The sequence below is a fragment of the Silurus meridionalis genome, chromosome 17 (assembly GCF_014805685.1).
Source record: "Silurus meridionalis isolate SWU-2019-XX chromosome 17, ASM1480568v1, whole genome shotgun sequence".
NCBI classification, from domain to species: domain Eukaryota; kingdom Metazoa; phylum Chordata; class Actinopteri; order Siluriformes; family Siluridae; genus Silurus; species Silurus meridionalis.
This window is the reverse complement of record NC_060900.1, coordinates 28,443,328-28,508,665: the sequence shown is the minus strand read 5'-3', so window position 1 is coordinate 28,508,665 and position 65,338 is coordinate 28,443,328. Positions and strand designations below refer to the sequence as shown.

Sequence of the window (65,338 nt, the reverse complement as noted above, 5' to 3'; positions counted from 1 at the left end):
ACCCCTTCTCATTACAGAGATGCACATCACCTAATATGCTTAATTGGTAGTAGGCTTTCCAGCCTATACAGCTTGGAGTAAGACAACATGCATAACGAGGATGATGTGGTCAAAATACTCATTTGCCTAATAATTCTGCACTCCCTGTATATGTGTGTGTGTGTGTGTGTGTGTGTGTATGTGTGTGTGTGTGTGTGTGTGTGTGTGTGTGTGTGGTTCCACACTGTGGTATGTTAAAGAATAAAAGGAATTCCTGGGACATTAAATCTTAAAGACACTAGCCAGACCCTACACCATCATCATCATCATCACCACCACCACAACCACATCATCATCATCACCATCACCATCACATCACCACCACAACTACATCATCACCATCACCATCATCATCACCATCACAACCACCATCATATAAAAGATTATCTCATATATCTGATATGTGAATGTTCAGTTATATACTCTTATAATTGATGGAGATGATGGAGATGATGGAGATGATTGAGAATGTACAAAAAGGAGAAGAACCTCATGATGATTACTGCAGTAACTTTAGTAAAGTATCAGTGAACCTTCAGCATCCTGGTGGTGTCGTGTGGAGTTCAGTGATGTGCTGGTTGATGAAAGGAGGTTCAACAGTGGGATGTGAGGAGATGAAGATGAAGATGAAGATGAAGGTGCTCAGGGGCAGGAATCTGGGTGCCAGTAAAGTTTTGGGTTCACCAGAGTTTGAAGGTCTTTTTGGATCTGCTTTAAATAAATCAGATTCACATCACAGCAATTTCTCGGAATTGAACAGTTTCTGTTTCTGTTGTTGTTTATTCGTAAAACGTGAGTTACAGAGTCTGTGTAGCAAATTAACACTGAGAGGTGTGTGTGTGTGTGTGTGTGTGTGTGACTAATAAATGTTTCTTGTGAAATGTAAATTAAGATGAAAGAAATGGTGTTTGGACCGGAAGTAGTAATTAATTAGTGATCAGGTGAAATGTAAACTTTACACCAGAACAAATCAATTCAGATTAAAATGCAGTATGAACAGCTACAAATAAACACAATTCTATTTCTTTATTATAAAATTTAAGTAGACAAAAATGATTGTTTAAACGTGTCGCATTTACACCTAGAATTTTACCTTTTTATGATTTTTTTCTGTTTGATATAAAATACAATAAAAGTTGACAAACCCTTTTTGTTTCTCTCCAGTCCTTCAGTTTCATTTCATCTGAAAAGAATCTCTCTCTCTCTCTCTCTCTCTCTCTTTCTCTCACACACACAATTACACAAACTTCCTGCACTGAACTCCGGAAGACACAAAATAAGAGTCCCAAATCAGGAACTACTTCCGGGATTTTAAAATAAAAGCCCCATTGTTTTTTTTGTTGTTTGGTTTTTTTTGTTGTTTTGTTTTTTTACTATTCTTTTCTGTTTGTAAGTTTATTTATTTGTCACGTGGACAAAATGTTAGCTGCAGATACTCTGCATCCTCTAAACACAAATAATGTACAATATACAATAAGTTTATACACGTGAACGAGACACGTGACACTGATGGACGACGACAGAGAGTGAACTGGAACAGTGATGAAACTCACCTGACACTCACTGTACACAAAAAATATCATCATCATCATCATCATCATCATCATCATCATCATCATCTTTTTCTTTCTCATATTCATCATAATGACACAACCATCATCATCTTCATCTTTACCACCACCACCATCATCATCATCACCTTCCACACCATCATCACTATCATCATATTCATAATAACACCACCACCACCACCACCATAATAATAATCATCATCATCTTTACCACCACCACCACCACCACCATCATCATCACCTTCCACACCATCATAACTATCATCATTATAATCATAACTCCACCACCATCATCATCATCATCTTCATCTTCACCACCATCATCATCATCATCATCATCATAATCATCATCATCATCACCATCTTCATCTTCACCACCACCATCATCATCATCATATTCATAATAACACCACCACCACCACCATAATCATCATCATCATCATCATCTTTACTACCACCACCACCACCACCATCATCACCTTCCACACCATCATAACTATCATCATTATAATCATAACTCCACCACCACCATCATCATCATCATCATCTTCATCTTCACCACCATCATCATCATCATCATCATCATCATCATAATCATCATCATCACCATCTTCATCTTCACCACCACCATCATCATCATCATCATCATATTCATAATAACACCACCACCACCACCATAATCATCATCATCATCATCATCATCTTTACCACCACCACCACCACCATCATCACCTTCCACACCATCATAACTATCATCATTATAATCATAACTCCACCACCACCATCATCATCATTATCTTCATCTTCACCACCATCATCATCATCATCATCATCATCATCATCATCATCACCATCTTCATCTTCACCACCACCACCATCATCATCATATTCATAATAACACCACCACCACCACCATAATCATCATCATCATCATCATCATCATCATCATCATCTTTACCACCACCACCACCACCATCACCTTCCACACCATCATAACTATCATCATCATAATCATAACTCCACCACCACCATCATCATCATCATCACCATCATCACCACCACCACCACCACCATCATCATCATCATCATCATCATCACCACCACCACCACCATCATCATCATCATCATCATCATCATCATGACAGATATATGAGGTAATCTCTGATATGTGAATGTTCAGTTATATACTGTTATAATTGATGAAGATGATGGAGCTGATGGAGATGATGGAGATGATGGAGAATGTACAAAAAGGAGAAGAACTTCATGATAATTACTGCAGTAACTTCATTAAGTATCAGTGAACCTTAAGCATCCTGGTGGTGTAGTGTGGAGTTCAGTGATGTGCTGGTTGATGAAGATGAAGATGAAGGTGCTTAAGCACTAAGCACTAAGCACTCAGCTGCTAAATGCCTGAATGACTTTCGCCCAGTTACACTCACCCCCATTGCTATGAAGTGCTTTTAGAAACTGGTCCTGAATCACCTCACTGTGGGCCTACCACCTACACTGGACCCATACCAGTTTGCCTATCGCCCGAACAGGTCAACAGAGGATGCAGTTTCCACAGCTTTTCATTCTGCTCTCACCCACCTGGATAAAAGCAACACGTACATCAGAATGCTGTTCATTGACTTTAGCTCTGCGTTCAATACAGTCCTCCCCACTGTACTGATCACTAAGCTCAGTGAACTGGGTATCTGCACCTCCACTTGCAGATGGATTCTGGACTTTCTCACCAACAGACCTCAATCTGTCAGGTTGGGAAACCAGGTATCTGAACACTGGCATACCGCAGGGCTGTGTTCTAAGCCCACTGCTCTACTCCCTGTTCACCCACGATTGTGCTCCTCTGTACAACTCCAACATCTTCATCAAGTATGCAGATGACACCACTGTGGTCGGCCAGATCGACAACAACGACGAATCGGCCTACAGGGAAGAGATCCGTAATCTGGCAGCATGGTGTGCCACCAACAACCTGACTCTCAACGCCACAAAGACCAAAGAGCTCATTGTGGACTTCCGGAAATCCAACAGCAGGAGACATCTACCAGTCAACATCAATGGAACTGAAGTAGAGCGAGTCTCCAGCTTTAAGTTCCTGGGAGTTCACATCTCTGAAGATCTGTCCTGGCAGCAGAACACGTCAGATCTGGTTAAAAAAGCACAACAACGCCTGTACTTCTTGAGAAGTCTCAAGAAATCTCATCTGTCCCCAGGGATTTTAACGAGCTTCTACCGCTGCATCATTGAGAGCATCCTGACCAACTCCATCACTGTATGGTACGGAGGCTCCACTGTGTGTGAACGTAAAGCACTGCAAAGGGTGGTCAAAACCGCCCAACGCATCACTGGCACCCAACTACCTGCCATTGAACACCTTCACCACAGCAGATGTCTGCGCAGAGCTCACAGCATCATCAAGGACTCTTCACATCCCAGTCATAAACTGTTTAACCTCCTTCCATCACGAAGGAGATACAGAAACTTACGCACCAGAACCAGCAGGTTCAGGGACAGCTTTTTTCCATCCACCATCACACTACTGAACTCAACACTACACCGCTAATCACTACACAACATCCACCATCACACTACTGAACTCTACACTACACCGCTAAACCACTACAAAACAAACATAAACAAAAGACTGTATATAACCTCTGTACAATACATGTACATACTTCATATTATATCTTTTCACTCCTCATTACATCTGCACTTTTTATATCTGTATGTATATTTATCATTACTGTACATTCTGCCCAACATTTCACATCAATCTGTGTATATAATGTATGTGTATATATTTATATATATATTTTTTTTATATATAGTAGACTGTTTATTCAGCTTGCTACTCCTTAATGCCATAATCCTGTGATCTGTAACCTTCATAGCCTTTATATTTATTATATTATTATATTATTATTATATATTTATCTATCTATCTATCTATCTATCTATCTATCTATCTATCTATCTATCTATCTATCTATCTATCTATCTATCTATCTATCTATCTATCTATCTATCTATCTATCTATCTATCTATCTTAGTGGCAGGAATCTGGGTGCCAGTGAAGTTTTGGGTTCATCAATGTTTGAAGGTCTTTTTGGATCTGCTTTAAACAAACCAGATTTACAGCACAGCAATTTCTAGGAATTCAACAGTTTCTGTTATGGTGTAAAACATGAGTTTCAGTGTCTGTGTGGCAATTTAACACAGAGAGGTTTGTGTGTGTGTGTGTGTGTGTGTGTGTGTGTGTGTGTGTGTGTGTGTGTGTGTGTGGTTTAGGACACGCCCACTCTTTATCTATAAAAGAAACTGCTGTGTTTTACCACATTCAGGTGACCTGACAAAGTAGAGGATCACTAATCTCCTGGTGCGTACACTCTGTGTGTGTGTGTGTGTGTGTGTGTGTGTGTGTGTGTGTGTGTGTGCATACTATGTATATTTAACCAATTACATTATTATTATTATTATTATTATTATTATTATTATTATTATTATTATTATTATTATTATTATTATTATTATTATTATTATTATTATTATACTCTTTTCTTTATGCATATTAACTGTTTTGTTCTTTCTCTCTCTCACTTTCCTTATCTTTTCTGTCTTTTTACCACCTCTCTCTTTCTCTCTTTTCTTTTCTTTTCTTTTCTTTTCTTTTCTTTTCTTTTCTTTTCTTTTCTTTTCTTTTCTTTTCTTTTCTTTCTCTCCTTTTCTTTTTTCTTTTCTTTTCTTTTCTTTTGTCCACCCCCACCTCTCTTTCTCTTTCTCTTTCTCTTTCTCACTCTCTCTCTCTCTTTCTCTTTCTCTCTCTCTCTCTCTCTCTCGTTTAGTTGCTGCACATCTCTACAGTAAAATGTTGAACCACGTCACTCTTCTCCTGATGTTCTGTAAGTAACACATCTCTGTTTGGGAAAGTGAAAGTGTCACATCTCTTATACTGAAATGAAAGCAAAAGTATCACATTTATAATAATTTCACGCTTTATACCTGTGATGCATTGAAGTTTTAATAAATATTAAATGAAAACAATGAACAATAGAATCTGAATCAAACCAGTTTAGACCAGAATTAGACCAGTTTAGACCAGAATTAGATTAGTTTAGACCAGAATTAGACCAGTTTAGACCAGAATTAGACCAGTTTAGACCAGAATTAGATTAGTTTAGACCAGAATTAGACCAGTTTAGACCAGAATTAGATTAGTTTAGACCAGAATTAGACCAGTTTAGACCAGAATTAGATTAGTTTAGACCAGAATTAGACCAGTTTAGACCAGAATTAGATTAGTTTAGACCAGAATTAGACCAGTTTAGACCAGAATTAGATTAGTTTAGACCAGAATTAGACCAGTTTAGACCAGAATCAGACCGTTTTTTGACCAGAATAGGATTTGTTTAGATCAAAATAAAAGTTTAGTCTGAAATCAGACCATTTTGAAGCAGAACCCAGCTATTTAGACCATCTGATATTATTATTAAATGAAAAATCCAAACATGTCTGAATGAATGTTTTCTGATTAGACACAGAATTTGTCTGGGGATCGCTGCCATGCCCATGTTTATAAATCAAATAGATCTAAATGTGTGAAAGTGTGTGAACAGAAGCTTGAGATTAATTTTAAACTTATTTATTGATTCCACAAACATTTTTTTTAAAATAATAATAATACAAATAAATCAATAAATAAATGTAAATAATAATAATAATAATAATAATAATAATACCAATAATAATAATAATAATAATAATAATAATAATAATAATAATAATAATAATATTAATAATAATAAAACCAATAATAATAATAATAATAATAAAACCAATAATAATAATAATAATAATAATAATAATAATAATAATAATAATAATAATAATAATAATAAAACTGTCTTCATTCCTACAGCCTGTATGAAAGAGCAGTGTTTGGACAATAACATTTGTTTTGATAAATATGGACAAATGCGGATGGCTGAATTTGCAGGTAACTCAAACTAAACTCTTTCAGGTTATTGTGATGTGTTTAGTGACTTTCCATTTAAATAAAGGAGAATAAAAGTGTGAATAAATGTGAGTAAATGTTGGTTTTCTGCTGCAGACTGCTCCATCCAGAACTGTAAGGATGCTGCATCACGGTGTCTGATCCAGACTATTAATGACATCGTAACAGAAAGTGAGAAATTTCAGCATTGTGTGTGTGTGTGTGTGTGTGTGTGTGTGTGTGTGTGTGTGTGTGTGTGTGTGTGTGTGTGCACTAATCATCATGTTTGTTCACCTTTTTCAGTGAAGAAAGAGAATCCATCAGCATCTATTGAATCTCTGTGGATTCAGGCTGGTTTGTACTTCAATTGTGTCCTGAATAAAGTGACACTAATCTGTGACCTAATCTTATTTATTAATAATAATAATAATAATAATAATAATAATAATAATAATAATAATAAATGGTTACTTTTTTTAACAGGGAAAACTGTGACAGATGATATGATTGAATTTTCTAAATGTCTCAAAATGTTCGGAGAGAAACCCATCGACTCCGTAGGTAATTTATTTATTATATTTGTATTTTTTTTCCAAAACCAGCAGTTTTTTATTTTACTCACATCACAGTGGCGTCTCAATGACTACAGATTTTTCTTGTTTATTCATAAATGACACAAAATACTTAAATATTGATATTTACATGTCATGCTGAAGCCTTGTTTAAGGTCCCCAAAAGTAACACTGCTGGGGCTTAAACCACTGACCTTCTGCTCAGGATCCCAGAACTTTAACCAGTGAGCTGCCACTTCTCATTACGGAAACTTCAATCTGCTTTAGATGAAGGTTGGCATGCAGTAGGCAGCTTCTGCAGGAGAAGTGGCATTAAGAATATTCTCTTGTTCTACAAAACTGTAAAGAAACTGAACTCCTCTGTCCTGAAGAGGTCTGAGTACCAGCTTTACCTCTGACCCTGGAAACTCCTTCCATATTACTGCATCTGATTACTGCAAGTGTCACCACATTAAACAGATTTTTAATCAGCGTATGTGGAGCGTGTGCCGCACATGTGATAGAGCTGTGATAGAGCCGTTGCTATGGAAACGATGCTATAAGTTTATGTGTATGTATAATGCAATCTTTTTGTGTGTTTTATTCCAGTGTGTATGCTGGATGCTGTATTGACTCTCACACAGGAGGACAACAAAAAGTCCACCGATCAAGGTTTTTATTTTCTACAATTATTTTCATGTACATGGAATTTAGGGATTAAAATTATACGGCCAAAATTTATCAATTAAAAATGAACATTCTTTCTGTAGAACTAAAAATTTAATTTGAAATATAATTTAATTAAATATTTTTTCAATTAAAACTATTTACATTTTAAATGATCTTGAATGATTTTTATATTAAAGCTTACATTGTGTGCTGGATCGAAAAATTCATAAACGGGGTGACTGGCTGCGTCTCTCATTATGATCTTCAGACTATAAAAACTCTGAGTAAGTTTTTAATACATTTGTGTTAAAAATTAAATTTAATATATTATTGAATATTTAAAACTTAATAATATTTTAAAATAGAATCTGTGCAATTGCTTTTTCTTGTATAATTAAAATGCAGTTTTGTGAATGTATCTTAAAATACTTAATTTTATCTTAGATTTTTTTTCATGAATTTTATTTCCAAGCTGAAATATTTTTTTTCTTTTTCTGACGTCTCTTGCAGCAAAATATTTAAATGAACTAAATCAAGGTAAACAAAAATGTATTGAGGTTTATTTTTTTGTATGAAATTAAAATCACCTGTAGTTTCTGTATATGTTGCGTTCCTCTGTTCTCAGTAATCTGTTTTTTTATTGTCCTCAGAACTTTCTGAATGTGCCATGAAGATTCTTCCTCAGTACAGTAAAATGTGCATTCCAGCCTCCATGCGGCTTTTTGGTAAATTGCGAGTTCTTGGTAAAGATTTTGTTGTAGAGTAAAGATCTGGGAATGTGTATTGAGATTGTGCTGCTCAAGGTTTGAGGTGTACCATGCGAGCTCCATGCAGACATGGTGTCTTTATATAAAGGTTGAAGTAAAATAACTCAAATGTCCTGCATAGAACCCTGACCATCTCAACCCCACTGAACCCCACTGAGTAAACTGGAACTGGAGACTCCTTACCTCATCTAATATCAGTGTCTAATCTCACTGATGCATCTGAATGAACAGTAATCCCCAGAGCCACGCCCGAACTCTGGTAGCTGAGACAAATACACACTGTAGGTTTTATTTCACGTTAAAAAGATCGAGCTGGGCGGGAAAAGGGGCGGAGCTTCTGTGCTTAATTACGAAGCCTACTATGGATAATATAATAACTTTTATAAGTGATCGTCTTTTAAATTTGATTCTTTCTCTTTGGTAACAGGAAACAACAAAGCAAGTCAATTCAGTGACAACTGGAAAGGTAAATACCACCACATCTGGATTTAGATTATTATACAACCCCAATTTAAAAAAAGAATTAAACTGTGTAAAATGTAAAAAAAAAATATATATATATATATATATATATATATATATATATATATATATATATATATATATATATATATATTATTAGCAATAATACATAGAAAACATATTAAATATTTAAACAGGAAATTTTACTATTTTTTTGTGCCATTTGGGGGAAAAAATAAGGTCTTTTTGAATTCGATGTCTCAAGAAAGACAGGGTCATGTTTCTCTCTGTGTGGTGATGCTTTTAATAAAACACCTGACCTTTCCTGCTATGTGTGGTTCTTCTCCAAACGGTTACCACACAAATGGAGGCTCTCAGTTGTACAGGACATCTTTAGATGCGCTATAAGAACATTTTTTACTTGAACATAAAAACTCAAACCTGCTCCAGCATAGCAATGCCCCTGTGATCTGGTTTACATGCTTTGGAGAGAAAGATCTTGAGTGGTCTGCTATAGAGCTCTGATCTCATTCATTCTGAACACCTTTGGGATGAATGTGAACACTGACTGCACCCCAGGCCTCCTAACCTACATCAGTGCCTGACTTTAGTAACACCCTTGTGGATGATTAACACAAACATTCATTAGCACACTCCAAAATCTAGTGAAACATCTTCCCAGAAGAGTGGAGGAAATTATAAGAGCAAATTGGGACTGAATGTGGAGAGCGATGCTCAAAAATACTCAAACCGTACTTATGACCAGGTAGAAACAACCTTTGACAGATAGGTGAAGCTCCACCCATCTTTACTTCGGAGAGCCTCTAAAGATACACTATCTATACCCAGTCTTACTGACCTGCTGCGTATTAACCTCTTTAGATGGAAAATATACCTTAAGCAAGCTGTTTGTGTATTTGTTGTGGTTATTAAATTCAAAATTACCAATTTAATTGCTTAAAATTGTAAATTTCCTCAGTTTTTTTATTTGATATGTTTTTTTTGTGTTCTATTGAAAATAAAATATGGTTTTATGAGATTTGCAATTTATTGTATTCACCGAGTCCCAACTTTTTTGGAAGTCAGTTTATATAAAACACAAATCTACGCACTAAATACGGAATTCTTTTTCTCAGAATATTCAGACTGTTTTGCCGCTTTTAACGACGTCTATGAATTGTGCATGAACGTGAACTTTGCTCATCACGGTAAAGTCCATTTTGTTTAAATTACAATCATTTACGTCATTTATTTTCACTCGGATTTATCAGTGTCTTTACTGTTTGTTTTGTTGTGTGTAAAGATTCCTTCCCACCATTCATCACAACCTTCGCCAAAGGTACTGTATTTTTGTTTGTATGCTTCTTCTTTCAGCTTCTCCCATTAGGGGGCGCCATAGTGGATCATCCTTCTCCATACCCCTCTGTCCTCTACATCTGCCTCCTTCAAACCAAATCCCTGCATGTCTTCCCTCACCACATCCATAAACCTTCTCCTTGTCCTCCCTCTTTTCCTCCTTTCCTAGCATTCTTCCACTGATGTACACTATGCACAAAGTTCTGCACATGACCAAACCATCTCAATCACCTTTTCTCCAAAACGTCCCACCTGCACTCTTCATATAATAAACTCATATCTAATCCTGTCCATCCTCATCACTCCTGATCAAAATCCTCAACTCTGCCACCTCCAGCTCCACCTCCTGTCTTTTCTCTTGCAGATCTTTCCTTCTATCACTCCTCCACCTACTCCACCCTGCCTTTACTTCTCTAACACACTCTATTACCTCTTCTTCTTCTTCTTCTTCTTCTTCTTCTTATTATTATTATTATAAGTTAACAATAGTATTAATATGATTAATGTCATGTAATTAGGATATGAATGAATCCAATCACAACATTTTATTAAATATGCAAGCAAACATAAAACTGGACAACATCAGGCAAACAAACGCAGCAAAACCAGAACGTGGAACAAGAAACCGAAACAAGATTAAAACTGAGCTGTAAAAAACAAAGGTCTTGTTTTCCATAACTGAGCGGAACGACGTGGGAATGTGAGGGTCGTGTAAACACAAGCTAATTATAGGGTTGTTTGAGGTACTAACAAGGTGCTTTTCTCTTTTCAGATATTTACATCTGCGGCATTAATGAGATGATTTCAGCAACTGCAGCGTGTTAAACACATCCATCATGTGACCTTCTTCTACACCAATCAGGGAGCAGATAGTTATCTCTAGTGTGATTCACTTTTAAGAAATACACCTCCAGATCATGTGGGGTTTTGGGTTTTGGTTATTTTGTCAGTTTTAGTATTTTATCATTAACTGTTACTTTCTTGTGCTTGTTTATTTTAAGTGTTTGTTAGAAAATCTTCTGTTTTTTGTAATGTTATAAATGAGGAATCTGTTTTTCCTGTAATTTAAATCAAATCAAATCAAATCAAATCAAATCAAATCAAATCAAATCAAATCAAATGTCTGTGAGGTTGGTGTTTTAATCTTCTTGTGCTGGGGCAGGATTCACACTGCCCCTGTCAGGGAGCACCCTTCCTCCTCGCCTGCACGTGCCCCGCCCGCTCGGAGCTCGTCGCCATCCTACTGATTACAACCACCTGCCTCGCATTTGTCATGCCTATATAACCGCCTCTCTTACCCCACTTTAGCGTCCGTTATTGTTTGCATTGGTTTCTTTGTGTTTTGCTGCATTTTTGCCATTAAAGGATTTGGGTCTTGGTGCATCGGCTTCCGCCTCAGTCACTCGCCTAACAGAATAACGGACCGAAAAGAGAAGAAAAGGAGAAGTGAAAGATAATCAACCCGGCTCGTACCTGGTGATGGATGAACAACCCAGCACGTCATCCGCTTCGGTTCGGGAGCTCGTCGCCGCGCTCAGAGAGGCGTTTCCTTCTGCCACGGCTGGGCAAAACCCCCCCGCTTCCACCGGTACTCCTATGGCGCTCCCGGCTGCCTTTTCCGGAGAGGCTTCAGCATGCCGCCGATTCTTACTCCACGTGAATCTGTATATCGAAATGCAACCGCAGCGATTTCCCACCGAACGCTCGAAGGTAGCGTTTTTCATCTCGCTACTCTCCGGAAGAGCGCTGGATTGGGCACAATCACTGTGGGACGCCGCCAGCCCTGCTACGCAGTCCTATGCTCGGTTTACCGCGCACTTCCTGGAAGTGTTTTGCGCGTCCTCCGGCGTCCTCACCACGGCCGACCAACTGCTCAGTCTGCGGCAGGGAGATGACAACGTCATGGACTACAGCCTCCGTTTCCGCACCCTGGCGGCATCTAGTGGCTGGAACGAGTCAGCGCTGCTCAGCATCTATCGGCTGGGATTAAATCCAGAGCTGAAACAAGCCATGGCCGTGCATGAGGACTCTGTGGGATTGGAGAGCTTCATTCAAAAATCTATCGGGCTCTACCAGCGTCTAGCTGCATGCCATCAGACTCCACCTCAACCAGAATGCCTGCGAGGGGCAACGGCGGCTCTGGATCCCGAACCCATGCAGCTGGGTTCACAAAGACTATCCCGAGGAGAGAGAAATCGCCGTCTGGCCACAGGGAGGTGCCTGTATTGCGGATTGCAGTGACATCCTGGAGTGGAGTCCCCATTGTAAGGAACACTGTCTCACTCAACTTCCGACGCGGATCCCGGAAGCAATGATCGGCGCCACCCGGGTGGAGGAAGCCACCACCACGGCCCAGGTGGAGATTCCTGAGGAGTATCAGGCCTTTAAGGATGTGTTCAGCGCCCAGGCCGCCACTCGTCTCCCCCCTCATCGCCCTTGGGACTGCTGCATTGATCTCCTTCCCGGCGCTAAGCTACCCAAGGGCCGAGTGTACCCGCTATCCACGCCTGAGCACCACGCGATGGAGGAGTACATCCAGCAGGCTCTCCGACAAGGGTTCATCAGACACTCATCCTCCCCAGCTGCGTCCAGCTTCTTCTTCGTGGGGAAGAAAGATGGAGGGCTTCGTCCCTGCATCGACTATCGACAGCTGAACTCCCAGATCGCGCCACTTCCATACCCACTTCCACTCGTGCCCGCAGCTCTGGAGGACCTGAGGGAGGCGAGAGTCTTCTCCAAGCTCGACCTCCGGAGTGCCTACAATCTGGTACGCATAAGGAAGGGAGATGAGTGGAAGACTGCCTTCATCACACCCTCGGGGCACTACGAATACCGGGTCATGCCGTACGGCCTTTCCATCTCTCCCGCCGTCTTCCAGGGGTTCATGAACGAGGTACTTAGGCCCTATCTCCAAAGGTTCGTCATGGTCTACATAGATGACATTTTAATCTATTCCAGGAACCTGGAGGAACACCGGGACCATGTGCGAGCCGTCCTGAACGTGCTCCGTTCTCACAAGCTCTACCTAAATCTCTCGAAGTGTGAGTTCCACCGTCCAGTGACCCACTTCCTGGGTTACATCATCAGTGCCAAGGGGATTCAGATGGACGAGAGGAAGGTGAAGGCGGTGAGAGAGTGGCCCGTTCCAGAGTCGATCAAGGAGCTCCAGCGCTTCCTGGGTTTCGCAAACTTCTACCGCCGGTTCATCCAGGGATACAGCCAGATTACAGCCCCCCTCACTTCGCTCCTTAGGGGCAAGGCTCGGACCTTGAAGTGGACCGAGGAGGCCCAGGCGGCCTTCCAAGAACTCCGCCAGCGCTTCTGTAGTGCTCCTGTGCTCGTCACCCAAACCCCAGGAGCCCTTTGTGGTCGAGGTCGGCGCCTCCTCGACTGGGGTAGGGGCCACTCTCCCAGCGATCAGGAAACCCGGCACAGCTCCACCCCTGTGCTTTCTTCTCCCACAAGCTCTCCGCCGCCGAACAAAACTACGACATCGGCAACCGCGAGCTCCTGGCTATCAAGCTGGCCCTGGAGGAGTGGAGACACTGGCTGGAGGGGGCTGAGCATCCGTTCACTGTTGTCACCGATCACAAGAACCTTCAGTACTTGCGAGAGGCACGGAGACTCAACCCACGCCAAGCACGCTGGGCCCTCTTTTTCACCGGTTCGATTCCACATCACCTACCGGGCGGGTGCCCTGAATGGCAAGGCCGACGCGCTGTCTCGGATGTATGGGCCGGAGGAACCCAGCGACCCGGAGCCGATTATTCCCCCCGCTCTTATCCTGGGGCCTATCGTTTGGGACATCGACCAAGAAATACGAAACGCATCCCGGCACGAGGTCACGCCTGCGGGGTGTCCGGAAGGACGTGTCTTTGTCCCGTCCTCCTGCAGACACGGTCTCATCCGATCAGTCCATGAAGGGCCTGGAACGGGTCACCCAGGTGAGAAGCGGACGGTCCGGCTCATCCAAGCACGCTACTGGTGGCCAGGTATGGCCGGGGAGGTCACGCGGTTTGTTCAGGCCTGTCCCAGCTGCGCCACAGCCAAGGTCCCGCGCCACCTGCCCGTGGGCAAACTGATGCCACTTCCCGTCCCGCAACGCCCATGGTCTCACCTGGGCATTGACTTCGTGACGGATCTGCCCCAGTCGGAAGGGAACACGTGCATCCTGGTGGTGGTGGACCGCTTTTCGAAGGCCTGCCGCTTTGTGCCTCTGAGGAGCCTGCCCACCGCCCTCGAGACAGCGGAAGCGCTGTTCCATCATGTTTTCCGGAACTACGGACTGCCTGAGGAGATCGTCTCGGACCGGGGTCCTCAATTCACATCGCGGGTCTGGAGGGCGTTCTTCAGGCTCCTGGGGGTCTCGGTTAACCTATCGTCGGGATATCACCCTCAGTCCAACGGCCAGGCTGAGCGTAAGATCCAGGAGCTGAGCCGCTATCTGAGGACCTACTGCAGCCAGGACCAGGGGGAATGGTGTCGGTTCCTGCCCTGGGCGGAATACGCTCAGAATTCACTACGTCAGGACACGACAGGGCTCACCCCGTTCCAGTGCGTGCTGGGGTTCCAGCCGCCTCTGTTCCCCTGGTCGGATGTACCCAGCGACGTGCCCGCAGTGGATTACTGGTTCCGGGAGAGCAGTAGGATCTGGGAGTCGGCCCACACTCAACTGCGTCGGGCCCTCCGCAACACCCGCCGACACGCTGATGCTCGGAGGCTGGACGCTCCGCGCTTCCGTCCCGGGGACCTGGTGTGGTTGTCTACCAGGGACCTGAGGCTGAAGCTGCCCAGCCACAAACTGAGCCCCCGGTTCATTGGGCCCTTTCGGATCGCCGGCCAGGTCAACGACGTGTCCTACCGGCTGGAACTGCCGCCGAGGTACCGCATCCACCCTACCTTCCATGTGTCCTTGCTCAAACCCTGTGCCTCTCCTGTCTCTCGCCCCCCAGGTGGCCCTGCGGCGCCCTCCCAGCCGGAAGTCGTGGACCAACCCGGGGTCTACGCTGTGCGGGAGGTCCTGGACTCCAGGCAGCGGGTCGCCTTGAGTATCTGGTGGATTGGGAGGGGTATGGTCCGGAGGAGCGGATGTGGGTGGCCCGGCAGGACGTGCTGGATCCTGCTCTGTTGACAGAGTTCCACGCCGCATCCCGCCGGCGGCGCCCGGGCTAGGGGCCGTCCTCGTCGCCGGGTCAGGCCGTCTGGTGCCGCCCCTGGGGGAGGGGGTGATGTCAGGGAGCACCCTTCCTCCTCGCCTGCACGTGCCCCGCCCGCTCGGAGCTCGTCGCCATCCTACTGATTACAACCACCTGCCTCGCATTTGTCATGCCTATATAACCGCCTCTCTTACCCCACTTTAGCGTCCGTTATTGTTTGCATTGGTTTCTTTGTGTTTTGCTGCATTTTTGCCATTAAAGGATTTGGGTCTTGGTGCATCGGCTTCCGCCTCAGTCACTGCCTAACAGCCCCATACTCACTCTATGAATGTTTTTGTTTGGGATGGAGGCTGGGTTGGGCTGGGTAGGGGGGCGGGGTTGGGCTGGTAGGGGGGTTGGGCTGAGAATGATATTACAGTTTTTCTCAGTTGCTTTGGAGCATTTTTTAAATCATCCTTAATATTTGCAAATCAGTAAGTGCATTCTCATAACAATGTGTACAAACAGCACATTACATTGGATTTCTTGCAAAAGCCTGTTTTTTGCTCAAAATCCTCAGTACTTCACTCAAAAGTAAGTATTTGTGTCAATGAACATCTCATTACCATCAAAATAACAAGTCCTTTTATCATTGTTTACGAACAAGATGTCAAAATGTTTAGTCATTTTTTCAATATAAAAATGCTTTATTTTAGTATTTCCTGATGTAAACTATGTTTTGGATTATAAGTATTGAAAATGCACGAGGCTGAATTGGCAACTATGAATTTCAACAGCACAAATTTACACATTACTGTATGTGGGATATTGATGATAAGAGACTGGACAGGACTTTTTTATTGTTCTTTACTAGTGGACTGACTAAAAAATTACAATATAATGTCATTGTGATTGAAAATAAAAAGACACAAATTAAAATTAAAAAGGTAAACATAGGAAACACTTCTTAGGCAGAACTGCACATGCTGCACTATACAGTGTAATCTGTCTCTACCCCCCTGACGTCCCAGTCTGTCGAGCCTCAGATATTCATCCGAAGATAAAGATCCAGCTCGCAGTTTTGTTGTCGGGATCCTGTGCAAATCACAGAAGGTGCTTGAGAGCTAAGAATAGAAGACTTCCAGGACATGGTCCAGAAGAACACTGGAAGCTGTACAAGGAGACTCTTTTGCAGGTGATCGTGTGGAAACATAGATAAATAAAGTAGTTTCTTGTAAACAGAGCGAATCTTGAGACCTTTCTGTACCACCTCATGTATAGGGGAAGTGGTAGCTCAGTGGTTAAGGCTCTTGGTTGGGGGTTCAAGCCCTGGAATCGCTGCAATGTTTTTGACTCCATCTGCACAACATCACTGGGATTTGTAAAGAAATAATTTCACACTGGTATAAAGTTCATCTGCTGTTCCTCTATTGATGTTTTATTTCCAGTATACAGTGAAGGGTTTTGGGTTGCCAGATGACCCACATCCCACAATTGGGGTGATTTCTTTGGTCATAGATCCTGAACACTGGCTGGTCCTACATCATACTGGGAGAGAATGTCATGGTTGTCACTGTCCTGCAACCCAAGATTCCCTGTCTGTTATCTTATAAACATGCAAGATTAATCAAACAGGGCATAATACGACTGATTAGCAGACACTCTCATCTAGAGCGCCTTTAAATTATCTCATTTGTTTATCTAAGGGTTAAGGGCCCCGATTGAGGGCCCAACCATGGCAGCTTGGTGGTGTTGAGATTTGAACTCATGACCTTTATGATGGGAAGTCCTACAGCGTAACCACTAAGCTACCACTTCCTAGTATTAAAGAACATCTTGTGGAGTTGGACAGTAGATATCTTGCTAGTCTGCCGTGTCCTCCAGCTGTCTCCAGGACATGGGAGCAAATGGTGGAAGATGGTTGTTTGCAGCTCCCAGGTGAGAAGGAATCAAATGTACAAGTGCAGTTGTATTTGTTAGTTCAGATGGTGGTTTGGTTGCTTGGACACAAGGCCAGGATCAAAACCATGGCATGCAACGGTAACAAAGCAAGGACCTGGATCAGAATAAACACAAACACAGGGAATTTCAGACTTTTGGTTTCTTTCTGATGAACAAAAGAGAGATGGGTGTTTATAGCTGCTATGGCAGAAGTGAATAAAAAAGTGTAATAAAAAGTGAAATCACTGTTATATTGCAATGTAATTTAAGGAAGAGTAAAATAACCAACCAAATAAATCGTTTTTTTATTGTTTGTTATTATTATTATTTGGAAAGATTTCCTGTTGTGTTGGTTGAGACAAGGCCTGGGAGCGGTGAAAAGCTGTTTTGGTCACTACAGCGAGCTCTCCTACACCGTCATACGTAAGGAAATTCATCGCATTCTTCACATTTAAGTAAAAAACGTAAATCTAAATTGTTATCCTAATTTACTCCAACTCCAACAATAAACAATAAAGTGGATGAAGTGAAATAGTTTAATAAATATATCATTGTGAATGATTGTTTTAACAGTGAACATAGTGGGAGAGATTATAAATCAGCAGCAGGGTAAACACTTCAAACTGTTATTTCAATTCCATTTACAGTATTAGATATTCTATTCATATTCTCTGTCTGAAATGAAAATGTCTGGTTTTATTTGTAGAATATGTTACATGTTTCATGAAGGTGTATGATCGCGGGGACACGGAATGCCTTCAGATGTTCATGCAGCTTTTCGGTAAATGAACTTTCAGTGATTTGTTTATTGGTTTATTCAGTGAAGTGTGGAAACACTTGATGGTGTTTGAGACACATGCAGGTTCATTTTGTTTCTATGCATTTATATTAAAAACAAAAGTAATTGGACAATGAACGACTGGAAGACATTTCTGTGAAATCCAAACAGTTTGAGGTTGTTTTGGAGCAGGAAAAGTTCTGGAAAGTAAAAGTGAAGCATCATGGCTTCATTCCACACTTCATCACTGTGCAGTTCCGTCTGGACTGCGGCTCATCGGAAGCGACTTCACCGTACAACAAGACGCTGAGACGAAGCGCACGTCTGAGTTCTGTACGTGTTATTTAGAGAGACGTCTGGAGTGATATTTATCATGGAACCACCTGCCCAGTCACCGCACCAGATGAACAAAAAAACCTCCATCTAGTGAAGAACATCTCTGGAGAGTTTTATTTCAGATGAATGTTCGGAGAACCGAAGCGTCCGGATGCTGAGAGTCTGTAAAGCTGTTCTTCATGCTAAGGAAGGATTTTTCACTGGAAATAAGGTGGAACATCTGGACATTTATAGATTTGGAATCTTATATTGAAATCTTTATCACTACATTATTGAGTTTGTTGCATAGAAACAATAGAAACATACATGTGCCTTTCAAACACCACAGAACACTCACTCACATGTACTGTACAAATACATAAATAATATTTTCATATCTTTATTTATAAAGGTTTAGTGTCCATGCAGGCACAAGCTAAAGGTTGGTAAATTTCTGTAGAATTTTGTGAAAAATATTTTTATATGTATTTATTTGTATTTTAAAGACAACATCTTTTACAGTTTGAGAATAATTTTACAATAATGAAAAAAGACTATGTATAAATGAAGTAGTGTTTATTTAATTATTACATTTATTAATAATACTATTACTACTAATAATAAAAGGTATATGAACTTGATTTTATTTAAAAATGCTTTGATTACACTATTTATTATTATTATTATTATTATTATTATTATTATTATTATTATTATTATTAATTTGATTGACTGTATGTTTGTCTTTTGTAGACTTTTTCATCTGCAGCATTAACGACATGATTTTATTCACATCGTTGTGCTAAAGTGAAAAATCAAATGGAACCGACGTGAATTACTTCAAATAAAAATAATGAATCCTACAGTTTAAATCATGTACAACTAAAAAATATTATTAGTGCATTAATATATAATACTGAAATCTTTGACTTTATTTTCATTTAATCTTAAATTCTTATTAAATTATAGCAGTTATTTAAATAAAGTCTGAGTGTCTTTGTGTTTCCAGAAATGAAATCATTTAGTAAAATAATTTAAACAGTTTGTGTGGATCAACAAAACAGAGAATATATTTTGTAGCTGTTTTTTTCAGCATCCGGTTGTGTTTCAATACACTTCTGAACATCGGGTCGTGTTCTAATACACTTCTGAACATCGGGTCGTGTTCAATACACTTCTGAACATCGGGTCATGTTCAATACACTTCTGAACATCGGGTCGTGTTCTAATACACTTCTGAACATCGGGTCGTGTTCAATACACTTCTGAACATCGGGTCATGTTCAATACACTTCTGAACATCGGTCGTGTTCTAATACACTTCTGAACATCGGGTCATGTTCAATACACTTCTGAACATCGGGTCATGTTCAATACACTTCTGAACATCGGGTCATGTTCAATACACTTCTGAACATCGGTCGTGTTCTAATACACTTCTGAACATCGGGTCGTGTTCAATACACTTCTGAACATCGGGTCGTGTTCAATACACTTCTGAATATCGGGTCGTGTTCTAATACACTTCTGAACATCGGGTCGTGTTCTAATACACTTCTGAACATCGGGTCGTGTTCCAATACTCTTCTGAACATCGGGTCATGTTCAATACTCTTCTGAACATCGGGTCATGTTCAATACACTTCTGAACATCGGGTCATGTTCAATACACTTCTGAACATCGGGTCATGTTCAATACACTTCTGAACATCGGGTCATGTTCAATACACTTCTGAACATCGGGTCATGTTCAATACACTTCTGAACATCGGGTCATGTTCAATACACTTCTGAACATCGGGTCATGTTCAATACACTTCTGAACATCGGGTCGTGTTCTAATACACTTCTGAACATCGGGTCGTGTTCTAATACACTTCTGAACATCGGGTCATGTTCAATACACTTCTGAACATCGGGTCATGTTCAATACACTTCTGAACATCGGGTCGTGTTCTAATACACTTCTGAACATCGGGTCGTGTTCTAATACACTTCTGAACATCGGGTCGTGTTCAATACACTTCTGAACATCGGGTCGTGTTCTAATACACTTCTGAACATCGGGTCGTGTTCTAATACACTTCTGAACATCGGGTCGTGTTCTAATACACTTCTGAACATCGGGTTGTGTTCCAATACTCTTCTGAACATCGGGTCATGTTCAATACTCTTCTGAACATCGGGTCATGTTCAATACACTTCTGAACATCGGGTCATGTTCAATACACTTCTGAACATCGGGTCGTGTTCTAATACACTTCTGAACATCGGGTCGTGTTCTAATACACTTCTGAACATCGGGTTGTGTTCCAATACTCTTCTGAACATCGGGTCATGTTCAATACACTTCTGAACATCGGGTCGTGTTCTAATACACTTCTGAACATCAGGTTGTGTTCCAATACACTTCTGAACATCGGGTCGTGTTCAATACACTTCTGAACATCAGGTCTTGTTCAATACACTTCTGAACATCGGGTCGTGTTCTAATACACTTCTGAACATCGGGTCGTGTTCAATACACTTCTGAACATCGGGCTGTGAGTATTAATTTTTACAATTTTTGCTAAATTTGATGCATCACATTTCACCATACCTGCACTGATAACCTCACCTGGTCACTGATAACCTCACCTGGTCACTCAACACCAGCTCCATCATCAAGAGCCCAGCAGCGTCTCTACTTCCTGAGAAGGTTGTGGAAAGCTCATCTCCCTCCCCCCATCATGACTACGTGCTACAGGGGGACCATTGAGAGCATCCTGAGCAGCTGCATCACTGCCTGGTTTGGGAATTGCACCGTCTCGGATCGCAAGACCCTACAGAGGATAATGAGGACAGCTGAGAAGATCATCAGAGTCTCTCTAACCTCTATCATGGACATTTACACCACACGCTGCATCCGCAAAGCGCACAGCATTGTGGATGACCACACACACCCCTCACACACACACACACAAACAAACACACACACACACACACTCTTCACACACACCCCTCACACACACTCTTCACCCTCCTAAATCCATCAGACTCCTCAATACAGAACTGAACTGAACTGAACATCTTTTTCAGGATTGCTGCTGCTGCACTTTGCACAACATTTTGTTTACATTTTTGTTACTTACAATGTTCACTTTACGTCTCTTACATACCGCAGTGTGAAACATACAACAGGTTTACTGGTGGCGCTGTTTTGTGTTTTTTGTATTTGTCTTTCACTGTCTTGTGTTGTCTTTGCACTGTTTACACCAGGTTGCACACACCCTGTGTTTCTGTTCTGTGATTGTTGTATGGAGCACCAGGGTTCTGGAGGAACGTTGTCTCATTTCACTGTGTACTGCGTCACATATCTTCTTCTTCTTCTTCTTCTTCTTCTTCTTTCGGCTGCTCCCATTAGGGGTCGCCACAGCGGATCATCCGTCTCCACACCACCCTGTCCTCTACATCTGCCTCTTTTACACCAACTACCTGCATGTCTTCCTCACCACATCCATGAACCTCCTTTTGGCCTTCCTCTTTTCCTCCTACCTGGTGGCTCCATCCTCAGCATTCTTCTACCAATATAATTTATGTCCCTCCTCTGCACATGTCCAAACCATCTCAATCTCGCCTCCCTCACCTTGTCACCAAAACATCCTACATGCGCTGTCCCTCTAATAAACTCATTTCTAATCTTATCCATCCTCGTCACTCCCAACGAAAACCTCAACATCTTTAGCTCTGCTACCTCCAGCTCCACCTCCTGTCTTTTACTCAATGCCACTGTCTCTAAACCATACAACATCGCAGGTCTCACCACAGTCCTATAAACTTTCCTTTCAATTTTGCAGATACCCTACTATCACAAATCACTCCTGTCACTCTTCTCCACCCACTCCACCCTGCCTGCACTCTTTTCTTCACTTCTAACACACTCTCCATTACTTTGCACTGTTGAACCCAGGTACCTGAATTCCTCCACCTTCTGAAGCTCTTCTCCTGCAACCGCACCACTCCACTGCCCTCCCTCTCATTCACACACATGTACTCTGTCTTACTCCTACTGAGTTTCATTCCCCTTCTCTCCAGTGCATATCTCCACCTCTCCAGGCTCTTCTCAACCTGCTCCCTACTCTCACAACAAATCACAATATCATCCGCAAACATCATAGTCCAGGAGACTCCTGTCTGACCTCGTCCGTCAACCTGTCCATCACCACTGCAAACAGGAAAGGGCTCAGGGCCGATCCTTGATGCAGTCCAACCTTCACTCTAAACCAGTCTGTCGTACCTACTGCACACTTCACTGCTGTCACACTGTCCTCATACATGTCCTGCACCACCCTTACATACTTCTCCGACACACCTGACTTCCTCATACAGTACCACAACTCCTCTCTTGGCACCCTGTCGTGCCTTCTCTAAATCCACAAATACACAATGCAATTCCTTCTGTCCTTCTCTATACTTCTCCATCAACATTCTCAAAGCAAATATGGCATCTGTGGTGCTCTTCCTCGGCATGAAACCATACTGTTGCTCACAGATGGTCACCTCTTCTCTCAGCCTGGCTTCCACTACTCTTTCCCATAACTTCATGGTGTGACTGATCAACTTAATACCCCTGTAGTTACTGCAGGTCTGCACATCTCCTTTATGCTTAAAGATCGGTACCAGCACACTCTTTCTCCATTCCTCAGGCATCTTCTCACCTTCCAAAATCCTGTTAAACAATCTGGTCAAAACCCACTGCCATCTCTCCTAAACATCTCCACGCTTCCACCGGTATGTCATCTGGTCCAACCGACTTTCCACTCTTCATCCTCTTAATCGCTGCTCTCACTTCCTCCTTACTAATCTTATCTACATCCTGCTTCACCATCTCCACATCATCCAACCTTCTCTCTCTCTGATTTTCCTCATTCATCAGCTGCTCAAAATACTCCCTCCACCTTCTCAACACACTCTCCTCACTAGTCAACACATTTCCTCTCCATCCTTTACTGCTCTAACTTGCAGTACATCCTTTCCAGCTCGGTCCCTCTGCCTGGCCAATCGGTACAAATCCTTTTCTCCTTCCTTAGTGTCCAACCTCTCATACAGCTCCTCATATGCCTTTTCCTTGGCTTTCGCCACATCCTCTTAACCTGCTGCCGCATCTCCTTGTACTCCTGCCTACTTTTCTCATCACTCTGTCTATCCCACTTCTGTTTTGCCAACCTCTTTCTCCTTATGCTCTCCTGCACTTCCTCATTCCACCACCACGTCTCCTTGTCTTCCTTTCTATTTCCAGATGTCACACCAAGTACTTTTCTAGCTGCCTCCTCATCACTCCTGCAGTAGTTGCCCAATCATCCAACACCTCCTTAACACCACTGAGCCTCTCTCTGACCTCTTCCCTGAACCTCACACTACACTCTTCCTCCTTCAGTTTCCACCATCTTATTCTTCTTTCAGTCCTCACTCTCCTCCTCTTCATCCTCGCCTCCAAAACCATCCTACAGACCACCATCCTATGCTGTCTAGCTACACTGTCCCCTGCCAACACCTTACAGTCGCCAATCTCCTTCAGGTTGCATCTCCTGCATAGCACATAGTCCACCTGTGTGCACCTTCCTCCACTCTTATCGTCACCCTATGATCCTCCTTCTTTTAAAATAAGTGTTCACCACTGCCATTTCCATCCTTTTAGCAAAATCTACCACCATCTGCCCTTCCACATTCCTCTCCTTAAAACCATACCTACCCATCACCTCCTCATCACCTCTGTTCCCTTCACCCACATGCCCATTAAAGTCCGCCCCAATCACTAACCGTTCTTTCCTAGGTACACCATCTACCACTTCATCTAATTCACTCCAGAATCTTTCCTTCTCCTCCATCTCACAGCCAACTTGTGGAGCATAGGCACTGATGACATTTATCATCATCCTTCAACTTCCACCTTCACGATCATCACCCTATCAGAAACTCTCTTCACCTCCACTACACTCTTACTGTACTCTTCCTTCAGAATCACCCCCACACCATTTCTCTTTCCATCCACACCATGATAAAACAGTTTAAACCCACCTCCAATGTTCCTGGCCTTACTCCCTTTCCACTTGGTCTCCTGAACACACAACATATCTACCTTTCTCCTCTCCATCATATCAGCTACCTCTCTCCCTTTACCCGTCATAGTACCAACATTTAAAGTACCAACCCGAACCTCCACTCTCCTACACTGCTCCTTTCCCTGCCGTCTCTGTAGGCGTCTTCCTCCTCTCCTTCTCCTCCTTGACCAACAGTAGCCCAATTTCCACGGTACCCTGTCGGCTAACGATACCTGTGGCGGTCGTTGTTAACCCGGGCCTCGACCGATCCGGTATGAAATTCTCATTTGTGATCCGCATATTTGATTTGGCACGTGTTTTACGCTGGATGCCCTTCCTAACGCAACCCTCCCCATTTACCCGGGCTTGGGACCGGCACTAAGAATGCACTGGCTTGTGCCTCCCTAATGGCTGGGTTACTGCGTCACATATATATGGCTGAAATTACGATAAAAGCTTCTTCACTTCACTGTTATTAGTTAACATGGGTCAGAATGAACGCTATAATAACTTGTTGCCCAAATACATTTTAACGGCACAAATCTTATTCATTATTGCAGTATTTCTGTTTGACCATTTTTATAAAAACAAAAAAATTATAAATATAAAAAAGGGGAAATTAAAACCTTCAACTCAACACACATTATTAACGACTTCATTTCATTACTCAGATGTTTAAAAAATAAGAAACTCCACCCAAAACATTGTAATGACTAAACATTAGTTTTACTGCTGCGGAGTTTTCACAGTAAAATGGTGACAGTTATAATGAAATAAAAAACATGGAACTGAAAACACGCTGCAGCCACACAGCGGATTCTCACATTCCCAGAGTCTTTACTCTCCGTGTTTAATAAAATCCTACAGTGTTTGTTCAACACCCACACGCTGAATGAGTTCCAACTGCAGTCCTGGGATTCTTCATACTGGACAAAGCTCCTAGTTGGACAGGAGCCTCAGGTTGAGGGAGAGGTCTCATGCTGGACAGAAGCCTCAGTTTGTGTGGAAATCTCAGTTTGGGTCAAAGCCTAAGCTTGGGTAGGAGCCCCATGTTGGGTAGAAGCTTCCTGTTGGACAGAAGCCTCCAGCTGGACAAGAGCACCAGATTGGGTTGGAGTATCGTTTTGGAGAGAAGCCTGGATTTTGTAGAAGGCTCAGTTTTGGGTAGAAGCTGCAGAGAGTTCAGGTTGGATGAAAGTGTGAGGAATCTGATGAGAACAGAACAGTAGCATTGATAGAATGTGATTTTCTAATACTGCAATCAATCAGACACAATGCTTTTGTAATATTAAAGCAAAATAAGAATCTAATGATCTCCTCTGAGTTTTAGATGCACTAAGTCTCACAGGTAAGTGACGGTACGCCAGCAGTGTTATTAGCTCTTATTGTGCGCTACTGGCTGTAGTTTAGGATGCAGCAGTAAATTGTGTCTGGACACAAAGCTGTGAGATTACTGCACACTGGACTAAAACACAGCTCTATCAAAGGGAATGAAAATCATTGTCACATCAGACAGGAAATGTAAGAACAACCCTCCACTCCTCCAGTCTCCATTTCAGCCAAATATAGTATGTATGGGTAAAAATAAATGTCCAGTGAAATGATATGGTACGCATCTGCATGAGTTGCATTATTCAAGTGGACTGCTAGATGGCGCTGTAGTGCTGCATAAAACCAAGCTGTTCTGGTTTCTTTTTAAAATGAGGAATGTGGAAGTAAAGACTGGTTTAAAGCGTATCAAATTTACTTGTGTTATCATTTATACTATATGGTTTCCCCAACAAGTCTTCACTAGTGCTCATAATTTCCAATCTGTATGATATACAGTATCATATACCTTTCTGACTTAGCAGTTTTTTATATATAAAAAGCTTTAATATATTTTTTAAAAAATCCACCCAGCAGCTTTGGTTACAGATGTAATTAACCGACCAACCAACCAACCAACCAACCAAAACAAAAAAAAGCCAAACCAACTAATTCGAATTAGATGAAATTGATTTAATTGTATAATTATTGTGTATCACACACACAAGAAATTTGTTTTGTTGACAGAAACTTTTCAACTACAAGTTCAGTGCATCAGGAAAGTTTTCACAGTTCTTCACTTTTTCTACATTTCGTTATGTTCCAGTTTTATTCCAAAATTTATTTCTGAACTGCTCCAGATGTTGGAGGTGCACAGATGTTATTGTAGTGTAGCGGTTTGGAGTCTTAACTGGGTTTAAATGTCTCTCTTTAATGCCACGTGTTGTTGTATTGTGTTTTTGTATTGTATTGATGGTTTCTATAATTATGATGTGATGGTGGTGTATTAAGAGGTGGATTAAATCGGGAACGTCCTCACTGAAGACCCAGGTACCAAATACACGTCCCACCACTGGTTAAACTTATAGGAAATCGTTCATGATGCCAAAATATTGATTCATAAGCGCTTGATTTATTTGAAGTTGCTTTGCTATTTTTTTTTAATTTTGGTAGAAAATGGTTCTTTATGACACTAAGAAAAAAAATTACTGAAAAGTTCTTTGGGGAATCCAAAAAAAGTTCCACTATTACTGTAAAAATCTCTTTTCAGTTCTTTTGGTACCTTTATTTTTTAGAAACGAGTTTATTAGAGGGACAGAGCATGTAGGACGTTTTGGAGACAAGGTGAGGGAGGTGAGATTGAGATGGTTTGGACATGTGCAGAAGAGGGACATGGGGTATATCAGTAGGAGAATGCTGAGGATGGAGACACCAGGAAGGAGGAAAAGAGGAAGACCAAGGAGGAGGTTTATGGATGTGGTGAGTGAAGACATGCAGGTAGTTGGTGTGAAAGAGGCAGATGTAAAGGACAGGGGGGTGTGGAGATGAATGATCTGCTGTGGCGCCCCCTAATGGGAGAAGCTGAAAGTAGAAGAAGAAGATTTTTCTGTAGCAAGATATGATTGTTGTCACGTTGCAACAGTTTTTCCTGATAAAATGTAATTTTAACTGCGGTACCACTGTCCCCATGTGACATCAGAGCAGCATTCACCTGCTAAGTTCTGCAGAAATACTAAAATTACGGGACAAAAAGAGAAACATAAACACGTCCAAAAACCCCACACAAACGAAAAAACAGCACATTAGCTGTTTACACCTGACTAATATCTCAATATAAATACATTTAATGTGTCTCTGGATGGAGTTTTCCTTTAATGACATTAGTGTTTCTGATCACTGAGCTCCTGAAAGCTTTGAAACCCACACTATGAGTTTCGTCAGTATAAAGTATAAATATAAACGTATAAAGTGGCGGACCGCAAGTTAGTTTAGTCTCCGCCTCGCATTTTGAGCTGATTAAGCATTTTTTTTTTATTATTATTATTAAACTTGAAAACATACACAGCAATGCCAGGGTATTGTACTAGAAATACTATTTGTTGTACGGTGAAGTCGTTCCAATGCGCCGCAGTCCAGACGGACCTGCATGGTGTTGAAGTGTGGAATGGGAGACATGATGGTTCAGTTTTTCTTTCACCATTAAACCTTTATTTGACCAAAAGATTTATTTGTATGTTCTCCAAATATAAACATAAAGTTTAATTAAAATTAATACCAAAAAACTGTCCAGATGCAAAGAGTGTGAAGAACTTTATAATATTATTTGTACCAAATGCAATCCTTTTTACATGCAGAACTTATTTACAAACTGAAATATGGTGGTACTTTTACACCAGATGTAATGAGACACACACCTTCCAAAAAGTTCAACGTTTGTCTCCTCTGTCCACAGAGTATTTTCCCAAATGTCTTGGGGATCATCAAGATGTTTTCTGGCAAAACTGAGACGAGTCTTTATGTTCTTTAAGATCAGCAGCGGTTTTCCTCTTGGAACTCTGCCATGCAGACCATTTTCGCCATTTTTGTCATGAACTCTGACCTTCACTAATGCAAGTGAGGCCTGCAGTTCTTTGGATGTTGTTGCAGGTCTTTTGTGACCTCTTGGACGAGTCGTCGCTGTGCTCTTGGGGTAATTTTGTTCCACTCCTGGGAAGGTTCTCCACTGTTCCATGTTTTTGCCATGTGTGAATAATGGATCTCACTGTGGTTCTCTGGAGTCCCAAAGCTTTAGAAACGGCTTTATAACCTTTTACACACTGATGGATCTCAATTACTTTCTTTCTCATTTGTTTCTGAATTTCTTTGGATCTCAGCATTATGTCTGGCTTTTGGGGATCTTTTGGTCTACTTCACTTTGTCAGGCAGGTCCTATTTAAGAGATTTCTTGATGGTGAAGAGGTGTGGCAGTAATCAGGCCTGGGTGTGGTGAGAGAGATTCAACTCAGGTGTGATAAACCACAGTTTTAACACTTTTTCACACAGGGCCATGTAGTTTTGCATTTTGTTTTCCCTCAATAATAAAAACCTTCATCTAAAAACTGCATGTTGTGTTCACTTTTACTAATATTTAAATTAGTTTGATAATTTGAAACATTAAAGAGTAACAAACGTAAAAAAAATTAAAATTGACTGTAAAATGAAATATAAAAACACACACACACACACACACACACACACACACACACACACACACACACTTGCCTACACATCCGTATCTGTATATGTAAACTATTTAATTACATTTTTTTCCATTATTTAATTTAATTAACTGTATTTAATTTGTGCCAATTGAATTAATTACTTCATTTAATCAATATAATAAAAAAGTGTGTTGAATTAAATTGATTTAATAAATGTATTTTTTATAAAAAATAAATGATATATTTTATATATAATTTACTCAAGCAGGCATTTGATTTAAAATTGTTTTAAAAATCGAAACTGTTCTAATGTCCTTCTTCTCCAAACAGCACAAAGCTGAAGGCACAGTTTTATTGGACGTCTTTGGATTTAGAGACTCTGGATAAACACAGTCAGAGTCTGTTGCAGAGGTCATATCACTGACAGTGTGGTCTAACAGAGCAGATCCACACTCATTATTGGGAAAACAGACAAGTTGAGGTCAGAAGAGGAAACACCAGGAGAGCTACCTGGGGCCAGAGGAAAGGAATAATTAGAGAAGCCGAAAAGTAGGAGCCCGAACCTTGTAAACATGGAAACTAGATAAAGTGTGAATTTATTAGACAAGAAAAACACAGGGCATGGCTCAGTACTGTAATAACGATCAGTGGAAAATAAAACGGCGTATAAACACTAGTGAAGACGAGACACAAAACAGGTGAGAATAATAATCAAGGTGTTTGAGAGCAGAAGAACAAATCTAACAAACATAATGAGAGACAGATAACAGACATGATTGGGTGCTGTGTTTAATATTTTATTTATTATTATTATTTTGTGAAATTCCTATTTGTGGTCAGTGGTTTGTTCTATTCACTATTACAGCAGTTCTGATTTTAGATGTTTATGTCCATGCACCTGCTCCAACACGTTACTGGAGGAACATTCCTGGGACTCCAAATCATTCATCTCTCCACTTTTAGTGCTTTCTGCTTGCTCTGTAACAACACAGTGTTTTTTGTTTTCTGATTCATATTTAGAGCAAGAACAAAAACAGGGGCTGGTGAGGGAACGATTTGTTATAGCTGCAATAGCATCAGTGATAAACAAGAACTCCGACATTTCACAACATTCACACTTCCTACAGTATAAACAAATAGATTGTAACACAATCAAATAATTCTAATGTGATATTAGAGAAAGAAAACACTTTGGAACCTGGTTTGGTGCATTTACAGTGTTTGGTGGACGCCTTTATTTAGAGCGTCTTTGCATTTATACCAGAGAGCAGCTAAGAGGTTACAGGGCCCAGGAGTGGCCACTAGGTGGAGCATGGATTTAAAATCATGACCTTCCTAAACAAGTCCAATGCTTTTATTACATAATCTACCTACCTTCAAGAAAGAAAAAACAAAGGTGCGTTATACTTGACGCCACATGTTTATTACAGCACAGTGAAATTAAACACAGAAGGTTAGGGGCCTTGCTCAAGGGCCCCAGATGTAGCAGCTTAGCTATACCAGTGCTTGAACCCCTGACTGTCAGATCAGGTATCCAGAGCCATTACCTACAGGTTCTCAACTTTAAGGTAGGAGGCAGGAAATGTAAACAAACTAGATGATTATCCTGTAAATCACAGGACAGTGTATTAAATCATTTCAGAAAGTTGGCGAATGCATGGGACAGAACTCTTTGTACCCCTGATTTCCTGCCTTGAAAAAAATAATGTCAGAAATGTAAAATTTACATACTGACCATAAATCCTGAAAGAAAATCAACTCTGATTCAAACACGTTTCTGTCAGAAACCCATAACTGTCTTTGTCATACCAATTATCATCAGCAACATCGCTTTTGTGCCTGGTAAAAGTAGGGAAGAAAAACAGACCAATTGTTTGCACATCTTTAGGATTTTTTTTTAGGATCTTTTTTTCATGTCTCTGGGTCCAATTAGAAACAAGTTAAAGTGTGCTTTTATGTGTTCCTTTCGCCTGAACAAGAAATTAACCAGTGCTTTCAATCAATGCTGACCTGCGAAAGTGAAATGAAAAGGAAATAAGAGAGAGGGAGAGAGAGGGAGAGCGAGAGAGCGAGGGAGACGTTGATGTGATTAATGAGGATGGCCCTGTCTCTGGCCTGGAGTCTACTCACCTTCTGGGAATGTGACCTAAGGGCCAGATATAGGAACACCTCAGAATGTAAATGCTCTCTTCACCTCAAAAAGAACTAAACAGTGATGTTCTCTGATGCAACGCATTTCCACCGAGGCTGTCACCAAGGCAATCTTAAAAGGTCAAACCACTTCCCGGTTTAACATTTGAGTCTGGACAGTGGCCCCTTGAGAAAAAAATGGGTTAAGGTCTTTCAGATAATCACGTGTATTTAAACCATGAGTGCATTAAGAAAAAAAGAATGGAGGTGTCGACAAGTTCTAGAAGAAACACCAGACATGATAAGCTGATAAGTCATTCTGAATCTACAGTATTCTGTATGTAGTTTCCTGTACTGTTCCATTTTGTATCCTACTATTAACCAATCTAGCATTTAGATTCCTGGAGCTCCTTCTACTGATGAGATGTTTGATAACATATCAAGAATAGAAATAGAACATTTAGAAATGTATCCCTCTAAGTTTATCCCTGATGAGCGACCCAGGTGTAACAGTGGTTAGAGAAAACTGCCCTGAGATCACATGACCTGAAAGAAACCAGACTCAAACAGAAACCTTCACTCACCTGGAAGAGTCTGAATGTCCAATTATTATAATTTCATCATTGTTGTAATGTTTAAGTGGTTCATACACTAGTGAGAGCGAGAGTGTGTGGTGGTCCACGTGTGGAAAAGGGAGCTCTGAGGCTTGAGCCGGAGAAAGGGATCAGGATAAGAGCTTGGGGCAGAGGAGTGTCTCGGTTGTTATAGTAGTATGGGGCACTGGTTTGGCTGGAATTGTCTCAGCTGCTGCTGTTGCTTCCTAGAGGGTAAGAAAAAGAGAGTGCCAGCGTTAGTTGGGAGCCAAAAATTCTCCACCTCACTGTCTTCATGGTCTTCTTTTATACACCTCTCTGCTTAGGGATGGTGAGGAGATGCCGCTCTCGTTATTAGTCTTCAGCCATGTCTGATTTTGCCAACCTCCATTTCTGCCATGTACTCTGGAACTTTCCACAACACTAGTGCTGAAACGGAGCTGTCCATTCAGCACCCGGCTGGTAGTCATGCTTGGAGCAATTGTGTTTCCTGGTGCATTGCATCGTTGGCCTCTTGACATGACACACACACACATATATATATATATATATATATATATATATATATATATATATATATATATATATATATATATGTGTGTGTGTGTGTGTGTGTGTGTGTGTGTGTGTGTGTGTGTGTGTGTAACGGTATACCAGTTTTTTTTTTTTTTTTTTTTTTTATGAAAATAAAATAAATGGAAAAATTTAATAGTTTACATTTGTTTGACTCCATTTGGGTAATATAGATGTGTTAGTGTGTGTGTGTGTGTGTGTGTGTGTGTGTGTGTGTGTGTGTGTGTGTGTTTTACATTTAATGTAAAATTTTCTAAAGATATGTTCTACTTAATTGTTCTAATTATTTTAGCTAACTTCAAAATTTTTTTTCATTCCCTCCATCCTACATTTATTTACTCCCTCGATATGTGAAATTGTCAGGATTCTCTCCTTTTAAGAGAAAGGCTTGAAGCGATAAATTGTTTTGCATGAAAATTATAAAGAAGCCACTTCCTGTTAGCGGCTAACGCTAGCACTCTGGATTCTTTATCGTCTTCATGCATATACAAAACAAATCGTATTTCTGGCACACAGTGAGCAGCCACAGTGACACTGCGCTAACTCTAGATTCTATTTTATACCCCTAACATTTTTTCATGTTTAATAATAATAAAGAAATGCACACAAAGTCCAGGGTGGAGACTAAACAAACTTGCAGTCCACCACTTGATACATTGCTTATGGGAACATAGATTTTAAGTCTGTTTCACACCTAAAAAGGATAACCAAAAGCCTTGTACCAAAATGATTCTGTACGAATATGTGTACCGTTACACCCCCTTTTATATATATATATATAATCAGTGTAGGACAGAATATTTAAAAACAAGCTCAAAGTTACATTTATAACATGGTTATAATGTTTTTTATGGTTTAAATCTTTAAGACAGAAATGATCTATGAAGTTCAAGGTGCTGACTTGGCCTCCAAATTCCTCAGTGGGAACAAGCTGGACCAGGACCAGGGTTTACAAAAAATGCTGGCAACTTACAAGAACTGCTGCTGAAGTCATGATGCCAGGTTCCAAAGCACTCTTTAAGAAGAGTTTCAGAGGATTCTTGTGTAGTCTACATAAAGGGGACCTATACAAGGTAGTTTTAGCATTATGGCTAATTTTACACACACACACACACACACACACACACACACACACACACACACACACAATATATATTATTATATCATTATGAATTGAGGAAATGACAGGGATATTACAGTAATTGCGTCTCCTATCAGCTCATATCTTTACAGTTCTTGGCCCATTCATATTTTTATTAGCATGAGGTTTACTAAAGATTTCTCATGGCTTCATGGCGTACTTATACAAGCTACTCAGGCTTCACCGTGTGATTAAACGATTTCCATGCTGCCGACAATGAGCGCATATCAGCAGGTTTATTGTTTTATTCTCACTATTTATGAGCTGAGTTATTGAGCACTGGCAGGATGACAGGTGTGTAAATGGCGTTTGGTAATGCGCTTTCTCTCCCCTACCACGTTCTTTATTTGCTCTTATTGACCTGTTTGCTTCGTTCCAGCCGTGCTCTGACTTGGGAAAAGATCTGTGCCTGGTTCATTTGTTTTAAAGAGCTGAAAACGAGTTGTGGAGATGGACAATACGGTCTCGTGCTTTTCGCTTTGATGCATGCACGCCATACACACTCAGCATATTTTTAATTACTCTCACAATGCCATTAGGCCGTGCACTGTAAGCTTTTGTATGATGGGTGGAAGAACACTCAGGGAGCAACAAGCTGCGTCATTACCATTAATTACGTGCAGAGATGGACCTGATGAGAGTTATAGTGCTGTTCTATAACGCTCTCCCCTGCTTCACCTCTGTGTTTCTTCCTGGCTTTCTGATGTATCAGACAGACCCCCTCCTCCTTCTCTTAATCCAAAAAAAAAAAACAATCACCCATCAACTTTCTGTCACTGTTGTGCTCCGTTAATGAGATGCCATTGTGCTGCAGACGCCGCTGTGCTGCCGCTCGTTTATTTATCTCCCAGATTATTTATGCATGGATTTATTTGTTTATTAATTTGGATTCACAGGAAAATTAAACACACGAGAGCTCTTTTGGGCTCGTCATTGTTCAGCCCTACATTATCTTGCTCGCTGTTTCCCAGGCAAAGCACCGCAACATCGTCTGAAACACTAAACACGATAAGGGATAGTCATTATGAGCTCGAACGGACAGCCATTTATTTTTCTCGCTATTCTACTTTCACTAGAACCAATCTCACACCTGGACTCCAGGCAGCACCTGCTCCTGAGCCAAGCAGGTTTCAAACTCAAGTGTCACATTTCCTTTCAAATCGTATCATTTCAAAAGTCTGATCCAAAAACTGTTTACTGGCAACATGGTTTCATCTGTTCAACTCTGTACGAGATTTTTTTGTTTAGTTAAAATTATGGACCAGGTTCAAGGAAACAGGTGGAAGCCAAAAGCAGGAAGCCTTCTCATACCTTCTCATGATGACAGTGGGAAATAATGGAATGTGTCCTGATTTAGAGAAGAAGGATTTCTTGTACATTTCCAAGGAGGAACTTTTCATCACGGAGATGGTACCAATTTTGTACTTTTATTTAAAAAATATAAACCTCATTCCAAGGTCAAAATTAATTTCATTTTATGGGGCAATTTGTGTTTATTTATTCTGTAAATAGGAAATGAACCAAATGTGTGGTCCACCAAAATCGATCAAATCAGGACAATTGGGCATCTGTCGCAATCTTCATGATTAAGTTTCAGTAGCATGTTGGATAGAACATGTTTAGTGGAAAAGTGGTGTGGGGTGTAGGGTGTGGTTCTGGCCATAGGGGGATGGAGGGATGGTTGGAAGTGGTTTAGTTCAAAGGGTGGAGGATGGATGGAGTGGTTATATAATGGTGATGGGAGGATGGTGAAGGAGGTTGGTCTGGTGGTCTGCCAGTGGGAGTTTGTTGTTCCCAATTAAAATTTGAATCTAAACCAACTTCATAAACTAATAAACAGTGATTGTGTGTAATGGCAGTTTAATGAGAGCAGTGACAGCTTACCTTCATATTCATGCTTTTTTTTTCTCTTGAAGACCAAACGATATCAATTTAATGAAGCATGAATCTTCTGTGTGTCATCAAGTGTTAAAAGAATGCGTTACCAATTTACTGCTACACCACTGAAACATCGCCAGACAAATTCTCCATGTGTTTTACTAACGATTTACAAAGAATCTAATTGTATTTTTTTGAAGTTAATAAAACACAAAGAATGTCGTGTTAGCAAGAAACAAGGCTTTGATCCTTTCCTGTGTCAGGAAACGGAGTTTTACCTGCTACAAAGCTCTGACACGAGACTTATTTCAGAAATCATACACACTTTAATAAAACCTGTACAATCAGACAGCAGGCATGTAGCTGTTACTATAAACATGATATCATTCAAAACCTGTGATAAAAATATAACCATTACAGTCTGTGCTGTGCTCTATGCTGTGTACAGAACCACCGATGGAAAATCATCTTCTCACCAATGATGTTTATTTCCCGGTCTTGCTGTGCAGTCTGCTGCGTTCGGTCCAGTGTGGAACGTCGGTTCTGTTGACTTCAAACAAAACCACCAGCCTGCTTTTCAAAACAAGCTGAAGTGGAGCGGAAGGAAAACAGAAAGTCATCAGAACGAAGAGTGAAAGTTGTGATTCTCATTGCTGATTATAATTCTTTTCTCGTCCGCCTCTGGCAGTGTTTGCACTGCTGTGATTGTTTTCCTTGCCGTTCTCGTTGTCACCTCGGCAGCTGCAGCGTGTTCATTTTCAGCCCTAAAAGGAAAGTGAATATGGAAGAAAACCTTCGAGAAATCCTCAGCAGACTGTAACTGGGAACGAAAAACCTGGTTTGGTGTTTTTATGTATTAAGGTTGAAAATCTTTACACAGATATCAGCTTCTCACATTTCTACGTGGAAACGTGTGAACGTATTATTACAGTTATTACAGTTTTACTATGTTCAGCTTTATTTTTTATTTCATATCGTAATCTGATTAGTTTTGTTCTAATGATGACTAATGACATTGTTTTTTTATCTTATGAAAATCGGTACTTTCACAATTTATTTACTTTTAGTATCATTTCAGTTTCTAATCTCTAATATATAAATATATTAATCCTTAATATGATCTTATATCTAATTAGCTACAAATCAATGTGTTGAATAGAGCTGGTTTTACCTGCTTTTAAACATGCAGTATTTAAAATGTGTAACTTTATACATTACAATAATGTCTGATTAATGCTTTAACGTGTTTATTTTGACAGCCCTACACACACACACACACACACACACACACACACACACACATATATCACATACAAATCTCTTTTTTTTCTTACTGTGAACTTCTTTAATATCATTTAAAATTCACTGTATTTCACCCCACAGATTTTCACTGCAATTTAAACTCAGAAACAGAATCATACACCAAAAAACACAAAACCAACAAAACTACCAATGAAAAATATTATGAATAAATAAATATACAAATAAATACATTCTAAATTTGGCTCTGTATTTTTCTACTTAATTATTTCACCGTTAGAGCTGAAATACTTCTACCAGCGGGTAAAGAGTGATGAGAAAAGTAGGCAGGAGAACAAGGAGATGCAGCAGCAGGTGAAGAGGGATGTGGTGAAGGAAAATAAAAGGCATATGAGGAGCTTTAGGAGAAGTTGGACACTGAGGAAGGAGAAAAGGATTTATACCGATTGTCCAGGCAGAGGAACCGAGCTGGGAAGGATGTACTGCAAGTTAGAGTAATAAAGGATGGAGATGGAAATGTGTTGACTAGTGAGGAGAGTGTGTTGAGAAGAAGGAGGGAGTTGATGAAAGAGTTAAATGAGAGAGAGAAGGATGGATGATGTGGTGTTGGTGAAGCAGGAAGTGGAGACGAGGATGGACAGGATTAGAAATGAGTTTATTAGAGGGACAGCGCATGTAGGACGTTTTGGAGACAAGGTGAGGGAGGTGAGATTGAGATGATTTGGACATGTGCAGAGGAGGGACATGGGGTATATCAGTAGGAAAATACTGAGGATGGAGACACCAGGAAGGAGGAAAAGAGGAAGACCAAGGAAGAAGAAGAAGAAGAAGAAAAGAGGACAAAAATAAATATACATACACATATATATATATATATATATATATATATATATATATATATAAATAATTATAAAATGTTCTCTTCAGTTGGAGACACTTTGTGCAACTGGAGATGGTTCCACATTAACAGAAAGAAGATCCATGAAGTTCCTGAGCGACTCAAGAAGTTTGAGGATGGATTTGGACTGTAATTAATATCAACAGTCTGCTACAATCTGCTCAGGAACACAGTTTTTATGAACAGTTCTGCATGTAAGCGTCATCACTGAACCTTTAACACTGATGGAACTGTAATGATGAACATTCAGTGTTGAGGATGAGGTTCTGGTTTCTCTCAAGGTTTCTTCCTCATGAAGTCTCAGGGACTTTTTTTTTCACCACAGTCACCACTGGATCACTCATTATGGAGAAACGTATAATTACAAAGAACAAACTTATAGACACTAAACTTCTGCATTTTTTAATACAACTTTATTACTTTATATTTTTATCTCTGTAAAGCTGCTTTGAGATAATGTCCAATGTGATTGGTGCAATCTTCAACTTCTGACCAATCAGACTCCAGAAGTCAACATAACAATAGTGACAATGGTGCATCTGTTTGTTCATCATGATGGACCTCCATACCAGTATATGACACAAGACAATAACATTTACTACATCCACTACATCGTTAGAAGTTTGTGGACATCTGACCAGCATCCAATTCCAGGTTTAATTCCCTATTCTGTTATACCAAGTCAAGTCAAGTCAAGTTTATTTCTATTGCACTGTCTCAAAGCAGCTTTACAGAATTTAACAGTGAAGGTGAATGATGCGTGTTTATTCCTGATGAGCACCATGGAGACTGTGGTGAAGGAAAAACTCCCTTAGATGTTATGAGGAAGACTCTGGATGTTAACAGGACTCTGTGCAAGTTCTTCCACTCCAATGTCTTCATGGAGCTCGCTTTGTGCACAGGGCATCATGATGCTGGAACATGTTTGTATTTTTTAGTTCCAGTGAAGGCAAAATCTTACAGCCTACAAAGATACGTGCCTCCACATGTAGATGTGATGGTAGGGAGCTACTTTTGGTCATACAGTGTATCTCCAAACCTTAATTCAATTCCATCATACTGTCTGTAAATGTTACATTCATAAATGAATCCCTATAAGTTTATCATTAACGGCCAGAGGTGACAGTAATGAGAGATGATATGAGGGAGAGGAACCTTAAGAGGAACCAGACTAAAAATGGAAATGCATCTAATTAATCTTCATTTCTCTATATTTATTAAAGGCTGTTCTAGAGAGAGAGAGAGAGAGAGAGAGAGAGAGAGAGAGAGAGAGAGAGAGACAGAGAGAGAGAGAGAGAGGCAGAGAGAGAGAGAGAGAGAGAGAGAGAGCAGAGAGAGAGAGAGAGAGAGAGAGAGAGAGAGAGAGAGAGAGAGAGAGAGAGAGAGAGAGAGGCAGAGAGAGAGAGAGAAGAGAGAGAGAGAGATTGAGAGAGAGAGAGAGAGAGAGAGAGAGAAACTGAGAGAGAGAGAGATTAAGAGAGAGAGAGAGAGAGATTGAGAGAGAGAGAGAGAGAGAGAGAGAGAGAGAGAGAGAGAGAGAGAGATTAAGAGAGAGAGAGAGAGAGAGAGAGAGAGAGAGAGAGAGAGAGATTGAGAGAAAGAGAGAGAGAGGCAGAGAGAGAGAGAGTTTGTGTGTTTGTGTTTTTTCAAATCTATTATCAATATATATATATCTGCTGTGACACTTTCACTCATGTTCTTTCACATCTCACGGTTGTTTTTATTTCTTTTGGCAAACAGAAATAAGGAAAATGTAAATGCAAGAACAAAGCAATCATTTCAAGCAAGATTCTTTTTGCTCTTTCTTTATTTTTGTTACCATAAAACTGTAATATTAAAATGCATAAACACACACACACACACACACACACACACACACACACACACACACACACACACACACACACACACTATATTACCATAACATGTTCTGGCACATTGCTTTTGTATTACTGCCATCTTCTATTTTACATGTCCTGTAAGATCCATTACATTGCACTTGAACTTGGAAACCCAAAATTGTTCCAGCAGGTCAAAGCCCTTGTGTACAAAGTCAGCTCCACGAAGATCTGCTTTACATGGTTTGGACAAGAAGATCTTGGACAATCTGTGCCACCCAGTGGAGGATGATGTTCCCTCTTGAGTCTGGTTCCTCTCAAGGTTACTTCCTTCTGCATCTCAGGGAGTTTTTCCTGCACCACAGTCTCCACCAGCTTGTTCATCAGGGACAAACACACTTATAAAGAACTTATTCATTTATATCATCACATTATCTGTGTGAAGCTGCTCTGAGACACCTTTGGGATGAAATGTGAATGCTGACTGCATCCCAGACCTCCTCACCTTCTCACCTTCCCATCACCTACCAGTACCTGATTTTACTAACAACATTGTGTCTGATGAACACAGTGTCCACAAGCACACTTCAAAATCCCAAATCTTCTCCTCACCTCACCTACATCAATACCTGACTTTACTAACATCCTTCCAAGAAGAGTGGAAGTTATTATCAGAGCAAATGTTTAAAGAGAAGCACATACCAAACAAATGATCTGCAAACTTTTGTCTGTGTAGCGTGTACAGGAAATGTACAAATAAGAAAACAGAGTATAGCATTATTAACATTAAAATCCTTCGCTGATGTTGTTGTTAAAAGCATCTCAGGTCTTTGGTAGAGTTAAGAAGACCATTTATCTCATTTAGCATAGTGAGGAACGCTCAGGACCACGATCACACGCCGACTGTCTCAACATACAGCACTTCATTATGTGTCTTCGATGAAAATATGTGTATTAGCTCAGTTTCATCATCCTGATTTTATTTTGTCATGATTGTAGGGTTTTATATCATTATTTATTCAGATGTAATATTCATGACATTATTTATTCATGAGTCAAAGCAATAGATACGATGATGCATAATTCATAAAAGGCTGCACTCCTAAATGATCAAGTGTTAGTCATTAAAAACACCAACTGACACAACGGCGTTTGAACAGAAAAAGTGGCGATAGTGAGCGACAGGGATGTGCACAAAAAACCCTGAGGGTTTGAGCTTCTGCCTTTCTGCCCTCAGACTCTCCTCTTGGCCAGCTTGTATAATAAATATATTTCATAAAACTTCTTGAGCACCTGAAGTGACGTTTTTTAGTGACGTGAACAGGCCGTAAGAACTTGGTTACGTGGTACAGTTGGATCGACCTCGAGTGAGTGTAGAAAACGACTTTCGAAGCTTTGTGGTTTGTTATTGAGAATAGAATAATCAAGAACCCCAGAAGCTCGAAAGTTTCTTTTTATTCCCTCTTGGTCCAGGAAGTCTCAGATTCGACTCATTTTTAAAGCTGCCACCTTCTTTTTGCTTTCATGCTAAACTAGAAGGCATGTAGTGTTTCTTTGAACCAAGTGAGAATCAAATATGTATATAGTAAATTTCACAGGATTACAAGCTGCTGCTACTATTATGTTCAGGTCCTGAGTTATAACCAGGTTTATTAATCACTAACTAAGTGCGATTTTGGCCAAGATTAGTTCGTCTAAGACAATTTTTGTAAATCCTAAAAGAATCTGGGTCTTGAATCTGTAGTCTTTGATCGCCGGTTTGTTCATGTGATCATGTTTTCCTCCGATGTAATTCTGGCAGAAGATTTCAGACTCTTTTGTGCAGCGTAACTCCTCCATACCAAGAACCCGATAGGAGCAGAACCCGATGAACTTCAGTCCACCTCAAGGAAAGTGTTGAAGGAGGACACTTCAGCAAGAAGAGAAATGTATAGAGATATGGAGGGAAAATGAGATGATGATGACGGTTTTTATTAACACCTTTATTTGTCATGAACCAAATTAATGCTACAGATTGTTTTACTTTGCTGCCAGCTAGAACGTGGGTCTGAACGTGTCATGGACTGATGAGTCTTTTTCTTGCGTGAAAAACATTCTGGCATTAAGACATCTAAGATCCTAAAGTGTGACATGGGGCTCATGTTCATATCGCACAGTCTGCCCGGGTTTGGACCTTTTAGAGATGACCTACACGTCTTAAATGTATTTATTTATTTTTTTATTCATTAACGTCTAGGTATACTGAAAAAACCTGCAACTCTCCAACGTGTCTGTCTCAGGACCTGTCCTTCATTCCCCATTGCTCCATCAATTCTCAGATTTGACAAACTTCTATAGTTGCCACCTACTTGTCTTGCACTGTCACACTGAGCCAGAAGGAATGTAGGAGGCTGTAACACCTTCCTCCCCAGAGTTCTTTATGGAAAGTTTGCTAAAGCAAAGACACTTTAGAATTCCAGCTTTTGGTTCCTCCGGATGAGAATTTGGAAAAGAATGGAGAGAAGAGAATGATCTAGCCAACATTAGACACATTTAGGACCCACGACATCCTAAAAAACGTATTAATTCCGAATCAGAATCAGAAAGTGCTCTGTTGCACTTTTAAAAAAAAATAGTTTGGGTGATGGAAGATTCCAGTTGCACATTTTTATAAAAGATTAAAAACAAAAAAACAAAAAAAAATGTATAATTAAAGAGTAATACAGTAATACAGTATATCTCTTCATCATATTTTGATTGGATCTCTTCATCATTTTTGATTGGATAACTCCATACGTATACTAAAACTGGTTTTTACTACAGTAAGGTGCATCCAAGAACGTGTTCAGCTACGGTAGTTTTCACAGGATGCCGACACGCTGCTAAAGCAAGAACCGACATCATCGTCATACTCCATAACAAAAACACAGCAAGCATCAGGAAATAAAGCAGCAAACAGCTCGACTCGCTCAACAGCCACCGCCCAATAAAATGTCAAAAGTGATAGATGCCTCGCCAGTTCCTTCATTAAACTCATTAAGTGGGCTATAAACACTCCTGCATCCTACATCAGACAGACCACCCTCAACCTCATTTTTAACCACCAGGCACAAACAATTCTGATCTAAAGAAATAAACAACAAACCTTGAGCATGTTTTATCCACCTGAAAGAAGGCAAGATTTCTCTTCTCAGAAAATACTGTGGCATTTATTATTCCTGCCAACATCACATGCAGACTAAATCAGTCTCTTTTCTCCCATTTCTCACTTTTCATGCTGTTATAATATTTTTGATGTCACTGCTGATCTGTTATTCAGAATCAAAATACTGATTACATCCAAATCAGCATTCCAAATCCAAACACAGGCAGAGGGTCAAAAAGCCTGACATTTTCTCTTTGTGTAATCTAGAAGATCAAATCTCAGAGGTTCCAGGGGTTTTAAGAAGAAACTAGAGTTAGCACAGTGTCGCTGTGGCTACTCGCTCCGTACCAGAAAAAAACGTTTATAGTGTGGAAATACGATTTGTTGTAAAACTCAGATTTTGTTTGGTGCATGAGCAAAATGCACAAATCGCATTATAAGGATTCTTTAGTGTTTTATGTCCAGCATCAAGTATTTCTCTTAAAAAGAAAAAATCCACCAACAATTCTGCATATTGAGGGAGCGAATGAATGAAGGATTAAAGGAATGAAGACGGTGGTAAAGAATGCTAAAATAAGAACAGTACGTACATTATATCTTTAGAAAATTAAATAATAAATGTAGGACACAAACACACACACTTACATACATGTAATACTCTGTATTACTCAATTGGGGTCTAATAAATGTAGAAAATATCATTTCACTCCTAATATATATATATATATATACAGTGAGGAAAATAAGTATTTGAACACTCTGCTATTTTGCAAGTTCTCCCACTTAGAAATCATGGAGGGGTCTGAAATTGTCATCGTAGGTGCATGTCCACTGTGAGAGACATAATCTAAAAAAAAAATCCAGAAATCACAATGTATGATTTTTAAACTATTTATTTGTATGATACAGCTGCAAATAAGTATTTGAACACCTAAGAAAGTCAATGTTAATATTTGGTACAGTAGACTTTGTTTGCAATTACAGAGGTCAAACGTTTCCTGTAGTTTTTCACCAGGTTTGCACACACTGCAGGAGGATTTTGGCCTCCTCCACACAGATCTTCTCTAGATCAGTCAGGTTTCTGGCCTGTCGCTGAGAAACACGGAGTTTGAGCTCCTCAAAGATTCTCTATTGGGTTTATGTCTGGAGACTGGCTAGGCCATGCCAGAACCTTGATATGCTTCTTACAGAGCCACTCCTTGGTTATCCTGGCTGTGTGCTTGGTCATTGTCATGTTGGAAGACCCAGCCTCGACCCATCTTCAATGCTCTAACTGAGGGAAGGAGGTTGTTCCCAAAATCTCGCAATACATGGCCCCGGTCATCCTCTCCTTAATACAGTGCAGTCGCCCTGTCCCATGTGCAGAAAAACACCCCCAAAGCATGATGCTACCACCCCCATGCTTCACAGTAGGGATGGTGTTCTTGGGATGGTACTCATCATTCTTCTTCCTCCAAACACATTTAGTGGAATTATGACCCAAAAGTTCTATTTTGGTCTCATCTGACCACATGACTTTCTCCCATGACTCCTCTGGATCATCCAAATGGTCATTGGCAAACTTAAGACGTGCCTGGACATGTGCTGGTTTAAGCAGGGGAACCTTCCGTGCCATGCATGATTTCAAACCATGACGCCTTAGTGTATTACCAACAGTAACCTTGGAAACGGTGGTCCCAGCTCTTTTCAGGTCATTGACCAGCTCCTCCCGTGTAGTTCTGGGCTGATTTCTCACCTTCCTTAGGATCATTGAGACCCCACGAGGTGAGATCTTGCATAGAGCCCCAGTCCGAGGAGATTGACAGTCATGTTTAGCTTCTTCCATTTTCTAATGATTGCTCCAACAGTGGACCTTTTTCACCAAGCTGCTTGGCAATTTCCCCGTAGCCCTTTCCAGCCTTGTGGAGGTGTACAATTTAGTCTCTAGTGTCTTTGGACAGCTCTTTGGTCTTGGACATGTTAGTAGTTGGATTCTTACTGATTGTATGGGGTGGACAGGTGTCTTTATGCAGCTAACGACCTCAAACAGGTGCATCTAATTTAGGATAATAAATGTAGTGGAGGTGGACATTTTAAAGGCAGACTAACAGGTCTTTGAGGGTCAGAATTCTAGCTGATAGACAGGTGTTCAAATACTTATTTGCAGCTGTATCATACAAATAAATAGTTTAAAAATCATATATTGTGATTTCTGGATTTTTTTTAGATTATGTCTCTCACAGTGGACATGCACCTACGATGACAATTTCAGACCCTCCATGATTTCTAAGTGGGAGAACTTGCAAAATAGCAGTGTGTTCAAATACTTATTTTCCTCACTGTAGATATATGGAAACTTTGGCCATATGTAGTATTTCCGTATATTAAATACTGCTCTTATTTATTGTATTTCTAGCTGATTTTTGTGTCCCAATACTTTTGCCCATAAAGTATTAGGTAATCAGCTAATTACTGATAAATGTAACCCTGCATAGGAATTCCTTGTTTGACCACGTGATCTAAACTGTCAGACTAAATATCATGTCTTATAGGAACATTAGGTTCTTATTACAATATAAAAATTTCCACATAGACATCAGATGATATTAAATCCTATAGAGAACAGGAAGTGCATGTCCTGTATGATGGTTCCTGAGGACTGCACTGGCATGATGCGGTCCAGATTTCGGGCCTCTACATGGCACGTCGTGAATGACAAATTTCCCTTTTATTATCTGCCATTGATGATATTCTAGCAGTAGCATCTTTATTGCGTTTTTTTTTTTTTCATCTCCTGCTATTAAAGTGCTGCATCATTAAGCAGGATAATGCCATTTTTTAAAAAGGCTGACGGGCGTGGGCTTTTACGAGCAGTGGGCGGCGGCGTCTCTACTGGAATAGCAATGCAGCCATATGGGGGACGGCTGGTGTAAACGACTTCTTAGTGGTGCACTGAATCGTGAAGGACACATTGACAGGCGGCCGTTCAAAGCATCAGGCTTTGAACGAGATACATGTTACAGCACACACCCTCATCCCAAACACGCTGCAATTAAAATAAAAATACTGTAGCAAAATGCAACCTTGTGCTGATCGCGGGTCGAAGAGACGATACGAAATTTAGGTTTATGTGCCACTCATTTAAACTGACAGCAATCTGGATTATTCTGTCTCTGACCACTAAAGCAGGGGGGAAAACACACACACACACACACACACACACACACACACACACACACACACACACACACACACACTCTCTATCTATTGACCTCACATCCTACTATGATATTCACACTTTAACCAGTTACTACATTTCAAGGACATTCCATCAGAGACAACTTCTCCCACCCACTACATAAAACACTGGTCATCTGAGGAATATGTTCAGTACCACAACCACGAAGCACCACAGAGTCCCACAAGAGAACATTTCTGCCTGTGGCCATCAGAATATAAAACTCCTCCCTCATGCCACACTTATGTAATGTAATATTTTGGCCAATTATGTGCAATAATTTTAGTGCAATAATAATATTAATAATAATAAAAATATTAATAATGTTTACATGTGAAATAACGTGAATAACCATCACTGTAGTCTGTTTTTTTGGTTTCACTGCTGATACATATTTCATTTTATTTCACTTAATAATATCATTTTGTTGGGATTAATAAACTATTCTGATTTTGAAGATTTAAAATAAATAAATAATATAAAAAGATTAATTGAAACACACACACACACACACACACACACACACACACACACACACACGACAGGAAAAATCTATTAACATTCTACTATTATATTTACACTTTATAATTTTTTTTAGAAAGAAAGAAAGAAAGAAGTCCCACATTGATGGTTTTCTATATCCGGAAGTATCCCAAAAGACGTTCTATGTATGTTGTCTTCATTCGTTTTTCTTTTTTTATTATGCCATAAATAAAATAGTGAATAAAAACGTAATATAAAACTATTAAATGAAAACTAATATTAATGAATTTGAAGTGCACGTAACTACATGTAAGCTATTTTACACTCGATCTTCTCTTATCTCGACTCTTCACTTTATCTATATTAAAGCAAATGAAAAGATAAAAGATTAAAATAAATTGTGCAGAAGACCTTCTGGAGATTCCTTCTGAAGTTTTTCAGCCCTCATGTCTTTCTTTTTTTTTCTCATAGTGATCCATATTAACACTACATCAAGCACTAATAGTGAAAACTCATGGTTTAACAGCTACACGTTAATTCCAGATCCACATTTGGGATGTTTATTCGTTTTAAGCCAAAATGTATCTAAAAACACTGTAAAGTTATTTTGTAATAATTATTGTGTTAAATCTGTCTGGTACATTGTGTAAACACACAACTGTACTTTTACTATTCTGTATAATGAGAAGTTTGTGGATGCCTGAGCATAAGATTGCTATGAGGTTCTTCTTGGTGAACATCCCACTCCACTCTTCTGGGAAGATGTTCCACTAGACTTTTTGTGGAGATTCATTCAGCCACAATGATGTGTGTTAATAGACGGGTACTGATGTAGGTGAGAAGGTAAGGAGGTCTGGGGTGCAGTTACCATGAAAATGTCATTCATATTCAATAGGGTTGGAGGTCTATAGCAGGAGATCTTCCAGGATTCCATTTCATTCATGGAAAGCAGATCTTCATGAATCTGGCTTTGTGCAGTTTTGGGTCTTGTAGTTCAAGTGAAGAGAATAGTCCATGCTACATTTAGAGACATCCAACTTTGCTGTAACTGTTTAAGGAAAAAACACATTTGGCTGGAAAAGTCCATTCTTTCGGCCACACAGAGTATCAGCACATCTTAAACTGAAGGTTGTGTGTAGAAGTGAAACACAGCAGTACATATCCTGTAGATGCTACTTAATTACACCAATATCTTCGACCTAAACCCACAGATCAGGTCTTATCATGCCAATCTATAATTATTGCTCTCGTCTTCGTAAGCCGTGCTTTTTGTTTGTGTTTCTTTCCCCTGTATAATTAGCCGCTGTGTTCATTATCCCTGCTAATTAGCCTACACAATCACGAGGAAGTCGTTAATTCTGATCCTTGCTGGCGAGAGTCACCTGACACTGACATCACAGAAAACCTCATCTTCTTTTTTCCTTGGCATTTCCTCCTTCATCTTGGTGCAATGAAAATCTGGTAATGTCGTAGCCTGGGAAACGTTTTACGCACAAATCCCCGGCCAGCGTGTGATTACAGACCGGTTTGGAAGGCGTTGATGAACTTTCAGGAACAGCAGCTCGAGCATTAGTTCTGGATGACAAGCGAATGAAAGATTTATACGCTCACGCTCTCAATCTAATACCTGTTTTCATTTCTATAGTAACAATTTCAACCAAGTGTGTATGTTGCATTCTAGATAAAATAAAAAAGAGCTAGTTGTTGATATGGTGTACTGTGTTTTGTTTACTTGGTGTTATGTTCTTCATTCAGTAACATGGAAAAGGTGTGATGATGAAAACTCAGCAGCATCTCTGGATGTGAATAAAACAAGAAATTGTTGTTGACTTGAAGCGGACAAGCTGTGGTCACTATCTTCTGAACATCAAAGGCTCCTGGATGGAGATTTCTGGGTGTCCACCTGACAAAGAACCTCACCAGGTCCCTTATCACCAGCTCCATAACAAGAAAAGCCCAGTAGAGTCAATATGTCCTGGTAAAGCTGAGGAAGGCACAGCTCCTACCGCCATTCCTCAAAATGTTCCACAGAGGGAGCGTCGAGAGCATCCTGGGTTGGGAATGGTAAAATAAATAGTGAGGATGGCTGAGAAGATCATCGAGGTCTCTCTACTCTCCATCATGGACATTTACACCATACACTGTATCCGTAAAGCCATCAGCATTGTGGAGGACCTCACACACCCCACACACTCTTCACTCTCCTGCCTGCACATGGACCTGCCGAATACATCCAGACGCCACTCCTTTGGATGGAGTTCAATTGGAGACTGTACTCTGAGGATAGCTGAGGATGTTCTCCTCATGAACAGTCCAAAAATCCATGAGGTTCCTGTGGAGGTTAAACTCAAGAACCATGAACGATGAATTTGGTCTGTAATTAATATAAACAGATAATGTTTAGGACTGCAATCACAATGAACAGTTTTGATGGAAGAGTCTCCATTAATGAACAAGTGATAATGACGGACAGCCAGTGTTGAGGATGAGCTCTTTTTAAAGTCTGGTTCATCTCAAGGTTTCTGAATTTTCCTCATCACCCTCATCACTGGTTCACTCATTAGAGATAAACTTCGAGTGATACATTTAATGAATATATATATGGAATCTGTTCATATCTGAGAAGCTGCTTTGTGTTTTATAATTCAATATTTAGAAATGGATAACAAACCAAACAAGTTCAAATATATATATTTAGTCCTTCAGCAAGTTTACACTTTATCCCACACACACACACACACACACACACACACACACACACACGTGCCTCCTCCTGAGCTTCTGTCCTCTGGGACACTTTTATAGCTGAAGGACCGGAGTTAAAAAGTTAAACCCTGCTGTTCAGTCACGCATGCTGATGGACCTGCTAAGTGCTACCATCGATCGATAGCATATTAAACATGTGACATAAAGGCAGTGTGTCCTTAAGCTGTCCTTTACGAGGCAGCGCAAGACTGCGTGTGAATCTGTACAGTGTCCTGCTTTCAATCCTGCAAAACGTTTCCTGACGCCGTGTTTCACTTCGCAGCATCGACTATTGCTTCAGTAGCTTCGGCTCCTAATCGGTCGTGTTAACGCATTATAACGCATCATAACGCATCATAACGCATCATAACGCATTGTCCAGTGTGGACTTTAGAAAACTATGATGCATTTTAAGTCATGTGACTGTGGCTTTTCTCGACATTGCCTCAACATTACAAAAAGTAAATAAATGGCAGGGAGAAATGAGGCGGATCGAAGCGTCTAACCTTTTGCTCATGCGCAGTACAGGGACGTGAGTGTTTTTAAATGTTTCAGCTTGGATTGTTTTGCAAAACAATTAAAAACAAGAGTTTGGACAAATTGATTCCAATTAGTTTAGACGTAGCCGAGTCTATGGAGCAGGTCACAATGAGTTTCACTTTACAGAGAGTTTGTGAATGGGAGGGTTTTTCGTGAGTTTGTGTGTGTGTGTGTGTGTGTGTGTGTGTGTGTGTGTGTGTGTGTATTTAATTGAGCACACCTGTGCTTAATCAGTAGCTTGGAGATGCAGAGCAAGCGAGTGTGTGTGTGTGTGGTTTGGGAGTTGGAGTTCATGGCTGCTATATTCAGACTCCCAGGTGACTCTGATCTGACAAACGCCTGCAAACCAAGTTCCTGCAATTAATTTTATTTTTGCAGATCTTTTGTTTTTTTTTCATGAATATAATTAAACAAAACAGAAATACAGGGTGAGTCACAGAAAACTTTTTACTGTTCCACGGAGCTGAAGATCACTGGAGATGTTTTTCTTAAAATACCAAAGAAACATGTCTTAATTAACAATTACACATTTTTATTTAGTTTAAGAGGAATATCTGTCAGAGAAAAGACCATGTGTGAGTTCTTACTGTTGTAACAGTTACATATTCAGAAACAAATATACATTTCTACAGACCTGTACATTTGCACTGCAACACATTCTGACCAATGACCATTTAAATTCTTCTCCAGCACTGAAGGCCTCCAGTGATGTTTATGTTTTTCTGAATGCTTTAATTTATTACCTTCTGGATGGATTACCTTCTGATGCAGTTTTAATTTTTTTTTCATATTTTTGACTGTGATGGGGAAATCGAAATATTAGACTGAACACAACCTGCCTTTTACTTTGTATATGATTAACTCTTAGTATTCAGCTGATTTATCTTCTACATAGCGCTAGCACAGTGTATTCTTTTCATTAAAACAGTCGGCAATCAGAACATACACAAAGTAACTGGGACATTAAACTCAGTCAGGAAGAATTCACTTTTTACTGAATATAGACTATTATAGAGGCTACATCTATACTAATTCGGATAAATTTAGAAACGCCATTTTCATCTAAAAATGCTCATGTCCACACAATCGTTTTTAGTTGTTTCCCAAAAGTTGCTCATCCACAACAAAATGTCTGAAAACACTCAAGTCTCTGTAGCTTCCTGTGTTTGACTTGTTTGCCACGAGTTCCGTGTTTTTACTTCTGTTGGCATTTTTAAACTAAACTTTACTATTTATTTATCCTTTTTTTCCTCCTTAAATAATCCTGAATAGTTTTTGTCTTCCTGACTTGTGCCTGTAGCTCGTTAACTCGACTATCACTAGTGTTGACTACATTCATTACCTTACACTTTATCATAACTCTCACACTTGATCTTAACTCTATTCGCTATAATAAGCACTATGTTGGTTGTGTGTCTGCCTTTGAGCACAGGTGAGGACTCATTTGAGTTGCAAACGGTGAAGTTGGAGCTGGAGGCTTTGAAGAAACAGATTTGTGACCTAAATGTAAAGCATGCCCAGCTGCTGGGAGAGGAAAGCAGTGCTGGAAACATCCCAGGCGGACGCTCACTCGTCCCAGGTAAATGAACCTAATGCTCCCAGCGCACCTACAACGCGGCCCGCCCAGGTATCATTCACTCCGGCACCGGTGCACCATGGACCCTGGTTGTAGCAGCAGAAGACACGAGCCAAGCCCCAAGAACCACTTCGCCCCTCTCCGCGAGACAGAACGCAATACCATGATTCTTGGAGATTCCGCTGTCCGGCATGTCCGCGCTACCGGAGCCAAAGGTAAGGTGCACGCTGTTTTCATAATGCTCGTGTTCTCGCTGCCGCCTCAAACTATTTATAATGCCTCTCTTAATGTTAGTCACAGATAAGGATTCAGCTTTAAATCATTTGAAGTGCTCGTTCTTAATGTTGTACTTTCAGACATGCATAGAAAACCCTTACTACCTCTCGCTCTGGTCACCGTGTACAGACCCCCAGGACCCTGCCCTGATTTTCTTTAAGAGTTTGCACGTTTTCTTTCAGACCTCTTGATCAATTTTGATAAAGTGCTGCTTGTAGGAGATTTTAATATTCATGTAGATGATGTAAACGATGCTCTAGGATTATCATTTGTCGACTTATTAAACTCTTTTGGGTTTAAACAAAATATCACCGGACCAACTCATTGCTTTAACCACACATTAGACTTAATAATATCACACGGAGCAGACGTCACTGATATAGATATTTTACCTCAGAGTGATGACATCACAGACCATTACCTCATACTGTACACACTACCGGTAGAGCAGATTAGCCGTGTTTCACCACGTTATCGACCTTGTAGGACTATTGTTCAGACCACTAAGGACAGATTCATAAATAACCTGCCTGATTTATCTCAATTTCACACTAAACCCATAACTGCTAATAATCTTGATGAAATAACTAACAACATAGACCTTATCCTCACTAGCACATTAGACACCGTTGCCCCTATCCGGTTAAAAAAGGTTCGAGAACGAACACCTGCACCTTGGTATAATAGTCATACGCATGCCCTCAAGAGAACAGCACGTAATCTGGAGAGAAAATGGAGGAAAACTAAATTGGAGGTATTTAGAATTGTGTATAAAGACAGTATGCTCAGCTACAGACGGGCGCTAAAAGCTGCTAGAGCTGAACACCTGAGCAAACTCATAGAAAACAACAAAAACAATCCCAGGTTCCTTTTCAGTACAGTAGCTAAACTAACTACAAATCAGGAATCAGTGTTCCATCACAGTTTAGTAGTGAGGACTTTATGAATTTCTTCACTAAAATAATTGATAGTATTAGAAAAACAATTGTGGCGGTCCAACCTCTGACAGCATCTCCTGACATTATCTCACCTACAACTCCACAACTACACTGTTTTACATGTACAGGACAGGAAGAGCTGTATGATATTATTACCAAAGCTAAATCAACAACATGTCAGTTAGATCCCATTCCAACTCATCTATTGAAGGAAGTGTTATATACAGCTGGTGAGCCTCTTCTCAATATTATTAACTCCTCACTATCTTTAGGTCATGTCCCTAAACCCCTCAAGTTAGCGGTTATTAAACCCATCATTAAGAAACCTAATTTGGATTCAAACACACTATCGAATTACAGACCCATTTCAAATCTCCCATTTATGTCTAAGATTTTAGAAAAGATTGTCCCTGCCCAGTTCTGTTCCTACTTACAAGAGAACAATATCTTTGAAGAGTTTATCAGGTTTCAGGCTCCATCATAGCACAGAAACTGCTCTAGTTAAAATCACTAATGACCTGTTTTTAGCTTCAGACCAAGGCTTCATCTCGCTGTTAGTTTTACTAGATCTTAGTGCTGCGTTCGACGCTATAGATCATGATCTTCTCCTGGATCGCTTACAGAATTACATCGGCATTCAGGGACAGGCATTAAGCTGGTTTAAATCCTACCTGTCTGATCGTTACCATTTTGTAGACTTAAATGCAGAGCTATCCAGGCTAATGCTAGTAAATTATGGCATGCCACAAGGTTCAGTTCTGGGACCCCTGCTTTTCACAATATACATGCTTCCCTTGGAAAATATTATTAAAAGGCATGGAATTAGCTTCCACTGTTATGCTGATGATACCCAGCTATATATCTCATCAAAACCAGACGATACGCTCAATTAGTTCAACACGAAAAGACCTGGGAGTTATTTTAGAGCAAGTTATCTTTTAAAAATCATATCAACCAAGTTACAAAAACCTTCTTCCACCTTAGAAATATTGCTAAGCTAAGAAACATGTCTATATCTGCTGCAGAGAAGCTCGTCCATGCGTTCATGACCTCCAGACTGGACTATTGTAATGCATTACTAGGTGGTTGTCCTGCATCATTAATAAACAAGCTTCAGTTAGTTCAGAATGCAGCAGCCAGTGTTCTCACAAGGTCAAGAAAATATCACCATATAACCCCAATCTTCTCATCCCTACACTGGCTACCTGTTTCATCCTGAGGTTGCTCCAGATCCAGTCATGTCCCACCTCATGAAGATTGTGGACCTTTAAAGAAATAGATGCCCACAAACATCCTGAACCATCTGGAGACATACCAGTGCCAATGTGTGATGATCGCAAATGTTATTTTATAAGTTTCTCAGTAGCTCCTGGGTTTATCACCACAAATGACTATAGAAAGATCATCACTCATAATCACACACTCCAGTGCTTATGTTAGTTCTCACTCTCCAGTGTTCTGTAGTGTTCAAAGACTATAATCACACTCTTGATTTCACCCAAATGAGGATGAGGTTCTGCTTTTGAGACTGGTTCCTCTCAGGGTTTCTTTCTCATAACATCTACAGGAGTTTTTCCTTCCCACAGTCTCCATGGTGCTCATCACAGATAAACACACATCATTTACCTTCACTGTTGATTTCTGTAAAGCTGCTTTGAGACAATGTCTATTGTGAAAAGAGCTACAGAAATAAACTTGACTTGACTTGACTCGTACTGCACATGTTGAACGCTTCATCCTGCATCTAATGTTAAGCAGGGGGTGTAGGATCCATTTAATAGATAGAAACAAACTTTTTCCAAAGGCAGAATCATGAAAACAGTGCAGTAAACAATCGGTAAACAGAAAGATCAGTCCGCGAGGCAAAACAATTCGGATCAAATTAATAAGCAGCAAAAGCAAAGTTCAAAGAAATGAAAACAAAGTCGGTACACGGTAGAACAATGAAACGGCAAAGAAACAATGGCTTGGTATGCAGAGGAGAAATTACAGTGCTTCACACAGACCTTAGTGTGAGCATGGCTAAAGGATACTATAAACAGGAAGTGTCCTTTGAACCAGATGTGCTCAGTATACAGGTGATGGTTCCCTCTGGTTACAGGTGGAGTTGTTGCGAAAGCAAGCGAGAGTATAGACTGGAAAAAGGCAAAACATATACGCTGAAATATTGGACCGCTTCAAAGAACAGTATCCTTCTGATGCCGTTGATTCCACACACAGTAAAGTCGAGCTCAGAAAAACGAATAACTACAAAGTTATTGTACAATGTCATCCACCATCTTGCCTGAATTTGTCACATGACTGAAAATGCATCATCGTTCACAGTCCACATGAAAACCCCTTCTCGGTGTGAAAGGAAGGCTGAAACAGAGAGAAAAAATGTGTATTCAAACAAATACATATTAGTGTGGAAATGGCCTATAAAAAATTATTTTTGCTGTTTACATTTTACACAATGTAGATATTTTCAAATTACACTAAATAGGCAAAGATTTACTGGATGTGAAAAATTCATCCCATATGTGTTTAATATGGTTGAGGTCAGAGGGTTTGGGTCTCCTAGTTCAAGTGAAGGGAAAATGTCCTGCATGCAAAGATTGTCTGATACCATTGTTTGAAACTTTATGGCAATAGGTTGGAGAGGAACCACATCTGGCTGGGAAAAAAATCAGGTGACTTTTGTCAATATAGTGCAGCTATCAGGATGGCCAGACTGTATTCATCAAGATCGCTTCCTGACAAGTTGTTTTCTAACAGATACGTCATCGTTAGCTCACATCCTGGTGCTGAAAGCTGTTAATCTGTGATTCAGGCTCCTTGGGAAGCTTTTTGTTTTTATAGAGTGCAGATCATGTCTGATCCCCTTCAGCTCACCCACTGCTTCTGGCTCTGAGATGAGAGTTGACTTTAATGTGAGAAAAAGAAAACTAAAAAGAAAGAAAGCAATGACAAGGAGAGATGAAGGAGAGATCTGTACTTTGAGAATCAGGAAAGACCATGAGGATACATTTAAAATATGGTTCAGGAGCATCGGTTTAGACAATCAAACCCACTCATTACACCATGACAATTTAGTTTAGTTTGTTTGTTTGTTTGTTCGAACGCTTGTTTAAGAGTTTAGGAAAGGCTTCTGCTTAAAGAAGGCTCTCCGTTTGTAGTGTAGCTCATGTCTCAAGGGCAGCTTTGAAGATTTAAAGCAAATTTAAGTTAAACAAGTTTGAGAACAGAATGCAGAACAACAATCACTAATCTCTGTTCAAGTGCTGACCTTTCCGAGCTCTCAGTATGAGGAAAAAACCCATGCCACCTCCTCTCATTCCTGCAGATTAATCCTCTTTCTACTGACATTGCTCTGGACATGGTGAAAAAACACCTTCACTCATCAAAGCTGAATAAAAGTATAGAAACTTCTGTCAACTTTGTGTTTTACAGAATAACATTACTGCTGCCACTCCAGTGTATACGTTTACGTACAACATGTTTCTTTTCTGGTTTTCTAGATCTTAATATTCTTGATTGCAGTCATGAAACCAAGTCATTCGATTATCAATTAGGGATCCTTGTAATATTAATTACAGGCTGTACTGGAGAAGTTCTTGCTCAGAAGTTATGCTTGTTGTCCAAAAAAAACCAAGCTCTGGGATACACGTTTGTTTGATCTCCAAACGTTGCTCAATAGAAGTCTCTTTGGTTAAAGGTAGAACCTGAGATGTGAATAAACATAAACAAGGCATCATTGCAGGCCAACAGTTTCAATTTCTCTGGCTTAATATCTCCAACCATTTCTCAACTGTTCGCTTGTTTGTTCTTGGTGAACTCAGACTCCGACAGCCTTCCACTAGAATATGACAGTTATGATTCCTTCGTGTTAAAATCACACAGGACCTGTCATGGTCCAGTCACATCAACACCCTGATGAAGAAGCTCCATCAGCATCTGTTCCGTTTTAAAGGCCTACAAGTTCACCTGACCATTACATTACAGTCTGGTTTGGGAACAGGACCAAGCCGGAAGAATCTCCAGAGGGTGGTGAGATCAGCCGAGCGTACAAATCAACCTGAGATCCCTGACCTGCAGTCCATCTACTGCAGGTGGTGTTGGACCAAGGCCAGGAAGGTAGTGAAGAACCTCAGCTACCCCAGTAGTAGACTGTTTTCATTACAGATTTTATTTCCATTTCTATTTTTACAAATCATTTAATAATTCTATTTAATTTTATTTGTATTTTATGTATTATATTTTATTATAGTTTAAATTATATTTCATTACTATATTTTATTTTGATTGTTTGATCTTTATAGTTAAGCAAAACATCACGTGATTTCAACAATGTCATAATAAAAATCACATTCAATTATTCTACACTACCTGACCTCTGCTCTCTCCTCTCAGAACATGCTACATGTTAAGTGCTAATAAACAACTTCAAATTGTATCCTATCCAGGGTGTAGTTCCACCTTCTCACCTACATCAGTACCTAATTTTATTTTCCATAAACACACTAAAAAATCTAGTGGAACATATTTCCAGAAGTGTGGAGGTTCTCATAACAGCAAATAGGAATAAATGTGGAATGGGATGTTTAAAAAGAAGCATATACTAATCGTATGTTTAGGTGTCCACAAATTTTAGTTAATAAAGTGTATGTAAAAAAATAAAACCTCAGGAAGGACAGAAAAGCAGTCCAGAAGGTCACACTGTGTTTTAAACGTAAAAATTAGATCTGGATTCTAAAAACTCGTCCTGAAGTTGAAATCATCTCCATTCATTTTGTTTAGTTTTTCACATTTCTGTATGGTAATGTACCATTATTGCAGTCATGAATGAACCGCAGTGGACAGAATACACAGCCCTGTGGGACGCCCATGCTCGGTGTGATGATGGTAATGGAGGTCATGTATTTGTAATCTACTACTGCATGAAAAGGCTACCATTAAAACCCTGCATAACTATTACAATACACAAACACCCTTCTATCTTGTACTGCAAGTATTAACCAGAGTTGTTAGTCAAGCTCGATAAACTCTAGGGATGATTATACTGATCCTCTTCTCACACTATAGAGCATGTTGGAGAAGGAGGATGCCCAGAATAATCTTCAGTGAGGTCTGTAGGAGGTTTCTTGTTCCTCGACTGATATGGTCAGGAAGAGACCTGGGCCTTTAAAAGCGAGTAGAGCTTTTCTTTTCCTTGTTAGATCTTGTGAAAGACGATGGCAAAGATGAGGACATGACAAAGTGAACGACTGCAGGAAGCCCTGGAGCTACAGACTAAGTCCAGGATCTCCAGTCAGATTTATAATAGAGGTGTATTTTATATATATAGTGAAGAATTGCATTCCCGGAGCTGTGAGAGCTCAGCAGGTAATAATAATAAAAAAAAAAAACGTTCTCAAAAGTGGACAGTGTATAAGACAAAAGGACATTAGGAATAAGAACAAGCTGACTAATGAGCTTAGACATCTACAGCAGGGAGCTGCCATGTCACTCTAATTGCTTATAAAACCCAGGGTTTACATGCACACAAATAAAGAACAGAGACGTGATGCAAGAGCAGCGTGTTGCGGCACAGAAATGGGAATGTGCTTTCAAACCACCTTCAAGAATTTATAAGTAAAAAAAAAATAGACAATTTCTAAAACGTTTGCAGGAAGTACATCTGATACAACATCTTCCTCAGGATTCTTTGGAAAGTTTAGGATGCTCTGATAGTATTAGTGGACAAGGGTTGCATTTGCTACTGCTGCTGGGTAAGTAGAAGCTCCAGGGGGCCCCCAGACTTATATTCCTTCTCGCTTTTGAAGCAAATGTAATAGTACAGTGGTTAAGACGTTAGACTTCTTTTTAAAAGGTTATGAGTTTCAATCTCAGCAACAATCTCAGCAACATCATGGGGGAGGTGGTAGGCCCCTTGAGCAAGGCCGTTAAACCTCAACTGCTCAGTTAAATATATTATGTATGATACTCCTGCAACATGTACCATGTTCTATACTACAATATTCAACATACAGGGAGTGCAGAATTATTAGGCAAATGAGTATTTTGACCACATCATCCTCGTTATGCATGTTGTCTTACTCCAAGCTGTATAGGCTGGAAAGCCTACTACCAATTAAGCATATTAGGTGATGTGCATCTCTGTAATGAGAAGGGGTGTGGTCTAATGACATCAACACCCTATATCAGGTGTGCATAATTATTAGGCAACTTCCTTTCCTTTGGCAAAATGGGTCAAAAGAAGGACTTGACAGGCTCAGAAAAGTCAAAAATAGTGAGATATATTGCAGAGGGATGCAGCAGTCTTAAAATAGCCAAGCTTCTGAAGCGTGATCATCGAACAATCAAGCGTTTCATTCAAAATAGTCAACAGGGTCGCAAGAAGCGTGTGGAAAAACCAAGGCGCAAAATAACTGCCCGTGAACTGAGAAAAGTCAAGCGTGCAGCTGCCAAGATGCCACTTGCCACCAGTTTGGCCATATTTCAGAGCTGCAACATCACTGGGTGCCCAAAAGCACAAGGTGTGCAATACTCAGAGACATGGCCAAGGTAAGAAAGGCAGAAAGTCGACCACCACTGAACAAGACACACAAGCTGAAACGTCAAGACTGGGCCAAGAAATATCTCAAGACTGATTTTTCTAAGGTTTTATGGACTGATGAAATGAGAGTGAGTCTTGATGGGCCAGATGGATGGGCCCGTGGCTGGATTGGTAAAGGGCAGAGAGCTCCAGTCCGACTCAGGCGCCAGCAAGGTGGAGGTGGAGTACTGGTTTGGGCTGGTATCATCAAAGATGAGCTTGTGGGGCCTTTTCGGGTTGAGGATGGAGTCAAGCTGAACTCCCAGTCCTACTGCCAGTTTCTGGAAGACACCTTCTTCAAGCAGTGGTACAGGAAGAAGTCTGCATCCTTCAAGAAAAACATGATTTTCATGCAGGACAATGCTCCATCACACACGTCCAAGTACTCCACAGCGTGGCTGGCAAGAAAGGGTATAAAAGAAGAAAATCTAATGATATGGCCTCCTTGTTCACCTGATCTGAACCCCATTGAGAACCTGTGGTCCATCATCAAATGTGCGATTTACAAGGAGGAAAACAGTACACCTCTCTGAACAGTGTCTGGGAGGCTGTGGTTGCTGCTGCACGCAATGTTGATGGTGAACAGATCAAAACACTGACAGAATCCATGGATGGCAGGCTTTTGAGTGTCCTTGCAAAGAAAGGTGGCTATATTGGTCACTGATTTGTTTTTGTTTGGTTTTTGAATGTCAGAAATGTATATTTGTGAATGTTGAGATGTTATATTGGTTTCACTGGTAAAAATAAATAATTGAAATGGGTATGAATTTGTTTTTTGTTAAGTTGCCTAATAATTATGCACAGTAATAGTCACCTGCACACACAGATATCCCCCTAAAATAGCTAAAACTAAAAACTACTTCCAAAAATATTCAGCTTTGATATTAATGAGTTTTTTGTGTTCATTGAGAACATGGTTGTTGTTCAAATTAAATCCTCAAATAAAATTAATCCTCAAAAATACAACTTGCCTAATAATTCTGCACTCCCTGTATACAATATTCCAGTAATTGTTTTAAATGAGTGAAGGTGTGGTGAAGCATCAGGAGAATTACATTGTGGATTTGGTCTAGCTGTGTTCTGCTCAGTGTTCAAGCATGTTCCTGATTCCTAAAACATGGTTTGCCATTTATGCATGTCCACCATGGGGGAGGTGGTAGCTGAGTGGCATTTGGACTTTGTATCCAAAGGTTGTGAGTTCAAATCCCAACCACATCAAACTGCGACTCCTCGGCCCCTAGGCGAGGCCCTTTACCCCATAACTGCCCAGTAGTTTGAATGAGATGTAAATGTGAAGTCAATCTGGGTAAGGGAATCTACCAAATTCTGTAAACGTAATCCACCATGTATTACGAGGAGCATCAAACCATTTCAAGACTTGATGCAACTGGTGCTGTTCTGACCCACATCAGCAATTTCATCACGGACAGCAGGTTAGAACAAAGAGCAAACGTGAAATTCTGTGTGAAATCGGGCAAATCTGCCCCGGAGACGTTTGAACGTTTGAATCACTGGAAGACAAGAAGAGATCCGGAAGACCTTCAACGAGCTTGAATCCTGAAAATGTGCATGATGATCCTCGAGAGAACAATCCACATGATCTCACCTCTGCACCCACACTACTATCCAGATTTGTGGACTTCGCCCTCTTCCCAAAGATCAAGATCCAGCTCAAAATTTGCGGTGTAAATAGCAGAAGATGCTTGACAAACTTCTAAAAGAAGACTTCCAGGACAAGTTCCAGAAGAACACTGGGAGCTGTATTGTTTAGTGAGGAGACTATTTTAAAGTTGATTGTGTGGAAACGTAGATAAATAAAGTAGTTTCTTGTAAACAGAACGAATCTCCAAACTTTTTTATACCACCTCATAGTTCTATTGTCTTTTTTCTTTTTTGCAAATTTAGATTGAAAAGTGATATTCAAGTTGGCACTTTTGGGCTCCTGAACAAAGCTCTTCACCATGACTTACTCAGTTATAAAAACCGTAATGTACAGGAGAAATGCAGGAAACCCCGGGGTGATGTGATGGGGTGAATATCGATGCTTCTGCTAGAGATCATGTATGTGGGAGGTGCAGTTGTGGCTCCAGTGAAAGGAGAAGTGTTGCATTGTGTTCTTTGGGTTTTTTGCTTTAGTAATCACATTAATTCTCAGATTCCTGTGTGTGATGCATTTCACAAGCCCTTCTAAACATCACATTTTGTCTACACATGCACAATTTATACAAACGATTTCCTGCTTACAGAAATAGCAACAGTACAAGTCTTTTGTTATCTTGTGTGTTGTTGTTCAGCGCCAGACCTGGTATAATATATAAAACAATAATATTTTTAAACAAGAATGATTTAAAGCTTTATTTTGTGGTTTTAATGACTGAGATGCAATAAAAGGCTCTGGAATGGTACAGTGTGTTCCTGTGATGTGTGGGAAGGTATTATGTGCTTTAACCTCAATGCACTAAACAGCTGAGTTCACCTGGAAGAGCCACGGCGTGGGAGGAATTGAACAGAGCTGCTCATTAGGCGCTCATAAATGCTACAACCTCGGCGGCCTTTGCGCTCTCGTTAGGTAGCAAAAAAAGTGCCACAACCTCTTCGGTAAACCCCTGTGTCTTTTTTTGTGTAGTATATGAATGTGTTTAGTGAGAATGGAGGGAAACTTCAATTATAGATCATACACTTGATCAACTCTATCTTTTGTAGGACAATAGTGACAGTGTCACAGTCTTAGATCAGGACTGAGGAACTTTCAAAGCTTCTATAACAACAACAACATTTATCATATTCGAGCGGTCACTGGCGTCACACGTTGAGGCTTATTAAGCTAGCAAGCGTTTAAATTCTCAAGAAAATGAATTGCTTTAAAGAAGCCCACAGTGTTGCAATCTATTGTCCTTCTTGTTCGTCGAGTCTCCATCACAGCCAGGCAACCCTCCTCCGTTGACAGTAATGATGTATCTCACTCTTTCAGAGTACGAGTCAGTTCCCTGTGGACAAACGGTGAGATTAGCGTACCACGCAGGCTGAATGAATGGTGGCCTTGACACAGGAAGCAACTCCCTGGGGCTTCAATTACCAGAGCTGTTCTCTATATTGGAAGAGAACTGACAGCTAGTCTCTCTCTCTCTCTCTCTCTCTCTCTCTCTCTCTCTCTCTCTCTCTCTCGCTTTATCCACTGCATTTGCCTTGACCATCAGCTTTGTTTTTTACCCAATATTTATTGGTATTTTACCATTATGGAGAAGTTGTCCTAAATGAAGATGCACTATAAAATGTAGACAGAGTTTCTATAGATTTAATGATCATTATTCAGTTTGATTCAGATCAACTTCACTACTGTAGGAATGAAACCTTATTACAACGAAGCCTGGCAGTAAAATAGAAATGTAAATTTTGATCTCAGAGGAAAATGAATGGTTTAGAGACTCGCTCTGTTAACAAGAAAGTACGTTTACACACTATCACCTTCAAACTGTCCCCTTGCACAGCAATGCAGCGCTCCCAGTGTTCCAGACGCTTCTGAAATGTGTCTTGGAAGTCAAACAGGGAGAGTGTGGAAGAGAAACTCCAGGGAGAAACTCACGTGTGAGGAGGTGTGATGGGGTGTTCTATTTCAGTGTTTATGATGAAATCGCAAACGTGGTCAGAAGACGCACCGGTTTCACAGCTCCCAATGTACACAGGACGCTCGGTGGTCGATGTGACTGCGCGTACAGCCTCGTGCTGGCATCTGTTGGCATGTTACCAAACTAGTCTTGAATCCTTTAAATCCCTTCCTAAAGGAATGCAGTAGTAGGTGTGTTAAAGGATTTTGAGTGAGCCATTGGAAGAGCACAGGGCAGTTTTTATGTTTCTGTAGAATTCTTTGGTGTTTATCCACTGAAGCAATCATGAGTGTTGAATCAGGAAGATCTGGAGTGCAAGAAAATTCACTCACATATATGCATTTATCTAACAGTGGTGTTCATTGCTATGGAGAGGCACATCAGTCACCTAGACATAAATTGTTTAACTTTGCCCAGTGAAAACTCTGACAATCAGGAAAAGAAAATGAGAAGAGTATTTTAAAAAAGCTATTATGTAGAGTAAATGATAGAAAAAATGTGCAGCATATTTCCATAACTGAAAAAGTGACAATCTAAGCCCTGAGGCAATTCACGACTCTGCCAACGTCAGTCTCTCTCAATGCCACCCGGGCTGTCTTATTGAAATGTACATCTCTGTGGGAATTTAATTACATGGCCGTCCTGCATGATTTAAACTGGAATATGATCATCTCTCTGTTGGTGTTCTAACCTGACACCAAGACAGTCACCAAGGAAGCCTACGCTCAATATACTCACATAATATGCTGTAGGGGGCGACGTGTCATACACACAATATCCCATGCTAGACACTAGTAAGAGCAGACATCAGCCTGGGATGTGGCCTGTGAGGAAAACATCATTATGTAAAATACCACACAGACCCTTTTTATCCCTGCACAGCTGTATTTGAAGATAAAATAATGAAAATGATTATTAAAAAAAAACCTCTGTTTAATTTTAAATCAGAATTGCAATTACCAAGTCGCACTTCAGAGCGTCTTAGAAATGGAATTGTCATGCTAATAAACTTTGATTGGCGCATTACAGGAGCGAAATAAACTGGATTGCATGGGCAGATGTGCCTACTGATGCGTAAACTTGATATTTTATATCAGATTAGTCCTGACCGAGTCACTGGATGGCGATCGTCACGCGTGTTGCCGTGTGTCATTTTAAAACTACTCATTGATTTAAGCTGATAAGAGCATGCATTTATAACCTGCGGGCGGAGCAGGATTCACGACTTTCAATAACACTTGTCATTCGCCCACGACGAGTCCACCCTTCTACGTGCTCTTAAACTCGAAAGATAGTTACAGAAAAGAAAGAATTGGAGATGTGCGGCTGAGTGATATCAGGTGATGCTTTAGACCTCACCTCATTGAACACTTTCAATCCTTACATGTCTCTGAGAGGCTTTTGGAGAGGATTTCAAAAGAGTGTTACAGCAATTTTCATCCTTCTCCTCCTCCTCCTCCTCTTCACTCACTTGTAGTCTCACTTCTTTTCTTCATGATTTAGTCCATCAGCCCTGAAATACAGGGATTTATTTCCTTTTTGGAGACTCTTCCTGTATATAATAAAATGACAGGCATTTTATACTGACCATCATTTCTGGGTTTAATTGGGAAATAAGGGGATCATAGAACGGAAGTGTTTCACTGGATATACAAGTAACAAATATTGCAACCCCAATTCCAAAAAAGTTGGGACACTGTGAAAAATGTAAATAAAAACAGAATTTGTAAATCTCATAAACCCATATTTTATTTCGCAGAACATAGAAAGCAAATCAAATGTTGAAACTGAGGAAATGTACTATTTTAAAGATAAAATGAAATCTTAAAATAAGTCTATAATGTCATGTCTCAAAAAACTTAGGACGGGGCAACAAATGTGTTAAATGTTATTGAATGTCAATGGTATTAAATTTAAACAGTTGTAAAAACATTTAGTAACTAATGATGTTAATTAACAGCAGGTCAGTGAGATGATTGAGTATAAATACTGTATCTTCGAGAAGCAGAGACTCTCAGGAATAAAGATGGGCGGCTCTTCACCAAACTGTGAAAGTCTGAGTCTACAAACTCTGAAACAATTTCAGAATATCAACATTAAATTGCAAAACAGACAAATATCATTATAATAAATAATTTGTTCATTATTTACAGAACAAATTATCATTAAAAGTTTCAAAGAATCTGGAAAAATCTCAGTGCACAAGGGAAAATCAATATTGGATGTTTGTGATGTTTGGGCCCTCAGGAGCCACTGCATTTAAAACAGTCATGATTTTTTAATAGAAATTACAGCTGGGGCTCATTCACTGCTGGGGCGTCCCACCTCCAGAAATCATTGTCTGTGAATACAGATTGCATGTTATCCACAAAAGCAGGTTAAATCTCTAACATGCAAAGAAGAAGGCATGCATGAACATGATCCAGAAACACCACCATCCTCTGGGCCAAAACTCATTTATAATGTAAAAGTGAAAAAACTGTTCCGTGGTCAAACGAATCAAATATTTTTTTGGAAACTGTGGACACCACACCCTCAGTACTAAAGAGGATAGCGATCATCTGGCTTGTAACCAGATCTCAGTTTAGAAAGTAGCATATTTTATGGTATAGTGGTCCAGAAAATGTCTTCTTCACGGAGGCATGACATTAGCATGACTTTGCAGTAGAATAGTGCGGCTGCTGAACTGACTGCTGAACTCATGTGCTGCATCATAAAATGAAAAACACAACAAAGGAAACCCAGAACTGTTGAGCAGATACATAGAATGC

The 65,338-nt window shown here is 40.3% G+C and overlaps 2 protein-coding genes and 1 long non-coding RNA gene across 8 annotated transcripts in view; 2 read left to right on the top strand and 1 right to left on the bottom strand.

Moving 5' to 3' along the window:
- Nucleotides 1–1,310, bottom strand: part of si:dkeyp-110g5.4 (uncharacterized protein LOC561637 homolog) — an 11,963-nt gene extending 10,653 nt beyond the window's left edge. For 3 of the 6 annotated variants that reach the window (XM_046870538.1, XM_046870539.1, XM_046870541.1), the window contains exons 1-2: nt 1,185–1,272; nt 573–750 (exon numbers count right to left, since the gene is read on the bottom strand). The gene's annotated coding sequence lies outside the window, so the exon portion shown is untranslated. Of the gene's footprint in view, nt 1–572; nt 751–1,184 lie in introns of all 6 variants that reach the window. The other 3 variants (XM_046870536.1, XM_046870535.1, XM_046870537.1) reach the window with 3 other exon arrangements.
- A 3,650-nt stretch (nt 1,311–4,960) lies between these two features.
- On the top strand, nt 4,961–11,317 carry LOC124399553. Its single transcript, XM_046870543.1, has 14 exons — nt 4,961–4,999; nt 5,466–5,522; nt 6,539–6,616; nt 6,731–6,805; nt 6,917–6,967; nt 7,097–7,174; nt 7,774–7,836; nt 8,031–8,117; nt 8,344–8,370; nt 8,484–8,558; nt 9,028–9,066; nt 10,199–10,270; nt 10,366–10,401; nt 11,191–11,317. Exons 2-14 carry the CDS (start codon nt 5,489–5,491, stop codon nt 11,241–11,243), a joined length of 768 nt encoding a protein of 255 aa, XP_046726499.1. The 5' UTR covers nt 4,961–4,999; nt 5,466–5,488; the 3' UTR covers nt 11,244–11,317.
- A 5,339-nt stretch (nt 11,318–16,656) lies between these two features.
- LOC124400285 lies at nt 16,657–19,556 on the top strand. The gene is made up of 5 exons (XR_006928346.1): nt 16,657–17,917; nt 18,068–18,103; nt 18,201–18,275; nt 19,000–19,029; nt 19,341–19,556. It is a non-coding gene; the product is annotated as an uncharacterized LOC124400285 (long non-coding RNA).
- Nucleotides 19,557–65,338: the final 45,782 nt, after the last annotated feature.

Excerpts from the sequence above, each read along its gene's own strand:
- LOC124399553 (XM_046870543.1), top strand. The coding sequence starts at position 5,489 with ATGTTGAACCACGTCACTCTTCTCCTGATGTTCT. Across the intron at positions 8,559-9,027 it reads AGCCTCCATGCGGCTTTTTG|GAAACAACAAAGCAAGTCAA; the intron begins GTAAATTGCGAG and ends CTTTGGTAACAG. Across the intron at positions 10,271-10,365 it reads CGTGAACTTTGCTCATCACG|ATTCCTTCCCACCATTCATC; the intron begins GTAAAGTCCATT and ends TTGTGTGTAAAG.